At 30.1% G+C, this 72089-nt stretch overlaps 3 protein-coding genes and 1 pseudogene across 3 annotated transcripts; 3 read left to right on the plus strand and 1 right to left on the minus strand.

Moving 5' to 3' along the window:
* Nucleotides 1-5531: 5531 nt before the first annotated feature.
* On the minus strand, nucleotides 5532-7090 carry LOC124921784 (UDP-glycosyltransferase 75C1-like). The gene is made up of 2 exons (XM_047462488.1): nucleotides 6494-7090; nucleotides 5532-6436 (listed from the first exon to the last, which is right to left on the minus strand). The coding sequence occupies exons 1-2, from the start codon at nucleotides 7038-7040 to the stop codon at nucleotides 5607-5609; spliced, it is 1377 nt and encodes a 458-aa protein (XP_047318444.1). The 5' UTR covers nucleotides 7041-7090; the 3' UTR covers nucleotides 5532-5606.
* Nucleotides 7091-19575: 12485 nt separating this feature from the next.
* LOC124920969 (guanylate-binding protein 3-like) lies at nucleotides 19576-26112 on the plus strand. The gene is made up of 14 exons (XM_047461561.1): nucleotides 19576-19913; nucleotides 20049-20210; nucleotides 20480-20545; nucleotides 20676-20819; nucleotides 21184-21297; nucleotides 21430-21531; nucleotides 21661-21846; nucleotides 21930-22019; nucleotides 22088-22222; nucleotides 22375-22497; nucleotides 23018-23103; nucleotides 23176-23788; nucleotides 23872-23949; nucleotides 24688-26112. The coding sequence occupies exons 1-14, from the start codon at nucleotides 19665-19667 to the stop codon at nucleotides 25765-25767; spliced, it is 3228 nt and encodes a 1075-aa protein (XP_047317517.1). The 5' UTR covers nucleotides 19576-19664; the 3' UTR covers nucleotides 25768-26112.
* Nucleotides 26113-31669: 5557 nt separating this feature from the next.
* Nucleotides 31670-33340, plus strand: LOC124921547 (histone-lysine N-methyltransferase ATX2-like). The gene is made up of 7 exons (XM_047462226.1): nucleotides 31670-32052; nucleotides 32131-32191; nucleotides 32275-32349; nucleotides 32420-32633; nucleotides 32719-32848; nucleotides 32921-33025; nucleotides 33142-33340. The coding sequence occupies exons 1-7, from the start codon at nucleotides 31670-31672 to the stop codon at nucleotides 33338-33340; spliced, it is 1167 nt and encodes a 388-aa protein (XP_047318182.1).
* Nucleotides 33341-39112: 5772 nt separating this feature from the next.
* Nucleotides 39113-41710, plus strand: LOC124921558 (annotated as a pseudogene).
* Nucleotides 41711-72089: the final 30379 nt, after the last annotated feature.

Raw genomic sequence — 72089 nt, forward strand, 5'->3', positions numbered from 1 at the left:
CCATTGGCTGCAATTTGCCACTCTCCATTGTACACAACAAATACGTCAGCAAATACTTCAGCTGCAATTGAAAAAATGATAGTATCAATCGAGAGACTCCATAACAATGAAATGCAAGTAAAGTGTATGGGATGCGTTACGCATATGCGTAACGCAACTACGTGACGCAACTGCGTTACGCAACTACGTGACGCAACTGCGTTACGCACCCAGTTTCCGCCGCGACGGTGGCATTCCACCTACTCATTCCCTAATCACTACACCCTAACAAACAAAGCGTGGAAAGAGAGAAATGAAGAAGGAGAAGAATACCTGTAGCAGCAGAAAGAGACAATGTGAAGGAAGAGATGGATTCTGCCGTCGTCTTCGTCGGTCGGTGGTTGGGTTTTTTAGAGAGAAGGAGGAGAAGGGAAGTGAAGAAAGAGAAGAAGAAAGAAAGAATGAAAAGAACTGAGTTTTTTTTTATTATATAGTAAGAACATTGTGGACTTTTCACAATGCCCTCAGGTGCGTCACGCAACGGGAGGGTGCGTGACGCAACGGGGGTATTTTCGACAGAAAATTATTTGGGGGTCACCAGCGCTATAAAAATTATAGCCCCGCACCGTACGCATTTAGCCCTCTTTTTGGGGTCATTTCCTCACATTCCCCTTCCCATATCTCTCTGTCTTTGTCCTTTTTTTGCATTATTGAATATTTCTGGACGGACTTGTTTGGTGGCATGTTACATGGTCCTATTTGATTTGACGTTCAATTATTTTCAATCATCAAAATAAAAAAAATTAATTTAAAAGATATAATTTATATCATAATTTATTTGTGATAGTTTTATTTGATTAAAAATAAGCTCAAATTTAAATTATAAATTAAATGTGAATATGGGTGTTTACAATATGCACATATATAATCAAATAACTTATAAAATAATCAAATAAATTAAATTATTGATATATACATTAAGTAAATATGTTTATAAAATAAGACAATAATTAAATAGATTTAACTTTCTATAAAAAAAAATTAAGACCAAAAGACACATAATTTAATGAAATTTTTTTAAAATTGTCAACTAAAATAAATAGATATACAATAGGTCTTTAACAATGTATATATACAAATATATATATATATAATGATACTTAATTTTTAAAGTGTTCGGATTGTCGGGTCGAGAGCTGTGATTAATTTGAATATATATGTGAGAGTAAATTGATATTTGGGTCGTATTGTGGGTTGACCCGTCCATAAACTTAAAACGGTTAAAAATAAATTTTAAAATGCTATATGTAAGTTTCGAACTTGCAACTTAACAAAATAAGTACAACCCTTTAACAAACTGAACTAATAACACTTTATATTTTAAATTCAACACTAAAATAGATTAACACAGAGCATTTTAACAATATAAGTTTAACTTTTTAACTAATTAATCTATATATATATATAATGACCGGATTGTCGGGTCGAGAGATGTGGTTAATTTGGATATATATGTGAGAATAAATAGATATTTGAGTCAGATTGTGGGTTGACCCGCCCATAAACTTAAAACGGTTAAAAATAAAATTAAAAATGTTATATGTATGTTTGGAACTTACAACCTAACAAAACAAGTATAACACTTTAACCAACTAGGCTAATAACACTTTATATTTTAAATTTAACACTAAATTAGATAAACGCGGACATTTTAACAATATAAGTTAAACTTTTTAACTAACTAATATATATATATATATAAATATAATGATGTTTAATTTTTAAAGTGTCCGGATTGTTAGGTCGAGAGCTGTGATTAATTTGGATATATATATGTGAGAGTAAATGAATATTTGGGTCGGATTGTGGGTTGACCCGCCATAAACTTAAAACGGTTAAAAATAAAATTAAAAACTTTATATATATGTTTCAAATTTGCAACCTAACAAAACAAGTACAGCCTTTAACCAAGTGTGATTGGGATGTCGTTTGCCGAGGGATAATAGGTCGGTATCAATTGAAAGTGGTTAATAAATATGAATCAAATATTTGATTGACCAAAGTGTAAGGTCACAATGTTAAATATTAAAAAATATGAATCAAATATTTGATTGACCAAATTGAAAGTGTAAGGTCACGAGATGACAGATTTATTCGGAAAAAATATGTGAAAAAATAAGTTGTTTTACCGAAATAAATAAAACATGGAATGAGATCGTTATATTTTTTATTTAAATATATTATTTGTGATTCATTAAAAATTTTAAACATTGAATACATATTATTTTTTTTTATTAAATTATTTTACTAATATTTTTATCAGTGTACATTGCAAGGAGATCTTCCTAGTAACTAGTAATTATATTTATTATGAATGAACATAAATATATATATATATATATATATATATATATATATATATATATATATAATATTAACGTTTCAAATATAACCTCTCCATAATCATTCACGTCATCAGTTATTTTTTTTTCCCTAATTTATTTATCTTAATTATTTTCTCTCCTACTATATATATTTTTATATCATAATATATATATTATATATATATATATATATATTATATTTCTCTCTTAATTTCTCTAAGATATATTATAGATAAAAGTGGAGATATTATTATTAAATAAAAATAAATTCTTTTTTATATATATTATATATACATACATACACAAAATTATAAAATAATTTTAACAATGTAATAGTTAAAATGTTCATTTTTAAATTTAAGACTAGGATTGAGTCCTAATTGATGCAAATTTTAGTGGGATATTATTAATATTAACATGTGATATATGCGTGTGTGGATTTGAGGATCAAAATGCTTAAAATGAGTTTGTTAGTGCATAATGTGGTGTGAATTTGAGGAATTAAGAGAATGATAAATAAAAATGTCTAAAATGGGTATAATGTGACTGATAACAACAAATTAATGAGGTTAGATGTGTCGAGCGATGTGAGTGATTTGGATCTTTATGTTAAACAAAATGAACCGGGTTGATTTATTTAAATATAAACTCGATCGTAAGTTAATGGGCGGTATAAGTTATACCAAAAATTTTTTTAATTATATATTTAAGATTATAACTAATACATATTAATTATTAAATATATATATAATCGTATATTTAAAAATTAGTTTGTGATATATTTAAATAAAAAAAATTATCTTTTTATATATAATAAATATATATATATATATATATTAATTATAAAATAATTTCAACAATCACAAGTAATACTACGGGTCAAAAGATTCACATTTTAAATTTGATATTAGGGTTCGAGTCCCTCAAAATGTCTAAGTAACTAGATGTGTATGTCTTTCTGTATTAATAATTTTATATATTAAATATACATAACAATCTATTTAAAAATTAATTTGTGATATATTTAATAAAAATAAATTAATTTATTTAATTATCTCCCTTTTATAATAATTTGTTTTCTTCATTTATATTTATTAGGTTAAAATATTTTTTTACTCTTAAATACGTCACTATATTATAATTTTAAATTTTAATCTTATATTTTTTCTTTACTTGAGCTTTTTTAATAAATAATTATTTATATTAATAATTCTATTTTTATTAATTATTTTATACTATATATTTAAATATTAAAATTTAAAAATATTCTTACCTCTGAATCACAAGTGATGTATTCACATTTCAAACTTGAGATTATGTTTTGTGTCTTAGTTGATGCGAATTTGTTAAAGATTAAAATGATTATGATATATGTGAGTATAAATTTGAGAGATTAAAAGAATTGTCAGATTTTAGATGGGATGAGTGCAAATTTGAGGGATTAAAAGAATAGTGGTTTGAATTGAATCAAATACACAAAATGAAGGTATAATATGATCGATAATGACAAATTAGTCGGACAAAAATACCCAAAGTGAAGGTAGATATTGGTCGATTATGAGATGTAGCAAAATGTTAGTATTTAGTGTTCAAATTTTTATTATTTACTCATTTTCATATATGTTTTATGGTTGCAATTGCATCATATTTAAATGTACTAATAGTTTCTCTATTTTATAATTGTGATATTATTTGGAAATAATCTCACTTTTAACAATATATATATATATATATATATATATATATATATATATATATATATATATATATTTAAATATTATTATTATTAATATTTTATTTTATTTTAATTGAAATGATGGTCTAAAATATATTTTAATTATATATATTAACAAATTTAATAAAAAAATATTATTTAAACACAATTTCAATTATATGATCAATTTTTAAATATATTCATATAAAATTAATCAATTTAATTAAAATTTTGACTTTTACATCTAATTTGAATTTGTTTTAAATTTATATATTAATAAAATAATATGATTTTAGTTATTAGATTTAAAATGTCTTTTTAAACTTTAATATAAATGATTGTTATTTATAATAACGTTGATTTTTTTATTGTCTTAATTATATAATTTAATATATTTAATTAATCTGTTAAATTTTAACATATTTAATTAATCCTTACGATGCAAGTATGGTAAAAAATTTATGTTAGTTATCATAATTAATATGCATGTATAAACAATCACTTATCAACACAATCAAATATATAATATATAACTATAAATGTACTAAATATCTTAATAGAAACATTTACATTACCGTGCTTTATACGATAATCCACGTGAAACACGACAATGTTCAAAACAAATATGGGTGGATTGTTTTCACCGAGATAATTTTACAAAGACAATTTCGACTCACATTATCGTCTCTTGAACACATTGATATAATGAATTCTAATACAAATAACATTCAATTTATGTTATTTAATGATTAATCACACAAATTTTATAAAAAAAATTAAAATACTTCAAAACTAGGGTCTCATACTAGAAAATTTATTCAAATTTGAATCTCAAATAACCATTGAGCTTTTATTTATTTATGCATTTTTTATTTATTAATTTATTTATTTATTTATTCCTTGTCTCGTACTAGGAAATTTATTCAAATTTGAATGTCAAATAACCATTGAGCTTTTATTTATTTATGCATTTTTTATTTATTAATTAATTTATTTATTTATTCCTTTATTTATTTATTCCTTTATTTATTTATGCCTGAGTTGTGGTCTTATTGATTGATACATAATAAGAAGTAGTGATGGGAATGATACATAATAAGAAGTAGTGATGGCAATGAGAAAGTTCGAGAGAGGAATACTCTGGTCTCGTCTTAGAGAATTTCTGTCTTGTCTCGTCTTAGAGAATTTCTGTGGGGCACTATTCATAAAATATTTAAAAAAAAATTATAAATTATTTTTAATATGATATATATTGTAATATATTAAAAATTTATATTATTATAAAAATATTTACTACTCTTATAAAATATAATAAATAAATAAATATATAAATAATTTTATATATTTAATTGTATTTATAGTATTCGAAATAAAATAAAGGGAGATCGGGACAGAGAAACAACTACTATTCCCGTGATCCCGTCCATCCGTTCGGTTTCGAAAAAAAAAAACCCAAATGTGAAAAAGGAAATTATAATCATATAAAATGACACAACTTAAGACATGTTCTCCTCGGGTGAGTGGCATGATTAAAGTTTATTAATAAAGACATTGAGATTGAGATCAGAGGAGGCGCCTAGTTTTCCTGCTTCTTGAGTGAGCAGTTTCCAGTTTTGAGCATTCTTTCTCATTTCTTCCCCTTCCAATCCCATCATCATCACCATTTCAATGCATCTCTTGAACTCCTCCCCTTTCACAATCTCAATCTGCAATTCTTTCTTAACTCTGACCCCGATTCTCCACACATCCTGCACCAGCTTGGCGTTGGTCATCTGATCGATCCACAGAGGAAAGCACACCATCGGAACTCCACAACCCAAACTCTCAAGCGTAGAACCCCATCCACAATGACTTACAAAACAACCCACAGAAGGATGATTAAGAACATCTACTTGCGAAGAACACCAAGATATAATCTTCCCCTGTTTTTCCATCTCCCCAACATAGTTGACCCAGCTTTCGTCATTTGGGGTATCTCTGATCACCCATAAGAATGGCCGCCCGCTTGTTTTCAGCCCCTGGCCTATTTCATGAATCTGCAGCACTGACAGTGGAGTGTGGCTGCCAAAAGATGCATAAATAACTGAACCCTTTGGTTTTGAATCAAGGAATTCCATGTAATCACTTGAATTTTGATTGTCTTGGATCAGAGAGACCAAAGGACCGATTGGGATCAGATTTAATTGCGGGATTGCTTTCAGGGCGTCTGGTTCGAGTGATTCGAACGTGTTAACTAGAATATCTTGAGGCGGACCTTCATCGAAGGATTGGAGAACCGTAAAATGCTCTTTGTATAAAGGAATCGCGTACTCGAAATCTTTACTTTTCGATACAAGGAATGACGGCAGATCGTCTCTACCTGTAATATAATTAATTAATGAATGAAATATTGAACATTAATTATGTATATATATACCTAGGTTGGGCATGCCAGGCAAGTGAATAGACCATGATGATGAATTATTGGCCTGATTAATTTCTTCGTCATATCCTTCATTAAAGTAATAGTGATAGATGTCGAAAATGGCAGCCGGTTGTAACCATAAGAGTGTGGCCGGTACGTGGTGAGCACGCGCCACTTCTGCTGCCCACGGCATTAGAGTGGCATAAACCAAACGTGAAAATGGAAGTTGTCGACCACCTTCCTCTGAGGCAGCGGAAGAAGAGAGCATTTCTGATAACTTGTTTGAGCCACGGAGCTGGATTTCAGACATGAAGTGGGCAACATTGTCGTCAACTGGCTTTCGGCCCTCACCATAGTCGGTGGAGTAACCTACGAAGGTGATGCCGGAGAGGGGAGGCGACGACCGGGGAATGCTTTTTAGAGCAATTTTGGCTGTCAAGAACGTTACTTTGACACCCAACCGGACAACACGCTTAGCGAATTCAAGAGTTGGGTTTATATGACCTAAACCCGGAAAAGACACCAATAGTATATGCCGCTCGTCGCCGCCTTTTTCCATAGCTTTCTAAGAAGAAGATGATGATAGATAGAGATAAGAAGTGGGATGGAGATGTCTGTGAAGAATATGTTTTTGTTATATGGGCAACGGCGGAGCGACGTGGGCCCAGGGTAAAATTTTAAAACAAAAAAGATGTATATGTATACAATTAACAAATACTATGCGTAGTCTAGTTGGCAATGGATGCCTCTCCTTCTATTTTGTATTAATTATTACCATTTTAATTTTTTTTTATTATATTTTAAAACTTAATATAATTCATAATTATATAAATTAATATATTATTTAGTTTTCTAAAATGATTTATTTGCATTAATGATTTATAATTTTTTTTCTAAATGTCTATTCACTTAATAATACATTTTTATCATAATTTTGTAATTTTATTATTATTTTTATATTTTAATTACTTTTTCCTAAATTCTTATCTAATTAGCTTCACTCATTATATTTTCATATTTTCTATATAGTTAATTTTTTATTTAAAATTTAATTAATTTAACTTTTTATATTTTTAAACTTAATTTTTCTTTAACTATATAGTTTTAAATTTATAATTTTTTTTTTTAAATAGAATAATCTTATCTTTGATTAGATTTTATATATTTATTTTATTTTAATAAGGATATTCATGAAACGATTTGATTAATGTTTTTATTTATTGCACGAATAATAATATAAAAAACTATGAAAAAAATTACGGATAACATTTTTAATTTTATTTTTAACCGTTTTAAGTTTATGGGTGTGTCAAAAAGTTGAACTTATATTAATGTTAAAACGTCCATTGAATTTAAAATATAAAGTTTTAGTAACCTAGTTGGTTAAAAGATTATAGTTGTTTTTGTTAGATTGTAGGTTCGAAACATACCTCTAGCATTTTTAATATTATTTTTAACCGTTTTAAGTTTATTAATAATATTTTCAGCCCAGTGAAAAAAAAAAATCCTGGATTCGCCCTTGTATATGGGAGCAATTATTTTGCTTTTTTTTCTCACCATCTTTCAAATAATTTTTACTATCATACTTAAATTTTCATTTCTATTCCCAAACCTTCTTTCCTTTGAATTCGGATCTCCCTCCCAAAGATAATGTCCCACTTCCCACTTCCTGTCTCATACGAGATAGGAAAGAGAAAATTGAATATTAAGATAAAATATTATATATAATTTTTTTTTTAAGATTTAGAGTTTAGAATTTAAAGTTTAAGGTTTAGAATTTAGGATTTAGGGTTTATTTCATATATATATATAATTTTTTATTTGTCTAATTTATCAAAATTACATCATTTTGATAAATGAGATAGGAAGGAACAGCTTCACTTGGGACAACATATCCTCTCCCCTCTCTTTTATGTGTTATTCTAATGTACCAAACCTCTGAGTCCAATTAAAACTCTTTAAATAAATAAAAGTCATAACTCATTAATATATTAGGTTTTAAACATTATCATTTACTATTATATTAAATTTTTTGTTTTAAAGTTATTATTTTTAAAATTTAAACATATAAATTTATATTGCAAATAATATAAGGAGAAATAGAGGGTTATAATGAGTACATTAGAGATAAATTTTATTATTTTTTTTCAGATTGTCACGTTATTCTTTCGTTCATTCTTAATTTATCAAAAGTAAAATGTCTTCGAACTTGTTTCAAATTGGTTTTTTTATGATGTTATCTAAATAAAAACGAAAAATTGATAACTGAATCAATAGCTTGTCAGTTTCATTTTATCGGTTTATCGGTTTTAATGGTTACGGTTAAATATTTTTTATTATTAAACATTTCGGTTTTAGATAAACTATTTTTCTATTAGTTTTCGGATAATTATATATTTATATTTTATAATAGTTATTATATAAATATTGAGTATATTATAATATTTAATAATCTATATATTAGTTATTTTAAATTTTAAATTATAATTTTTATAGAATTATTTTAAAAAAAATATTATAAATTTATAAAATTTTAAAAAAAACTGAGATTGTTTAATTTAGTTATGTAAAATTATTTTTATAATATTATAATAATGTGGAATTATAAATGATGTAAAATCAATTTTTAATTTTTTAATTTATTTCAAATTTATGCACATAACAATCTTCCTAAAAGTTATTTGGTATAAACATGTATTATTGTTTATTTCTAAGCATGTCATATATAGTTGAACAATACTTCATTAACTGTCACTCTAATTAATGATATCTATTTTTTTAACTAATTAGTTTGAGTTTTTATTTTTTATTTTTATTTCCAAAATTTAAAAAAAAAACTTATTTTCAATTTTACTTAATATAAAAATTGCAAAGAAAATTATAAAATTAATCAAAATTAAAATATTCTTAATACAAAATCAGTTTGTTAAAGTTGATTTAAGATGGAAACATGTAAGTGTTTTATCACTTAATTTCAACCAAATTAATATATATATATATATACCAGGCTTATAGTGACTAGTGAAGGGAAATCTTAGTCATAATATCATTATCTGAAAAATCAATAAATAATTTCTAAATTCATTTTTTTTGTTTGGTATAAACAAGTATAACTAAAAGTGATTTTTAATTTATAAATTTTATTTTTAATTTATTAGTTTGATATATATACATATATTAATTTTATATTTATTATATTATTTATATTTTAAAAATAAATTATTATTTATATAATTAAAAATGATTATAATTCAGTAATACAATAAAAAAATAATTTATTTTTAAAGATAATCATACATGTATATGTCACCACAATTTAAATATTAAAGAATCTCTAAATAAACTCATATTTATTTTTTTATCATTATGAATATTCTATCTTTACAATATTTGTCTCATTTTAATTATTAAATTAATTATTTTCAAATAAACTAAAAGACCAATTAAACAAAAAAAAAAAATATTTAAAATAAACTCAAAATCAAATTAAACTTAAGACTAATAAAAAAAGATAAATAAATTAATGAAAAATTTTAGTTGTTCAATTATAACACAACAAATTAATTAAAATTTAATATTACTTAACAAATTATATATATATTTTTTAAGATATTTAATTTTAAAACTTTTTAATGCTAATAATTAATGGCTCAAAAATACCATAATAATATATTATATCATTCAATTTATTAAAAAAAAAATTATCATTATATATTATTATCTTTAAGTCTTTTTCTAAAAAAAATTAAAATTTTAAAATTATTATTAACCAGTATTTTTAAATAAATAAAGTTTATTTAAATACTCAAACCAAACAAGTTATAATAATTAATTATTAATATAAACTTGTGGGTTTTTCCATTTCCTAACTTTTAACGTCAAATATCTGTGGAGAGAAAACTGTGAATCAGCTTATTTTGAGGAAGTAAATTAGAGGATATTATAATGAATACTTAACAATAATAATTAAGAGGTATATTTTATTATTATTATTATTATTTATTTTTTTGGTTAAAGCTTGTTTGATTAAAAATTTATGATTATTTTGTGTTAATATTGATTGTACAACTTCTTCGCCTCGAGAAAAAACTGAAAATTTGATGAAACCCTCAAACCATATTGATATTGTGATAAAATCTCAATCTAAAGTGAAAAAGGAAAAAGCGTTTATGATTGAGGACTTAGAATTATAATTGTTCGTTAATTAGCACTTTAAGGATGTGCATTTAAAGATAACGATGCATCTTTATCTTCATCTAATTGTGGGAATTTAAGATGAATCTTTATCTTCGTCTAATTGTGAGAATTTTATTGAATTGGTGAAAAAATTTACAAAATGAATACACAAATTAATAAAGTTGTACGTGAGAATGCTCCAAAAAAATATTCAATATATCACTTCAAAAGTAAAAAAAAAGATATTTTACATATTAGGATCAATAGAGTACGTCACATGGTTCGTGAAGAAATTGGAAATAAAGACTTTTTGAATTATTATTAATAAAACATGAAATATATCTAGACGTGAACAAGGCCTCGTTTGATCTTTAGGTTTTTGGGATAAAACTCAGTTTTTATCCCAAAACCCAACCATCCCATCATTAATCAAATCAATCCTTTTATTAATTAAAATACCCAAATTACCCTCTACTTAAATATTTATTTTTATATTAATAAAAAATTATTTTAATATATATAATATTTATTTATATTTTAATTATTTTAATATAAATTAAATTATAAAATTATTTCATTTTAAATAATTTTATTAATTATCTCAAATAAAAATAAAATCACAATATAAATTCAATTATAACATACCCTATTAAAATTTAAATAATTCAAATAAATAAATAATTATACTAAAAAATAAAGTTAATATATTTGAATAACATATATTAATTAATTTATAAATATATCTCATATAAATTAAATATTTATAAAGAAATTTATTCTATTTATATATATATATATAAACTCATTCTAAATAAATATATTAATTAATTTAAGTTAATATTTTTTTTAATTTAATAAAATCAAAATATTATAATGTAATTTAAGAAAATAATCACAATAAAATTAAATGACATTTAAATTATAATTATTTAAATTATAATTATATACCACTGAAACTATTTCATTTAATTTTTTTTAATTAATTATAATAATTAAAATAAATTTATAATATAAATAAAACTATAACCTATTATATTATCTCATATAATATTTAAATTTTAATAGTAATAATTTATAAGATTAATATTTATTTAAAATTTTATTTTTATATTAATAAAAGTTAATACTAATATATCTATAGTTTTTAATATTTATTTTATTATATTTTAAAATTTAATTTAATAGAAATTAAATTATTTCATTTAAAAAAATATTATTAATTATAATATATATATATATATATATATATATTAAAATTTTATTTTTTATTAATAAAAGTTAATATTAATATATGTATAGTTTTTTAATATTTATTTTATTATATTTCAAAATTTAATTTAATATAAATAAAATTATTTTATTTAAAAAAAGTATTATTAATTATAATATATAAATAAATAGAGTTTTTTATTAATATTAAAATATTTAAAGTTTTTTAATATTTATTTTATTATATTTTAAAATTTTATTTAATTTCATATAAATTAAATTATGTCATTTACAAAATATATTATATATATATATATATATATATATAAAGGGTAAAATTGGTATAAATTTTAAAAAACCTGATTTTTTATCAAATCAATCATACAAGGGTTATTTGGACAATACCAGAATTTATCCAAATAACCCCTTCCTCAAACAAGGCCCAAATGAACATATATATATATATATATATATATATATATATATATATATATATATATATATATATATATCTTAAAGTTGGTGAATAATAACGAAATTTTGAAAAAAAAAATTGTCATAAAGAGTGATAAAGAGTGATAGTGACCCTACTTCACCAAATCTAAATAAAAGATATCAAATATTTTTATTCATCATGATTCAAAAAAAAAAAAAAATCAGAGGCCAAGGATACAATGGTGCAAATAATATGTGTGGAAACAACATTATTTTAGAGATTGTCTATATGCATATTATATTTATTATTTTGCACATTTATTACAACTCACATTAGTTACTACAGCTAAAAATATTAGTGTTATTTGAGATATCTTTTTCATTTGGACAATATTGTCACTTCTTCTACTAAACGTGTGGTTGAGTAACATACTTCTAAAAATAAATTGAGCATAAATTAGCAATCGGAGATGGTTGTTCTGGAAGTGGGGTAATCAGATTAGTAATTTAATCGTTAGTGTTCTCATTCTGACTGAGTAAAAAATTTAATAGGTATGTATTATGTAACTTGATGCATAAGATTATGTCAACTTCTTAAAATAAAATTTTTTTTAGTCATTTTTGAGTGTTATTATATTTATTTATACTATTAAAATTATAATTCAAGAACTTAGTTAATACACTTGAAAAGCTTTTTTTCATTAAATAAAAATATTTTCTTAAAAAATGAGATTGATGGGCCTAACATTGATGGTTGACATTAGATCAATTATTTCCGTCAACAACTACCCGACTTAGAATACAAATTAAAGCTCATATTCAATCGTGGGAAGAAAGACCTTAACTGGTCCTGGAAGTAGGACAACCAGTCCCTCTATGAATGATATTGAAGAAATGACAAATTATGCACTTCAGGTAGCTAAACGTGTCATAATGAGCCATCTTTTTACAGTGAATCTGTTAATAGTGATGATTCTGTGCAATGGATTACTGCCATGTGTGAGGAAATGGAATCACTCACAAGAATAATAAATGGGAGTTGGTTACTTTACCTAAGGAGTGAAGAGTCATTGGAACCTCTAGTACTTAAGGGACAAGATATAAAGTACAACTAGTTGTAAATGGGATTAGTCAAAAGGAAGGCGTGGACTACAACGAGATATTCTCACATGTAGTCCGACACACTTCTATCAGGGTACTACTAGCTATATTAGCACATCAAGATCTGAAACTCGAGCAATTAGATGTGAAGACAACTTTCTTACATGGTGAGATTAAGGAAAGATATATTTGTGAGTTAGACTAAAGGGTTGCTTGTTCATGGTAAGGAAATATATGTTTGCAGTTTGAAGAAGTCTTTGTATGGACTTAAATAGTCTCCTCGACAGTTGTATAAGCGGTTTGACAATTTCATGATTGAACATTGTTATAATAAGAGTATATATGATTGTTGTGTCTATCACAACAAAATCAGTGATGGTTCTTTGATTTAATTACTCATGGATGTAGACGAAATGCTAATCGTAGCCAATAAAATGTCAGAAATTCAAAAGATGAAAGACCTTCCCAGTTCCGAGTTTGATATGAAAGATCTAGGTGGAGCACGAAAAATTATGGGCATGGAAATAGTAAGAGATCGAGTTCAAAAGAAGTTATTCCTTTCGCAGAAGGGTTATATTTTGAAAATGTTGTATTGTTTTGGGTTGAGTACAACAAAGGCTCTAAATACTCATGATGTTATTACTACTCATTTATCTACGTTCGCACACCAGTCTGAAGTTGAGAAGTTACACATGTCTCATGTACTGTATGCTAGTACGGTGGGTAGTTTAATGCATGACATGGTATACATTAGACCTGGTATTGCGTATTCAGGTAGTGTTGTTAACAGGTTTATGTCTCAACCTGGTAAGGAACACTAACAAGCGGTAAAACAAATATTTCTCTATATAAAAGGAACATCAGATGTTGGTATTATTTATGAGAGTAACAACTAGTGTCTCGTAACTGGTTATTCAGATATAGATTATGCTGCAGATTAGGGCTGCAAATGAGTCAAGCCGCTCGTGAGCTGCTCGATCAAAGTTCGGCTTGAGCTTGACTTTGATCGAGTTCGAGCCGAGCTCGAGCCGGCTCGTTTAATATTCAAGCTGAACTCGAGCTCATATAATGCTTGCTCGACGGCTTGTCGAGCTTTTTCGAGCCTGATAATATATAATATATTTATTTATTTAATATAAAAAAACTTAAAATTTAAAACAATTTTTTTTCTCTCTATTTTCAAAGCCCATAACGAAGGCCTATAATCCATATTATTATATTATATTGTCATAAAACAAAACCCTAATTTATAATGTATCAATCATAAGTTACTCTTCATCTCTTTTTCTTCTTCTTTCTTCCGTCTTCATCGTTTCTTCTTCTTCTTCCTCATCTTCACCATTTCTTCTTTCTTCTTGTTCTTCCTCTATCTTCACCATTTCTTCTTTTTCTTCCTTCTTCACTATTTCTTCTTCTTTCGTCTTCATCATTACTTTCACTCATTCATAATAGGTTAATACATTTTTTTATGTTATCTCTCATCTACACTATTTCTATCATTCATTCACAAGAAACCTACAGGTAAATTAAAATATATTTTCATTTTTACTATATTTATTACTCATACTTTTAAATAACTTTGATTTTTTTGTATTATATAGATAGTTCATAGATCTATATGGAAAAACACTATTATATATATTAATTGTTCATAGATCTATATGGAAAAACACTATTATATATATTAATAGCGTTCATAGATCTATATAGAAAAATATTTTTAATATACATTGTTCATAGATCTATATAGAAAAATATTTTTAATATATATTGATCATAGATCTATATAGAAAAACACTATTATGATAAACAATATTATATTATATTATATATAATATTGAAATATTAATATATTATATATAATAAAAGATAAAAGATAAAGAATATGTTAATATATATTTTTGTATATATATTATGAAGAGATAAAAATGGTTAGTATATATTATATATAATATGTTGAGAGAAAAAATGAATTTATAATATTAATAATATATTGTAATATATAAATAAATTAATACATTCTTTCTATAAATAAGTCAATAATTTTTTGTTATATTTGTACCCAAATAATTTAATTATATATACTAATATTTAATAAAAAATAGGTTGAATTTGTTTTTGTCCGTATCTCCCTTAAACCTTAAAGTAAGTTAAATATTAGTTATTTGTTTTAACATGTATTTTTATATTAATTATTTTTAATCTTAAATGCAGGTAGGTGTATTTGTGATATGCTTGAAGAACGTGACTTAAAAAATATTAATATATTGAATGTTTAAACAATTTATATAGTATTGTACTTTAATTTTAGAATTTTATATTTTAGAATTTTGACTAGTAATTGTGGTTGAATGCTTTTTGGATTATTATGATTTTGGAATTTTAAATAGTTATAATTTTTTCATATTTTCATATTTTCAATTTTAAATATTATGTTTTAAATGTTGAATATGTATGAAAGTTTGATATTTCATTTTGAAAATAAATTTTAGTTTGAGTTCGAGCTTGAATTCGAGCTCGAGCTGGAGTTTGAGCTCGAACTCAATCTTGAATTCGAGCTTGAGTATGAGCTTTTCGAGTCGAGCCGAGCTTATAGGTAAATAGTCGAGTCAAACTCGAGCTCAAATTTATAAACTCGTTCGAGCTCGAGTTCGAGTCGAGCTAATAAATACTAAATCGAGTCGAGTTCGAGCTCAAGCAAATTCGAGCTCGACTCGGCTCATTTGCAGCCCTACTGCAGATATCGATGGTAAAAGATCAATGACAGGTTATGTTTACACCCTTAGTGATTTTGTGGTTAGTTGGAAGGCAACATTACAGTCGATTGTGATGTTATCCACTACCGAGGATAAGTATATGGCGCTAACGGATGCAGACAATGAGGGTATATGGTTGAAAGAATTAATTAGTGACCTTGGTATCCATCACAATAAGGCAATTTTTTTTGTGATAGCTTAAGTGCTATCATTTTCGTCAAGGATCAAGTGCATCAATATAGAATCAAACATATTGATGTTCGTTATCATTTTTTCGTATTGAGAAGATTATACTCATCATAATCCTGCTGATATGTTCACGAATTCGATCCCACTTAACAAATTCACTCATTTATTTGGACTTGCTAAATGTTGACAGTTGGAAGTAGCTTCATAAGGCTCATCTTGTTGGGTGATACTAAGTCAAGCTAGAGATTTGTAACGATTTGTCTTTAGTATATGAATTAATATCAACCGTTAATTGTTTGTGTTTTATATTAATTTATGTTACATCATCATTATTCTACGGCTTATTAAAGTTATGTATTTATGTTTTCTTGTAATTGACATAATAATAGTTGTAATTTTTTTTTTGTTGTATTACACTTTTCATTTTGATAAATTAAATTTTCTCTTTTAACTGTTTTTTCTTCATCTGTCATTGATCATCATTTTCTTTCATTCCGCACAACAATTTAGAAAACACAATAGTAACACTCAAATTATATTATATAATTTGTTTGAAAAGTTTTCCAAAAGATAATATTTAACTCAAGAGTTAAATAACAAATCAAAAGAATGAGAAAGAGCTTCGCACGGGTAGAACATTGTCGTCCTCATATGATGCAATAGAAGATTTAGGAGAGGAAATGTCGTTGTGACTTACTAATTTAGTGTTTTTATAAATATTTCATAAGAAAAAAAAGTTATTAAGCATATCGCACGATTTTGTGACGAACGTAAAGACCTAAATCAATCCCAACATAATCTGAATCCCGCCCCCAACTAAAAGTGCTGGAGTGCTTTTATATGATATATATTGTTTTAATATAGGATTATTTGAAATTGTTTAAACATTTATCTCCTCATTTGAATTTATTAAAGAGATTTCTCTTATTAGAAGGTGTCTTAGATAATTTTTAGATTTTTTTATTAAGTGAGAAATAATAGTGTTTATTAGGTGTACATGTATTTTTTTTTATAAAGGCTCGAGCCTATAATCATATAGGAACTGGGCTATAATAATAACATAAATATATGGGTGTTCATTAGTTTGATTTTCGAGTGGTTTGAGTTTTCAGTTTGGGTTATTCGATTTTATTTTTATTTTTTTAGCCGATTTAATAACCGAACCAAATTCGCATAAACTCTATTAAAATCGAACCGAATTCGAATTTAATTTTTCAGTTCGAATAATTCGAATTCAAACCGAATTCAATTTTTTTTTTAAATTTTTATTGCCAAATCAAATTTGAATTTGAATTATTTAAATTCAAATCAAATCCGTTTTGAATTAGAGAGATTTGATTTACTAAAAACCTAAAACTATATAAAAAAAAGAAGTAAAAACACCCAAACTATTTTTAGTGACTTACCAATCTTCAATGTTTGACAGTTGAAGGGCGAAAGTAAAACAATATTGACGACTATCAAAATATCACTGGTGAACTTTTAAGAGTTTTAGAGAATCTTAGAGTTAGAGATAAGATGAACAATTAAAAAAAATTAAGAAATCAAGAATGTGAACGACTAGAAAGTGGATGGACATCTAGAGGAAGAGGAAAAAGAAGGAGGAATTAGAGTTTATTGGACCAGATAAAAATATTATGAATATATTAAGAGACTTATGTTAATTTAATATATAATTATTTAATTATATATAATAAATAAAATAAATAATAATAAATGAATTCGATTTTCGGTTTGATTTTCAAGTTGAAACTCAAACTCAAAAACTAAACCAAAAACTGTATTTAAATTTAAATTGGTTTAGAAGTCGATTCAAAAATCGAAAATGAATCGAATTTGATTTATTCGAATTTGATTGAATATTTAGTTAAACTAAATACAAACCTCATATGTCAATAAAAAAAAAATTAATAACTATATTGAATTTGTCAAATAAAAAACTATTATAACTTAAAAAGCTTACATAGTATTAGTATCGTATAGAGAACTCAAAAAGCTTATCCAATGATTTTGTAGAAACTTCGTTGAAATTATTTAAATCATGAACAAAAACATATTTATCGCTATTTCATTTAAAATAATATTAAATACAAATTTTGGAATAATTTAATTCAACTAATCTAGTTACTATTTCTTGTTGTTAATTATATATATGATAATACAACCATCTCCTAACTTGAACACAATATGTTAACGTTTTATTGTCTTTATGTTTTATTTGATTCATCACGTTCAAGATTTGTGACTATAACAATTTGTTACATTTTTAAGTTGTTTGTGATATCAATTTTAATCTACCCAAACTTACATGTCTATGATGTGCTGGAAAATTTTGTTATAACTTGAACATCACAAATTTATAAAAGTACATTTTGAAAAGAAACTGAGAAATGTATTTAAGTTTTAGTACATATGTAACAATAAACTCACACTTATTAATAATTATTGTCTTGTCCACACTTGTAAGGATGCTAATTTATAACCGCTCCGCGGTAACCGAATCGAATTATTTCGTTTGGGGTATTTTTTTCCAGTTTGACTGGAGATAGGGCGAGAAAGATATTTGTGTCCACCGCTCCGATCTCACCCCGATTCCGCCCCAAACACTGTAAACACAATTAAATATATAAAAATCACCAATATATTTATTTATTTTAATTAATAAGAGTTTTAAATTTATTTTCTTATAATAATATATAAATTTTTAATATATTATAATATAAATATATATATATATATATATATATTAAAAATTTATTTATATAATTTTATTATATAATTTATTTATTTATTTTTAAAGAATATGATATAAATGGTGTCTCGCGGGAATTTCCCAAAATCGAATAGACGGAATTAGTAGTAAAAAATCTCCGAAATAAAAACAGGAAGGAGCCAGCACCAAACCACATCATTGTCATGAGTAAATTTCTTAGACATGGCTAAGACTAAGTAGTTGTATAATATGATTTTCATTATTATTATTATTATATTTTTATTAGTCCATTTGTGTATTTATATAGTCATTTTATTATAAAAAAAATAAAATGTTATCCATTAACCTAACTGACTATAACTATATATTTGGGCCATTGGTCAGAATTGGATTTTGTTGGAATATTTGGGCCTTTATATATTAATATAAATCCTTAATTCTTAATAAAGCTGTTCCCTCCCTCATTTTAAAATATCTCACTTTTTTCTTTCTGCGCTGCGCGTAAACGCAACGCGACCAAGGCACCCTCTGTAAAGTCTTAAAGAAGAATAAAGCCGAAGAGCAACGATTGATCGATCGATCGATCAAACGAAAGACGAAAACAATGAGGAGATTCTTCTCCAGAGGCTCTGACGAATCACCTCCCCATACCTCTCCTGAACCCTCCAGTCCGATTTCATCGTCTTCCATAACCGGTCCTCCCAGACCCATCCGTCTAATTTATTGCGACGAAAAGGGTAAGTTTAAAATTGATCCTGAAGCTGTTGCCATCCTTCAACTCGTCAAGGAGCCCATTGGCGTCATATCTGTTTGCGGTCTTGCTCGCCAAGGCAAGAGCTTCATTTTGAATCAGGTTTCACCATTTTCTCTAGTTTTGGTGTACTTGTTGTTCATATGTTTCATATATCTAGGGTTTTTATTTTTTCTATTTTTTAATTTGGTAACTGTATTGTCATTTTGTTACTGAATCTTCTTCTGATTGCTGTAGCTTCTTGGAAGGAGCAGTGGTTTTCAAGTGGCATCAACTCATAGACCATGTACTAAGGGACTTTGGTTGTGGAGTGCTCCCATAAAGAGAACTGCTCTTGATGGAACTGAATATAAACTTCTTTTATTGGATAGTGAAGGAATCGCTGCTTATGATCAAACGGTAAAAAATTCAAACAAACAAAACAGTCATAGAAACAAAAATTGTATCCTAGCTTGATTAGAATCAATTCTTAGTCTCTGCAGTTGTGTGGTGTTTGATTATTGAAATGTGTTAGTTTTATGTCATGTTTGATTCAGAATCAAATGAAAACACAACTAGGAAACCTGCTTCCAAATAGCTAAATATGTATTTATGTTTTGTTTCAAATTGTCAGATTTCTCTTTATTCAGTATTATCTTAATTCCTTTTCTTATATTGACTCTGAGCAGGGAACTTACAGTACACAAATATTCTCCTTAGCCGTTCTCTTGTCAAGCATGTTCGTCTATAACCAGGTTTGGATTTCTTTTTCACAATATGTCTGTGATTGCTTATCCCAATGAAACATATAATTCTTAGTGTATACATATCTAATTTACATGATAAAAAGGTGTCTTGAACTTAATATGAATTTTCCATAACCAGATGAGCGGTATCGATGAAGCAGCACTTGATCGCCTTTCGCTTGTAACTGAGATGACTAAACATATCCGTGTAAGAGCATCTGGAGGACAAAGTACAGTTTCTGAGCTGGGGCAGTTCTCTCCTATTTTCGTCTGGCTTCTGCGGGTAATCTTTACTCATTTAATGTTGTATCAAACTATCATCAATGTTGATATATTCTATATAGTATCAAATTGTTGAAAATATGTCGCCATATATTGACAAATGAAATTATGCGACAGATATACCGTTGCGTGTGTATTTGAGTGAGATGAGTGTTGAATGATAGATTCTGAGCTGGATCTAGGGGTCTAGTGCTTACAAGATCAATTTCGTCACATATTTATGTTTTTAAAATAAAAACCAATTTTTTTTCTACACATTATTCTAAATGCCATTGGCTTTTTTTTTCATACAGAATGTTAATGGTTTCAGCTGCTTGAATTGCCTGATGGCATGATCTTCTTACACGAATTATTGTGATGTTCAGGACTTCTATTTGGACTTGGTGGAGGATAACAGGAAGATTACACCACGTGACTACTTGGAACTTGCCCTGAGTCCATTACAAGGCACTGGAAGAGATATAGGTTCCAAGAATGAGGTTATCATTTAGATCTTGATTTAGTGTTCTACTTTGACCATTAAACAGGTCTAATAAATTTAGCACCAATGTGCTAGATACAAAAGTATTTCTATTGTCAAACATGTTAATGCTGGTGTTTGTTTTCTCTAGATTCGTGCATCTATTCGAGCCCTTTTCCCCGACAGAGAGTGCTTTACACTTGTGCGGCCGCTAAGCAATGAGAATGAATTACAGAGACTTGACCAAATTCCAGTGAGTACCTAGCTAAACTATATTTCAACATATTTCTTCTGGTTGTTTGATGATTTTTAATATTACTACAATGGTTCATAGCGACAATTCATTGCTTTTGTATGACTTTTATTTCTTCCACTGATGTAGTTGGAAAAGTTAAGGCCAGAATTTAGATCTGGTCTAGATGCATTGACGAAGTATGTTTTCGAAAGGACAAGACCAAAACAAGTAGGTGGCACCATAATGACGGGGCCTATTTTTGCCCGAATAACAGAGTCATTTCTAGATGCTTTAAATAAAGGTGCTGTGCCCACAATAACTTCCTCGTGGCAGGTAAATACTGACTTAAGATCCACTTGGATCACACTTTCACTTTTGTCGATTTTATACAGAGTTTCAAATGAATGAATTTGCAGAGTGTTGAAGAAGCAGAGTGTCAAAGAGCGTATGATTTGGCTACGGAAGCTTATATGAAGTCCTTTGACCGGTCTAAGTCTCCTGAAGAAGTAAATATATTGTTTTATTTTCATTCTAAAACGTATTTGTATTGTTTCCTGATTTTGTTTGAATGTAGGCTGTGCTGAGGGAAGCACATGAAGAAGCAGTTCAAAAATCGACGGCCATTTTTAATGATAGTGCTGTTGGGAGTGGTTCAGTGAGGCATAATTTTGAAAAGCGTCTCCAGAAGTTTGTAAAGAAGGCATTTGAGGTAGGTTATGGGAAATCATTTCTATTCTTATTTATATGTGAAATCAAGCATCTTTTGGTGGATGTTCATTTTATTCAGCACGTTTCATTTGCTGTGTACTGTGAAATTGACTGTGCCCACATTGTTGACCTCTCTAATTGTTGTTGATATAGGACTTTAAGAAAGATATTTTTAGGGAGGCATACTTGCAATGCTCCAAAGAAATTCAGAACATGGAAAAGACATTACGGTCAGCTTCTCGTGTTCCTGATGCAAAATTTGGTCTTGTCATTAAGGTAAAAAAGTTATTGCCATGTTGATGATTGTCTCTTGTTGTTCATTGCTTATTGAAGAGTCATTTCTTGTGATTTTAAGAATATGTTCTATTTTGTTATTGATTGTCCTTTTATCTAGGAAAGGCCATACACAAGTATTTTGTCCTTTTTTGTAGTTGTTTTTTATTTGAGTTGATCTTAAGCTTTCACAACTCAATATAAAGAGTCTGGTACATATTATCCTGTTTTTTTCAAAAAATGTTTAATCCTGTTTCAAGTTATTTTATCAGATTTAAATGTGACCTTTTTTCATCATGACATGCAATTGTGTAAGCTTGGCCTTTGGAGCTATACTATTAAGTTTTAAAAGAAAAATTGTTGAATGTTTTTAATTTATGTTGGTGCTGTTGGTATTTTGTAGCAGCATTTTCGTAGTGATGCATTAATTCTCTAGATGCTGAGTTAGTTTAGGATTTTTTTATATAGACTTGATATGATTTCTGCTTCATAAGCATGATTTCAACTGTAAAATTTGCTGAAGGTTCTTGATGGCCTTGTATCTAAGTATGAAGCTTCATGTAATGGTCCTGAAAAATGGGGGAAGTTGGCAACATTCTTGAAACAGAGGTACTTCTCTTTTTATTTACTAAGGCACTTGTTTGAGTAATATTTCTTCTGATACCCCTCTTATACTTCCAGTTTGGAAGGCCCACTCCTTGACCTCGTCAATAAGCAAATAGATCAGGTTGTGTCGGAAAAGAATTCTCTAGCACTGAAATACCGCTCAATTGAAGATAAAATGGTCTTGCTAAATAAACAGCTAGAAGCTAGTGAGACTTATAAATCCGAATACTCGAAGCATTATGAGGAGGCTATAAATGACAAAAAGAAGCTGGCTGAAGAGTATACTAGCCTAATAACAAATATAGAGAGTAAATCTAGTACACTGGAGGAGAGGTGTTCCAGCTTGTCAAAATCTTTGGAATCTACGAGACAGGAGTCAGCAGACTGGAAAAGGAAATATGAACAAGTTTTGTCTAAAAAGAAAGCCATGGATGACCAGGCAAATTCTGAGATAACTGTTCTGAAGTCACGGTGCAGCGCTGCCGAAGCAAGATTGGCTGCTTCTCGAGAACAAGCTGAGTCTGCACAAGAGGAGGCTGGGGAGTGGAAAAGGAAGTATGACATCGCTTTCAAGGAAGCAAAAGCTGCTCTAGAAAAGGCAGCTGTTGTTCAGGAACGTGCGCATAAGCAGACTCAAGAAAGGGAAGATGATTTAAGAGCAGAATGGTCCGAAGCTTTGACCGAAAAGGTTTCCACTCCTTTCTCTCTGCAAATTTCTCTTTATGTATTTCTTGAGAACTTAAACATTTTTAATCATCTTTTGTACTGTAGGAGGAAGAAATAAAAGACAAGACATCAAAACTAGAATATGCAGAGCAACGTTTGACAACTCTGAATTTGGAGTTGAAGGTGAGTTCCATGCTGCTTCATTCATTCTTTATACATGTTATATTTTCTATGTCATGAACCTCTGAAATAGACAAAGAAAACTCTGAACAAGAGCAATCAGTAGAACCAATTATTATTAGCACATCTATGTGAACTTCTTATTTGAATATCCTTAGTTCATTAGGAATCTTAGTTGACCAATAGGTCATGTAGGATAATCCCAAAGAGGGGGTTATTCCACCTCAAACTTTTTTTGTCTTTTTTCTTTTTTGATATTAAAACTAAGTAATAAATAAGCGAGTTATTATGAAGGTCATAATCCCTCGTTAACAAGTACATTAATGTTCCCAAATCCAAATAGGAATCAACTAAAAGCCCCCTAACTCCCCAAAGTACACAAAATCAAGTAAAAGAATTTGTTCGATCTTGGATTATTTGGTTATTTAAAAAAAACCTTTATCATAACACAAATAATTCCTCAATGAGCCCACTTTTTCATTAAACAAAATTTTGATTTCATAACCTGGATCTGTTTTTTAAATGACCCCACACATCAAACAATCTATAAATCCTCTAGTAGCCAGATCCGCAACACTAACTAACTGTTTAAATCAAGATTCTTGTAGACATAATCAAAATGATTTCTTTACGATCAATTTCCTGCTCAATTATTGTATAGGCTGCAGAGTCAAATATAAGGATATGGTAGTTGATCTTATTTGCAAGATTTGTTTTACTGATAATTAAACTTGGGTATAGGCTGCAGAGTCAAAGATAAGGAGTTACGATGTTGAAATCTCCAATATGAAGCTTGAAATAAAGGAATTGAATGAAAGGTTACAATCTGCAAACGCCACAACTCAATCTTACGAAAGAGAAGCAAAGATATTAGAACAAGAAAAGATCCATCTAGAAGAGAAATACAAGTCAGAGTTTGACAGGTTTGAAGAAGTCCAAGAGAGGTGCAGAATTGCTGAAAGGGAAGCCAAAAGAACAACTGAGTTAGCCGACATTGCAAGAGCAGAAGCCGCTCTTTCACAGAAAGAAAAGAGTGAGATACAAAGAATCGCTATGGAAAGGTTAACACGAATCGAAAGGGCGGATAGGCAAGTGGAAATTCTAGAGAGGAGAAACAAGGACCTGCATCAGGAACTAGAGAGACTCCGCGTTGCCGAAATGGATGCCCAATCGAAAGTCGTCATGTTGGAAGGAATGGTCGATGAAAGGGAGAAGGAAATAGAAACGCTGGTGAAATCGAACAACGAACAGAGAACCGATACTGTCCAAGTTCTTCAGACTTTATTGGACGCAGAGCGGAAATCGCAAGTAGAAGCTAACAATAGGGCTGAGGCACTCTCGATTCAGTTACAAGCCACTCAAGGAAAACTCGATTTGCTACAGCAGAAATTGACCGAAACTCGTTTGAATGAATCGGCACTTGATAGCAAGCTGAGAACTGCTTCTCATGGGAAAAGGTCGAGGGTTGATGATTTCGATATGGGGGTGGAATCTGTTCAGGATGATGACATGGACATTAACAATGGAGAAAGAGGATCAGTTAGAGGATATAAAAGATCTAGAAGTACTAATAGCCCTTTGAAGACGACTAGCACACCTCAGCAGCATCAACCAGAAGATGGAGGATCGATTTTTAAGGGAGATGATGATGATAATCAGAGCCAGCAGACTAGTTCAGAAGACTATGCTAAATTCACTGTTCTGAGACTCAAACAGGAGCTTACCAAGTATAATTTTGGGGCAGAGTTGCTTAAGTTGAAGAATCCCACCAAGAAAGAAATTGTCTCTCTTTATGAAAGATTCATTCTTCCTCAGAAATAACTTGGTAAGTAACCCCTTTAGTCTCTAGTGAGTCAGTGTGTGTGTGTGTTGTGTTCCATATTGCAATGATGGTTTGAAATCAGTTTTCTTCTATTTAGATTGTTGGTTAAGTGTTGTGGATATTAATATGTTTTCTTGTTAATTTCTTACTTATACTGGTTTTGGCGGGATAAGAACATTTAGGGTATGAATTAGACTACCAGATATATTAACATTTGTGTTCTGCCATTATTATAACAGGTAGAGAGGATGTTGAGTTTCCAATTTAAGCTTTGTATTAATATTGTCATTATGATTGTTGATGGTGATTATGATATCATTATATATTAGTGGGTTTTTATTGATATTTACATCTTGTGTTCTTGATATAATACAGGTTGATGATTCAGTTTCTTATTTGCTTCTACTGCAAATGACTCAAGTGTATATATTTTGTGAAAATTTATAATATTGTATTAACTCATTAAAATTTTGTTTAAAAAATAAATATTTCGAATTAAAAAAAATACCTCAAATTCAAGTGGTGCAAAGGGTAAATTTGTTGAAATAATTATGATTATAGGGTTATTCCAAAATAATAGGGGGAAATTAACTTTTGCAAAATTATTTTTTTTTTCTAGGCAAAAGACTAATATACCCCAAATAAAATTTCTTTTCTTTTTCTTTCTTTTTTCTTTTCTTCTACTTTTTTCTACTCTCTTCTTCTCCCTCAGCAATGGCGAGTTCCCCTCCGACGACACGTCTATCACAAGAGAAACAACGCCTTCTTCTACCTCCTCTCCCAACATCTTATATCCTCCGACGACTCTGTAGCATCTACGCTACATCTTCAACAAACATCGACATCTGTACCATCCCGCTAGATCTCCAACAAACGCCGAATCAATGGTTAAATTAGATATTGCTTTATTTTAGCCGAAACACTTGTTATTAATGAATTGAGATCGCAAAATTCATCTTGCACCTGCAAATTCGCATTTGCGCCTACGTAAATTGCATTTGCATGTGTTGGGTTCTTGTTGTTGAGCAAAAAAATGAGGTAAAATATTATTGCCCTTTGTGTTTTGTAAAATAAAGTATCATTTTTTCTTCTTTGTTTAGACAAACAAACTAACTAATAGTGAGTTTGAATGATGATGAACGAGTCCATGAATGGTGGTAACAACAACAACCACCCTAGTAATAGTCTTTCCTCAAAGCAATGATTACGTTGGACACACGAGCTTCACGAACGTTTTGTTGAAGTTGTTGCTCAATTGGGCAAACCGCCTTATCATCCTCAGCAAATGCATTCAGTCTTTCTTGCTAGAGAGCAGTTTAACAACTGTTCCTCTTCTTCTGGGAATGCTCATCAGTTGGAGAAAGATTCAGGCAGCAATATTTAGGATGTGTATTAATTAATGTATGGTTTCCTCCTTTCCCTCCTCTTATAGCTTCTTTTAGTTTGTAGATGGTTATCAGGTTTAAGAACGGCCACACTTTGCATTTTACCCTCTTATTTATAAAATTGCATGCTTCTGCCTTCTTATGTCTTTGAATTCAAATAAGAATAATATTCCATTTTTGATAAATTGTACTTCAACAAAAATATGTTTAAGTAAAAAAAATAAATGCATCCACACTTTCTAGAACATGTGTCTCGGGTACCCCGAATAATTGTCAAATTTCACATAACATGTTATGAAAATATCTAAAACAATTAAACATCAGATATAAGTTCACAATAAATATGAATATTCACACATTCAGAAACCAGAACATGAAGAAATGTGGTTTAAGAGCAGCAAGAAGTAGTTGCTAGTCTATCTGTTGCTGCCCCGGTTGGCTTGTCCACAAGAACCATCCCTGAAGGGTTTGATTAAGACGGAGCATACTGGCTAAAGTTTTATATTTCCCTAGAGAAGCATCACCTAGGGCCGAAGTTGCAGTTTCTAGAGAAGATTCAACTTGTCTAGACACATGACAAGAAACCACTATCATAAAATTTTATTTTTTAGCATTTAAATCATTGTCAAAAAAGGCATCTATTGTTTATGCTTTCATTCCATAGAAGAAATAAAATCTTTCCCTTGTCCATTCAAATTTAAATACTTGATGAAATCTTTAGTGGCTCTTTCACTTTTAAAAGAAATGGACTATATAATTCACTGCATAAGGTTTCTCCGTTTGGCCAAAACACATTTCTGTGAAGCAATTGAAAACCTATGGATTTCATAAGGGCTCTCTTTCACCTCATTTTTTTGCTCAACAACAAGAACCCAACACATGCAAATGCAATTTGCGCAGACGGTAAATGCGCAATTTTCGCAGGCGGCAAATGCGCAATTTTTGCAGGCGACAAATGCGCAATTTTCGCAAGCGCAAGATGCATTTTGCGATCTCAATTGATTAATAACAAGTGTTTCAATTAAAATAAAGCAATATCTAACTTACCCATTAATTCGGCGTTTGTTGGAGATCTAGCGGGATGGTACAGTCGTCGATGTTTGTTGAAGATGTAGTGTAGATGCTACACAGTCTTCGGGGGATATCAGACGTCGGAAGGGGAGGTAGACGTCTGGAGGGGAGGTAGAAGAAAGACGTTGTTTCTGCTTGGGATAGACGTGTCTTCAGAGGGGAACTCGTCATTACTAAGGGAGAAGAAGAGAGAATAAAGAGAGTAGAAGAGAAGAGAAGAGAAGAGAAGAAAAAAGAAAGAGAAAAAAGAAAGAGAAGAGAAAGAAGAGAAGGAAATAAATTTTTATTTAGGATATATTAGTCTTTTTTTACCAGGGCAAAAGATTAATTTTGCAAAAGTTAATTTCCCCCATTATTTTTTTAAAATAACATTATTATTAGAGTTATTTCATCAAATTTCCCTCTAAAAGAACTATGTGTCCAAAAAAAAAAATATTCTTTATTATTTGGGAAAGTACCTTGACCATGCCTAAAAATAATATAATAGAAAATTTTAAAATCCTGGTTTGGGTAAAGGATGAGTTTCCTACTACAATCAAAATCTGGATTTATATCTTTGTAAAAACAAAACAAAAAAACTTAATTTGTATACAACCATCAGATAATTACATGTATAAAAATATATGACCAAATTGTATTGGAATATAGTGATATTTGCATCTAAGATTTATTTTATTTAAACTCAAGTATTTAAATAATGAAAAAATGGTAAAATAGGAGAAACATGGATTCAAATTCAAGTTCAGATTAATTAAATTATTGAATTATGCAAATTAAATTAAAATGGTAAAAATTGAATATAGAGCCAAATATAAATCCTCTGCTTATATATTAAATATTATTACTATAAATAAATAAATAAATAGACAATGAATTAAAGTACTATTTCAAGAATTTTATATTTGAATAAAGTGTTGTTTTGTTTTTTATGAAAATATAAAATTTGATCAAATTGTTTCTTGAAAGCCAAATATTGAGAATTTAATAAAGATGTGATTCATAATGTTAATTTTTTTTTTATTATAGAAAATAATAAATATTCTTATAAGTGTTTAAGAATTAAAGGGAATAAATAATTGAAAAATCAATAATTTTTTTTTTTTTCAATCATTTTATATTTGAATTGATAATTTAATAAATATGTGACTAATAAATATTATTTTTTCTTTTATAGAAAAGAACTAATTTGTTAATAAGAGTTATTAAAAATTAAGAATTCAGGGGAATAAAAATAATTGCAGAAACAAATAAATCTCCTTGATTTTATACTTAATACATTGAGTAATACAAAATTTATTATATTACTATTTAATTATTATGAAAAGATTTATGAACTTTTTAAAATTTTCTCCCTTGATTAATTTATTTATTTTAGATTAATTTGTTAATTAAATAAATAAATAATATTTTCATGAGCTTGTTTGAATTAAACACTAAATCCAAAATAATTGTTATAAAATAATATATTTTAGTATTTATATTAACTAATTGAATTTAAATATAAATAAATTAGTTTTTCTACCAGAAGTAGTCATTTTTATAATAAAAACATTGATTCTGTAATTCAAATTAATTAAATTTAGGAAGAGAAAAAATTAAATTAAAAAGAACTAAAGTAAATATGAAAGTAAGAAATCCTCTTAAATTCTCTGCTTAAAGTATTATATATATATATTAAACATTATTATTATATTATATAAATAAGTAGTCAATGGATTAAAGTATTTATTTTCTATCATTTTATATATGAATTTTAGTACTTTATTAATTATTGATTTTAATTATTATGTATTAAATTAGAAGATATAAAATAGTGCATTAGTTTATGCTAATGGTTTATTGAAAAAAAAATAATTTTTAACGACAATAAAATTCATCATTAATGCTATTAGAAGTCAATAAGATATAGCCATTAATGTTATTAATATATTAATACCGTTGTTAAAATTACCAACGACAGTAATTACCGTCTTAAGGATCTTTTACATATTTAAAAAAAAGTTGAGTTTTTAAAACAAGACAATGTTTAAAATATATATATATATATATATATATATATATATATATATATATATATATATATTTATGTTACGGTGATCTAAAAATTTATTAAAAGTTATTTTTTTCTTATCACATTTCATCTAAAATATATATATATATATATATATATATATATATATATATATATATATATTTTATGTTACGGTGATCTAAAAATTTATTAAAAGTTATTTTTTTTTTCTTATCACATTTCATCTATAAATGTTTTTATTTAATTTAGTCATAACTTCTATATTTAATAAAAAATAAAATTAAAATCACTTTTACTTTGTCAAACTTTAAAAGTGAATATAGTTGTAAAATAATGATCTAATAAGATTTTTTTATTTGTTATATGATTTTTTTATTATTATTAATTTTCTTTTTTTCAAAAAGTATTTTTTATATTAATAATGAAATGGATTAATAATTTTGTAACTCATTTTAAAAAGTATACATCACAAATTTTATCAATAAAATAAAAAATATCTGATTAGGATCCTACCATCCCCAACAGTAAAGAGAAAAGAGAAAGCTACTTTCTTTAGTATTCTTTTTTATTTTTATTTTTATTTTGATTTGGTCCATAATTCAAACCCTTAGGGTATGTTTGGTTTTGTATGTCTATTGTTCTTCTATTTCATATTATTTTTAATTTATTCACATATATCAACATTTCTTTAATGTCAACCTTATCAAAATTAGAATTGTTGGTGAAATGATGTATTACATATTATTGATTTGTTGTCTCCAAATAAAAAATGAAAGAAATATATATAAAATATCGGAAGTTTTGTCGTGTTTGGTCATACATAGAAAGTATAAATAATTAATTACTAAAATAATCTTTAACGAACATTTAACTATATTTCAAATGAGTTTCGCGGGAAATATATTGTATGTTTCTCGCGCGTATAACATTTTGTAGGTATATTGTATCGTTGCAACGGGAAACAAAAATAACTAATTTTTAAAATAAGTTTGCTGAATGAATTGCGCATATTATATTAACCATAAATAACTCAATTATAAATTTTGTATTTCAGATTTTAAAATTTAGAATGACATTTCATTTGGCTTAAACTCTTTCTCTCCTAATTGCAACACAACTATTCATTCCTTAAAATAAGTTTTTCTATAATTACAAAAATCATTTCCTCCAAACAAACAAACAAGCCGTTGAAAATCTGTAATATTATTTCCTTTTTTAAAAAACAATTCCATCGTCATACTTTATATTTTGATAATCTCTTTCGCTAGAACTGCCTCTCTGCCTCTGCGCTGCATATATATAAATATGAGAATACACACACACACAATCTCTCATAGAATCTCTGTAATTGATCATCCTATAGTGATAGAGAGAGAAGCATTCATTCTATAGACTCTGAAGAAGAAGAAGATAATGAAAGGAAATATTCCTGAACTTTGTGACAAGAGAGAAGCGAGAGAGAAGAGGATTATAAGAATTCCACAACGTTACCTTCCTTTTTCAGACCACTATTCTTCGTCCACATCTGCTGCTGCTGCTGGTAAATCAAGCAGATCTGTCCCCAAGAAGAAGAAGAAGAAGAAAGATGAGAGAAGTCTGTCTCAAGAAGAACAGAGATTGCCGCAGACTGGTGGTGGTTCAGATGAATTCATGGCTGAGGCTAACCATGAAGAAGCTGCTGCTGCTGCTGCTGCATTTCCGAAGGTGGAAGCAGAGAAAGCTGCTGCTGTCGTACAAAAGATGGATATGAGCACCCCCACGCCCAATCCGCCTGTGCCTGTCAAGAACTGGGTCCGGTATGTATGCATTAATCTTCATTCATTTTCATGGCCTTTTCATTTTCAATTTTCAATTTTTATAATGTTTCATTGCAGATTGATGTTCAAAAACAACCAGTATTCTGATTCCAACAAGCTTGTTGGATTACAATGCAAGGCAATCTTTCTTCTTCTTCTTCTTTGGAACAGATCAATCAATACCAGTAATTAAAATTATTCTTTTTTCTTTTTTGCAAGAAGATTTATTGGCCACTCGATGACGCATGGTATACTGCTCGTCTGAAAGAGTACAATACAGAAACTGGTTACCACCATGTATGCAAATTTCTCTAATTTTGTTTTTTGGGTAGAATTGATTGATTTGATTTGATTTGATTTGATGCAGGTTTTGTATGATGATGGTGATGAAGAAGATGTGCTCTTGAGGAGGTTGAAGATCCAGTTTTTGATATCTGAAGAAGAGCTTCAACAACTAAGGTTGAGTCCTTACAGCAGCACTATAGCCTCTGATGACTTGAACCAAGTTCAAACCACCGGCCACAGTTTTGATCACAGACAAGAGCTTAAACCGGGGGATGTCACTTGGGCTAAGCTTGCTGGTGAGTTTTTAAGTTATTATTATACAAGCCATTAAGAAAAAATAAAAACTTACTTAATAATTTCATGATCTATACACACGTACAGGTCATTCTGCATGGCCAGCTCTTGTTCTTGAAGAAGAACTAGTGGCTGGTTGTAAAGGTCTTCGTAAGGGAAAGAAGGATGGCCAGAAGTCCTACCCTGTTCAATTCTTTGGCACACATGATCTGGCCCGGTTCGAATTATGTTTTGATTAGGAAATTACACTAATTCTATATTATTATTCTAATTTATCTTATGTACACAGGGTCAAGATAACAGAGACAACTCCATTTTATACCGGATTTGTTTCGTGCTTGCATCACAAGTGCAAGAAACCGACTTTTGTCAGAGGTGTAGGAGAGGCTAAATTGTGAGTTTATCTTTAATTGTTCTTGATTTCATTCTTGGGGTGGGTGAGTACATATACATTGTGTCAAATTAATGCTTAATTAATTAACTGTTTTCTGTTTTCCCTATCATCATTAGATATCTAAGTGAGAAGAAGCTACCAGAAGAGATGTTGCTAATGCAAAGTGATACTACTGATGAGGATGAAGTTTCTGAAGATGCAAGTCAGGAGGATGATGAAGAAGAGGTAGAAGAAGAAGAAGAAGAAGGTGGAAGTGTTGATTCAAAGGATGATGAGAAGAAGAATGTCGATGAAGAAAATGAGGATGATAATTAAGGGAAAGTTTATTCTGATTAGTGGTTATGTTTTTATTAAACATTAATTTTATGTAATCTTTCTTAGAGATTACTATTTTTAGTTTTTATATAAATTTTAGAATCTTATCTTATGGAACTTGTTTTTTTGTTTCTTTTGTATTGAAATAGATGCAATTTTAGACCATATTGTATTACTAGTATTTGAATTAGACACAAAGCTAGTTAGACTAAAGTCCACATAGTTGAATTGGAATCAAGGACTCTTACATTTCGTGAGTGGACCTTTGAACTTAAGTTCAAGAGTTAATTAAAAAAAATGAAGTGGAGTAGTGATTACATTGTAATCTATGCAAAATTTAACTTTAGGGACTTGTATGATATTTGGATGCCTAATGCTCAAATTGTACCAACAAAATATTATTTTAATTTCTATTTATAAACTCACAAATATGTATATTTTCTTGATATTAAAATAATTTTACTGTGAATTAAGATAAATATTTAATATATCAAATTATTTATATTATAAATTGATTAAATTAAAATAAATTAGTTATATTTTTTGTTTTTCTCCATTCTTAATTGTGAGTACGAGAAACTATGCTAAGAAGAGAATGCATAAGGTATCAGGAGTCTTATATAAGTTAGAAATTTGAGTTTGTGATGTGTTTTGTTTGGTGCGATATCTTGGTTAGCCGGATTGAATTTCATTTTAGATAGTTGTAATTTCATCTTTGTCTCTCATCTTGTCTTGAATTCTAAATCATTGAGAGAGGCAACAGAAAAATACTATTCAATGTATTAAAACATAAATCTTTGATTCAGTCACTGATCAATAATGCACTGAATTGACTGATGGTTGATGTATCTGATATGTGGATCATTGAATCGATTCAATATCTAAGCAGCAATTTCTTTCCTATTCGAGTTTCCATTCTTCTAGTAGTCACAACAGAACAGGTACTGGCATCAACACTTTCAACCCATGCACTTATATCTTATTAGTGTGTCAGCAACCTGAGCAAGCGAGGAACATGACTCGAGGCTTTGCCTTAAGTTGGTAGAGTTGAGTCAAAAGGTATGGTATAGCAGCCTTTCCGAGGTAAACCCCCATGATGTGGGAAAGGGAGGATATTAGGGGAAACAGTGAGTGGAGATTCCCCTGTGTTACTGCGTAGAGCCAGATGAGGGGAGACCTTCACGTCCGGTTCGGAGGGCGGGGATATCCCAACCCTACTATCATTATGCCTTTGCAATCTTACTTGGTTTAACTCTATTTGTGACCTTTTCTCGTATGTGGGACTCTCTATCTTCTTGGATAGATAATCGATTGTCTTTCATTTGGATAGGACATAAGATAATTCACCAGAAATATGTGCAAGTAAGGATGACAATTTGAAATCGTCCCGCGAAAACCGAACCGAATTGTCCCGTTTGGGACGGTTTTTCCCCGAAACCGAACGGAGATGGGGCGGGGATGATATTTGTGTCCCCTGCCCCGCCCCGCTCCGATTTCGCCCCGATTTCACCCCGATTCTGCCCCGAACACCATAAACATAATTAAATACATTAAATCACCAATATATTTATTTATTCACTGTATTTTTATAAGGGTAGTAAGGTTATTTTTTTATAATAATATAAAATTTTAATATATTACAATATATATTATATTAAAAATTTTGTTTATATAATTTTATTGTATAATTTTTATTTATTATTTTTTAAAAAAAATATTAACGGTGCCACGCGGGATTCTTCGAAACCGAAAAAAACCGAACGGGACGGGGATGGTATTAAAAAAATCCCCGAAATTAAAACGGGGCGGAGATGGTAAATGTATTCCCCGCCCCGAACCGCCCCATTGCCATCCCTATGTGCACACACATTACATTCTCCTGCAAAGCTTGAGCATCCTCACTTTGCATGAATTCCTTTGAAGGAGCTATTGTCACATTTATCCGAGCAGGTATTCCATTAAAAATACTAAATTAAAAAAATATAAATATAATATAAAATAATTATAATTAAAATTAATTAACACTATAATTTAAATGGTAAAAAATTATATACCATAAATAAATATAAAAAAATATTAATTTTTATTTTTTAACCAAACAATATCCATGGTAATAGTAATAATTAACTAGTTCCAACCAAACAATACACTTTAATCAATCATATACATTTCTATTCACTACCTTTATCAATCCCATTCATATTCTCATTCCTTTATTTGAACCAAACGCACCTTTAGACATTAGTGGATCATTTGTTACTTGTAATTTCTAATTTTTTTATTGATTATTTCTCTAGTTCCAGTTTGTCTGCTTCGTAACATCAAAATGAACAAAATTATAAGTTATATAGTTGATTTTCATATTTCACTACAGAATTAGTGCATGTTTTTTCCATGAAGACTCTCTTTCATATATTTTCTCATTATTTTATAAATTCTAATTATTTTGTTTATATATGTAGATGGTCAATTATTAATTTGGTAAAATATTTTTTTGTGTTATTTACTAATACTCGGTTAAAGATAATTTTAACTGTCACTCAAAATATTTAATAGAGATTATTTCGACACCATTTTATTAGTTTTTTTTTTCTAATTCACGCCTCATTTGAGAGAACTAAAATGTTTTAGTACGATTCTTTAACAAATTGTCTAATCATTCTTTAATCAGGAACATATGTCATATGGGTTGAGGTTAAGCCCATTCCTTAAATTATTTTAATATATATAATAAAATAAAACATTCGAAATCCCTGCTTCTCACTCTTCCTTTCAAATGCTTCTCACTCCTTTCTAACTATATATTTTAACATCTATATGAGAAATGATTGGAAGATGGAATTTGAGTGAGAGAATAAGAGAGAGAATGAACGTGGCATAATCTGATTTCCTGAAAAAATCAAATAATTTCTCTCTTTTCTCTCTTTCCTCCCACTTTTTCATTTTTCCAACCAATGAGATGATGTCAAATCATTCCCTTTCCCATTCCCTCTCCCAAATTCCTTCTTCGCTCCTCTATTTATATAGACCTATAATATTCTAATATTTGTATACTTGTTTATTTGTAATAATTTGTTTAGATGAAAATTTTAAATTTTATTTTACTAATCTTTTATTATTTAATTTTTTAATTAAATTTTTTATATTTATTTTTCTAATTCCAAAATATAAATAGAATCTCATCCTTTTTAATTCTCTTCTCTAATATAATTATGTTTAATAGCATGTAGCCCGTGCATCTACACGAATAATAATATAAAACACCGTGAAAAACAAAAATTACAGTAAAAATGTAATAACATTTTTAATTTTAATAATCTGACCCAAGTATCCATTCACTTTCACATATATATCTAAATTAACCACAACTCTCGACCCGGCAATTCGAACATTTTTAATATTAACAATCCGACCCAAGTATCCATTTACTCTCACATATATATCCAAATTAACCACAACTCTCGACCCGGCAATCCGAACACTTTGAAAATTAAGCATATATATAGATTCATTAGTTAAAAAGTTGAACTTATATTGTTAATATGTCTCGCGTTCATCAAATTTGGTATTAAATTTAAAATTTAAAATCTTATTAGCCTAGTTGGTTAAAGAGTTGTACTTGTTTCGTTAGGTTGCAAGTTCGAAACATACATATCATTTTAAATTTTATATATTTTTAACCGTTTTAAGTTTATGGGCGGGTCAACCCACAATCCCATAATCCAACATAAGTATCAATTTACTCTCACATATATATCCAAATTAACCACAACTCTCGACCCAACAATCCGGACACTTTGAAAATTATATATATTATTATGTTTAATTAAATATCACAACCTTACAAATTTATAATGTTAACATTAGTTTTTTTAAATTTCACTCTAATTATTTAATAAAATATTTACTTAGTTTTAACATTACAGTCGTTACCACTACGGAACAAACATTTTCAGCAATGAACAACGAATAGAACTTCGCAATAAAATAAAGAAAGATTTTTTTCCGACTATTTGACATACTATGTTGAACGAGTATAGGCAAGGATGTTAATATATATTTTATTATTAATGAATTTTATGTTTAAAAATTCGGATTGAATTTAACTTATTTAAATATTATAATATAAAAAATTTAAGCCCAATCACTCCATGACTTTAACTTGAAGGGTTTTGTATGATAATTGAACTCTTAATTTAATATCTCCTAACAAAAATATGATCATTTAAACTAGTTAATACATTGTGTAACAAAAATATGGTCATTTAAACTAGTTAATACATTGTGTAATATGACTTTAACTTAAAAGGTTTTGTGTGATAATTGAACTCTTAATTTAATATCTCCTAACAAAATATGGTCATTTAAACTAGTTAATACATTGTGTAATAGTACTAAATTTATTTATTACAATTTAATTATAATGAAATTTATGAACTTCCTTTTATTTTCTTTTTGATTAATTAAATAATATTTTCATGAGCTTGTTTGACTTACATGGTAACTTCAAATAACTTTTATAAAATAATATATTTTAATATATATCTTAACTAATTGAATTTAAAGATAAATAAATTAACTTTCTTACCAAAAGTAATTCTTATAATAAACACAGATTCATGGAATTCAAATTAATTAAATTTTTGAAAATTGAAAATTAAATTAAAAATAAACAAAGTAAATATGAATAAAGTATTATATATATATATATATATATATATTAAACATTATTACTATAAGTAAATAGTCAATGAATTAAAATAACTATTTTCTATAATTTTATATATTCTCCACATCTGCTCTACTGTACATATAAATATATATACACAATCTCTGTAATTGATCATCCTCTAGAGAGATATACACAATCTCTGTAATTGATCATCCTCTAGAGAGAAACATTAGAATACACTGAATCAAGAAGAAGAAGTAGAAAATGAAGGAAAGATTGGTGAAGTTTATGATGTCAAGAGAAAAGCGAGAGAGAAGAGAATTATCAGAACTCCAATCCGTTACCTTCCACTTTTAAGCTTTTATTCGTTCAAATTAGCTGCTGGTAGATCATCTGGATCTATCCCCAAGAAGAAGAAAGAAGAAAGATTAGAAAAGTCTATCTTCAGACAAACTTAATTGATCTTTCTTCTTCTTGGGACCTACAACAAAAACTATTTTTGGCGACCCTTATATACCAACGCATATTAAGCGTGACTAAAAATCAAAAGAAACAAAACTTTTGCCAACCTTTAAACATACCACAACTTTTATTAATTTTTTTTTATATAAATACTTTGACAACTTAATAATTTAACTATTCTATATTTTAATATTTTTATATTTTATTTTTTAACTTTATAAATATTTTATTTTATTATTTTATTTTTTAAATTAAATTTGACTTATAATTCTATTAACTTTAAAAATTAATTATTAATTTTATTAATATTAAAATTTAATTATTAATTTTTTATAATATAATTATTAATTTTTTTTATTAATTTTTTTTATTAACATCTGTAATTTAATTAATTATTATTTAAATTTAATTAAATTAAAAGTAAAAATAATATAAATTAAATATTATGTTAAATTTAAGAATAAAATTTTAACCTATATATTTTTAAATAAGAAACTAGTACAGTGGCCCAATTTGTTTTGTCTCTTAACTCTGAGTCTTGGACTCCGAGTTCCACCTAAACGGAAGTCGCTCACTCTGAGTTTAGCTTAAACGGTTCAATTTTTCTCCTAGGGTTTCGACGAGGTTGTATTCTATCTATGGCGTCCGAGAATTTGGTAGGAAAATCGACTGAGACGGCGCTGGTGACAACCATCGTCAATTTGGATGAAGAACCGAAGATAGCCGGAGTTTGGCTCCTACTCATGCTTTACTCAGTATCTGCAAGTCTCTAGTCGCCGGTGGCGTTGCTGGAGGAGTGTAAGTTCTTTCCCCCTCTTTCCTGTTCGTTTTCTGGTTTTCCCCATCGATGCAAGCAATGATTATCTTTTTTTAAATATGATTTCGAGTGAAGATTATGGATATTGAACATCAGCAAAAATGAAAATTGAGTTTGATTCTTTGGTTGTGCTTTAAATCAACTCTGGAGGGTGATATGAATAGGTTCCACGTTGTTCATAGATGAGAGTATCAACTTGATGTATTCAATCTTTGAATTCCTGCAGCAATTGACCTTATCCTTATATATAACCTGATCTCTACCTCCGGATTATACGTGGATTGTATTTCTCTCATTGATCTGCAATATGTATTCACAAAATCAAAGACTATTATGCTCTTCTCCTTTTTATCAATTGAGTGATTCACACACTAATAAATGTCCATGAGTTTGAACTTTTTCATACATTTTCAACTCAATAATGATTTCTTGAGACAGTTGTTTATAGCTTTCTGCAATTCGAATCTATCTATATATTATAAAACATGTGATCTTTAGTTAGTAAGTGTTGATGATACTCCAGTTCTATTGATTGATTTGCATGAAGTCAGATGCCTTGTTTCAATATTGATGTAACAAGGTAAGGTCATTTCAATCCCTTGGTGAGGAGGCCCTGATCCACTCACTCAACGAGGTAGACAGAACATTCCCATTACTAAATTCACCTCCCTGAATCATAGGGTATCTAATTGCATTAAAAAATTACAGACACAAGTTTCGACCCTAATATGTGATCACAAGCAGTTGAAGAAGTTGGATGCTATAAGTTCGAGCTTTAGAACTATAAGCAATGTTGTTTACTTTGAGTGTTAATTCATTCACTGAAGTTGAGAAACTTGGGGTAGAAAGTCTTGTTCATTCTAGACTACCTTTCAGGGAAGATGTTGCGGTTATCATGTATACCAGTGACAGTACAGGTCTACCAAAGGTGTGACATTACTTATATTATGTATTCTTCACTAAGATCTTATTCTTATGTTCTTGTATGATGTTCATAAATCATGCTTCCTTTTGCTTGAACATGTCTTCAACTCTTATATGTAGGGAGTCATGGTAACTCATGGAAACATTGTAGCTACTGCAGCTGTAGTTATGACATTGATTCCAAACTTGGGAGAAAATTATGTTTACTTGGCGTATTTGCCTCTGGCTCATGTTTTCGAGTTGGCAGCAGAGGTATCAGTATAAGTTGTCTTCCTAACTGAACTGTTCAGATATTCTTTATTTCCCGTCTGTGATATTGGCTGCTGGCTGCTCAATTGGCTATGGTTCACCATAGACTTTGACAAACACTTCTAATAAAACCAAGAAAGAGACCAAGGGAGATGCATCTTCCTTGAAGTCTACCATCATGACAGTAGTTCCATCCATTCTAGATCGGTCTAGAGAAGGAGTTTCAAAGACGGTCTGATAACTTAATTTTTTTGAAGATAACTTATTATTTTTATGAAATTTTAGAAATGAAGCAATTACATCCTTCAATAAATATACACTTTCGTAGGTTGAGGCGAAAGGTGGTTTTGCAAAGAAATGTTTTCAGATTGCGTATAGTAGACGACTAGCTGCTGCAAACGGAAAATGGTTTGGAGCCCGTGGACTAGAGAGATATATGTTGGATATCATTGTTTTCAAAAAGATACGAAGCTTTCTTGGAGGAGAGATCAGATTCATGATATGTGGCGGAGCACCTTTATCTGCTGAGACACAGAGATTTATTAACATCTGCATGGGGTAAACATTCTAATATCCAACTTGTTATCTTTCTCTGGAAAGAAAATATAACATAATACCTGTTATCCAAGATATCTTTACACCTAGAACCAGAATGAGATTAATTGGCCCATTTGGAAACACTTTTGGTGTTCGAATTTAAATTCGGATACAAATGAGAAACCATCAATGAATTTTTGCTCTTTGTTTGCAATACAGATGAGATACATTGACAACAAAAAATGTGTTTCCAAAGGAGCCACTGTCTGATTGCATTGTTAGACCTTCTTTCATTGTGTATTTAAAACCTGCTAGCATATCCATGGTCATAATTTATCACGGTTTCTTGCTATGTTCTTTCAAAGCACCTATTGGACAAGGCTACGGCTTGACGGAGACTTGTGCTGGAGGTGCTTTTACAGAGTGGGATGACAACTCTATTGGACATGTTGGACCACCACTTCCTTGTTGTAATAGTAAGATATGTTGTTTTTATAATCTTTTCATTCTTTTTCATCTTAATGAAATGACTTTAAAATGGACGAAAGACATTGATATTAGTTATGTAGATACAAAGAATGTAAGAATTACGCAATTTCAAATGCAACCAATCATGTTTAATGACTCTTAAGGTTCTTGTCTTTTTGTCTTTGTCTCAGATAAATATGACTTGAATATTTCTGTTGCAGATTAGAACAAATTCTATGAACATCACAGCTGTAAGTGCAATATTTAGATAGATTTATTTGAACTTGTTAATATTTGTCGGGTGATTAATGATTCATCTTGGTTTATCTGATAACTCCATTAATGTTTAATGGTTTTGTTGGTGAGTGATCATCACAAATGTTCTTTACATACAAAGCCAGAGTTCACTCAAAGTTGACGGGAACTTATTGTTTTATTTATTTGAACATTAGAATATTTGGTAATTAATATTTATTTATTTGACTATGATATTATTTTATGAGAAATTATTGTTGAGAAAATTTATGTTTTTTTGTTATTATTTAAATTGTCAATAATGAATAGGAAATGATATTTTAAATGTTTTTAATGATTATTAAATTTAAAACAAAAATAAAAATAAAAATACAAACAAAAATTAGAAAGTAAAATTGTTAAAAATTAAAGGGGGGTTTTGGCGACGCTTAAATTAATGTTACCGACGCTTAAATAAGCGTTGTTATAACTTGCGCCGACCCTGCTTATGGCGACGCAAGAATAAGGGTCGGTGATATTTTTGGCGACGCTTTTAAGGGTTGACAGAAGTCTTTTTAAGGGTCGCCGTAGGTCTTTTTTGTTGTAGTGCTAGTTGATTTACCATCCGTCGACGTGGACAAATTGTAGCTTGAAAGAGCAAGGTAACATTGTGGAATTACGATAATCCTCTTCTCACTCTTCTTTCTTGACATCAACTTCATCGATCTTTCCTTTCATTCTCTCTTTCTTCTTATATTGATTATGAAGTTGATTGTCACGACCTATGTTCAATGCCCAAAGATGAGAGGCCTTAATGCATATACCTAGGGGTGTTCAACTGGTGGTTAACCGGTTCCGATTAAGTCTGGTTTTATCTCTTATTTTACAAACCGGTTAACCGATCAATATTAATATCGATTTTATCGATTTTTGGTTCTATTAGTTCTGGTCTGGTACCGATTTAACGTTAACCAATAATTCAATTTTTTAAATTAAAATTAAATTTATTAAATGAATTTTTTTTTTAAATTCTTTTTTTTTTTACTTTATAGTATTCTCCATTTTCATCTATGTTATAATATATTATATTATTGTTATAATATAATATATTTTAATAATATTTTATAAATATATTTAGAAATATGTTATAATATATTATATTATTGTAATAATATAATATATTTTAAAAGTAACCATTTTTATAATGATAGTTTTATAAATTAGATTTTTTTAAAATAATTTTATAAAAATTAGAATTTAAAATTTAAAAATAACTAATATATATTATTAAATATTATTTATAATATATCTAATATTCAAAAAAAATTAACTAATATAAACATATGATTAAATTGTTACCAGTTTATCGGTTAAACCGTTAAAAAATTAGTTTAACCGAAAACCAAACCGTTTAACCGGTAAAAAACAAGTTAACTAGAACCGTTAGAACCGATTAACTAGAACCGTTAGAACCGGTTAACCAATAAACCGGTAAAATTGAAACCGGTAAGCTATCAATTTGGTTGGGTTATCGATTTTCTGATATTTGATATACCCTAGAATATTCTAGATTTTGCTAGGTTTTTTCCTTTTATGGAACTCTCTTAGAATTTTCTAGGAGTTCCTAATTCTAGAAAAGTGATAGAACTCTACATAATTCTCTAGGAATTACTAGTTCTAGGTAGATAATACAATAGTCTAGAAAATCCTAAATTATGAAGGATAAAAAAGATATATCCACTTGTATGTATATAAACAAGTCTTGTACACAACGTAAGTAACAAGCAATACAACATCCCCTCTTCTAACCTAGTGGCAACAAGATGTGGATATCCCCATGCCTCCATGGGGTCATAGGTTCGAGCCCGTCGGACAACAAGTTCTGCACCTGGTTAAATGGTTAAGTGTGTTTGCGGGTTATGTGCTTAACCCGCGAGAATTAGTCGCACTCCATAGGAGCAGCGGAACCCATCGTTCTAAAAAAAACAAGCAATACAACTTTATATTTTCCGAGCCCTTCCTCCTTCAAAGTATTTCATCTTCTTTCATCTTCTAATAGACTAACAACTAGTATTATAAAAAATTATTTTGGATTTATTATTTAACTCAAACAACCTCATGAAAATATTATTTAACTAATTAATCAAAGGGAAAAATAAAAAGAAGTTCATAAATATTTTCATGATAATTAAATAATAATATGATAAATTTAGTATCTCAATGTATCAAGTATAAAATCAAGATGATTTATTTGTTTTTAAAATTATTTTTATTTCTCTGAATTTTTAATTTTCAATAACTCTTATTAATACATTAGTTCTTTTCTATAAGAGAAAATTAGATATTTATTAGTCACATATTTATTAAGTTATCAATTCAAATATAAAATGATAGAAAAAAAGAGAAAGTATAATTTATTGATTTTGAAATTTTTTATTCTCTTTAATTTTTAAATCTCAATCACTTTTATAAGAATATTTATTATTTTCTATAAAAAGAAAATTATCTTTACTAAATTCTCAATTTCTGAATTTTAAGAAACAAATTGGTCAAATTTTATTTTTTCATAAAAAAAGCTAACACTTTATTCAAGTATAAAATTCTAGAAATAATACTTCAATTCATTGTCTATTTATTTATAGTGATAATATTTAATATAAAATTCTAGAAATAAGTTCTTGGTTGTTGCACTTGTATTATCCTTCATCAAGATTGTAAATTGATCCTAATATAATTAAAAAAAATTCTATTATCAGATTGAATTTTCGAATAAAAATTCCTGAATACTTTGTTTTTTTAAAACCGAATTATTGTTATTGAGCTTTATCTCAAGAATGACAACCAAACAAGTTTTACAACATCTTTTAAACCATAAAGGAATATTTTTCAATCAACCAAAACTCATTTGACGGAGTTTTGACCAAATTAAAATCTCTTAAACATAGGATTTTTAATTTGAAATTGATATAGAACTACCCTATGTTAGTTTAGGTCTATTAGGTTTAGTTATTAAGGTCATAAGAAAGCTATTCATAATCCTGAATTTAAGTTTGGATTCAAAATTGGTAAGATCCGAATTCTCGGCCAAACTTCAGTCTTTTTTTTACCAAGCTCCAATGAGAAAGGGCAGAGCTACATTGTTGGTGGCCCAGTATAAAGATTTTAAAACACTATTGTGACCCTCAAGAATTGTCTCCCAGTCCGTAACTTAGCACTTGTCGTAAATGGCGCGTGACAATACGGGAAATACATTGCGGGGTGGCTCGATGATCGATACGTTTCAACATTAGTTTGCGTGTCAAACTTCTTTTAAAAGAAACCATTATTTTAAAAGATTTTTAGAATAATTCCTGTGAGCTTTGGAATTAATTATGTAAAAATAATTAATTTTGTTGAAATTTTAATAATCTAGGTCAAATAATAATTATTTATTTGAAATTAGAGTTGCCAAGTAATTTTTATTAAAATTAATAAAATGATATGTGTATAAACGTATTTATAACAGAATTTCTATAAGGGTTCGTGTCTTAGTTATGCTCGGGAAAAGGTTTTCGCTCTATGTCCTCCGCGCCCGTCAAAGGACGACATTTATTTTTAAAAGAAATTACTCTAGCTATTAAAACTTTTATTTATAACATTTAATTTCTTCAAATATTAGTTCGGGGGTCCTAAACAAGGATATATTTATCTTACATAAATAATTATACAAAATTATTTAAAAGGGCGTATCTACGATTGCGTAGATATATAAGTGAGTAAAAATTCGGAAAAATATCAGAATTTAAAAATAAATTCCAAATAGGACCTTAGCCAAAACATTGATTTAGGAAGTATCCATAAAATATTAAAATATCATTTTCTGACATTTTGGAATTATTTGAAAATGGATTCGGGTTCCAAAATTACAAAAATAATTTTGGATTTTGAAAAGTGGAACCAAACAGGCTTTAGGACCCGAGTCCTAAGTTCTGGGTCCGGTTTGGTGGATCTGGGCTCAATCGAGCTCAGGAGCATGGATTAAGGGACCAGAGCACTCAGTCCTAGGTTCGGGATGCTCGGTCCCGAACTCGGACTTCTCGGTCCTAGACTTGGGATGCTCGGTCCTTGGTTAGGTTCATCGGTCCTGGTCCTCGGTCCTAGGGTTAGAGGTGCTCGGTCCTAGGTTAGGATGGAACTCCGTCCTATGGTTAGAAACATCATACCTTGGTTAGGATGGAACTCAGTTCTAGGGTTAGAAACATCGGTCCTAGGTTAAGAGAGGGCTCGATCCTTAGGCTAGAAAACTCGGTCGCGGTCCTAGGTCCTAGACTCGGTCCTTCCTCAAGAATACCGGTCTTGATCATTGTTCAGAGCTGAAGAACACTGGTCTTTATCCTCGGTCGGAAGCTAAGTTTTCTCGGTCCCAGATTTTGACCCATGTTCATTTTTTTGGTCCTTACTGAAAAATAGGTTCAAGGATTATCAGTCCTAGGCTAAAGTCTTAGGACCGTGTGTTCTTATTTTGGTCAAAATTTCAGGAGGCTATAAATTTTAATCCAGATCATGAAATCATGATTTTTAAGCTACAGTTAGTTTATATGATCATGAAGAACAAAATCCCTAACATAAATCACGATTATTGAATCTTTACAAAGATCAATTTCAAAACACCATTTTTAGGTTAAATTTTGGGATTTTTTAAATTAGGCCATTTTAAGGCCATATTTTTGTCCATTAGCTTTTAAATGATGCATATAGCTGAACACAATCAAAACAAGAACATCATTCAAGCATTAAAACTGTTTGAAGATTGAATCAAAATCCAAAATTTTCAATAAACACAGTTTGATCAAACATGTTCAAAATGATATTACAGTTGCTTGGAAATTATCCTAACAAATTAACAAACATATATAGCAACTGATTAAATCAAAAAATTCAGATTAAACTCAAGAATATGAGATTTTAAAAAATCAAATTTTTAAGTTTAAATTAAAAAAAACGCAGTTTGATCAAACGTTGTTATAGTTGCTTGGAAATCATCCTAACACATAACAAACATGTATAGAAACTATTTGAATAAAAAAAAATCAGAATAAACTCAAGAACAAAAAATTTTAAAATGTCCAATTTTAAACTCAAATTTTCGAAATTTCTAATTCAGATTGATTTGATATAATTTTTTTCAACAAAAAGTTCATACGTGATATATATAATGATTCTAAACAAAGAAATCACATAATCAAGCTCAAGAATAGATCAAATAAGAAAATTTGAAAATATTTAAACTTTCAATCACATATCATGATACAAATGATATGGAAGCATACCAACAACTAAAGAACACTCTTAGGGTGTTTTGGAATCTATTCCAAGGCTTGGATCGAGACTTGGATTGTCGGAGCAGGTTTTCAAAAAACTAGTTTGTCGGAATATTCATAGCTTCGATTTAGGTGATGATATTGGGTGATACTGTGATATTTGTTTGCTGATTTGGTTTACAAACCATAGGGGACTATTTATAGTGCATGTAGGTCGGTCGGGGAGGAGTAATTCAAGTCTGATTTGAAGAACTCTGATCTTATCCCTAATCCGTGGCAGTCATATATAGGATGAGATAAGGCTTCTAGATAGAGGGGTATTGTTGGCGAAGATAAGACGAAGACATGGAAAATGGAGGGATAAGGATGGCTGTGGAGTGATTTGTCGTTCTTCTAGAAGAACTTTGACGATAGTCGCGAGTCCGGCAAGCCCTGCGTCCCAATGAAGAAGAAGATCAAAGATGACGTCGTTTCGACTAACGGGCGTATGCATTCTGTCTACGTTCAACGGTCATAACTTAACGGGGTTAATCCATCTCGTTAGTTGTTCAGGTGTAGGAAGATGCGCGCGGCTTCACTACATCCGACTATGTGGCGCATTCCTGGGCATTGGATGATGCCTGGGCGCTCATCTGATGGCCTAGGTTCGTGTTGTAAAAATTGAAAACAAATCTTGCTACACTAAATTATCATATTTATTTTTTTTTTAAAAAAGTTTTTAAAATCGATTTTTAATATATTTTTTACGTTTTCTTCACCTAAATTTTCACAAAAATATTTTTACAACCATAATAAAAATTTTGATCGAAATTTATTTTTTTTGGATATTTTTGTGAATTTTTGGGATATTTATTTAATTATTTTAAGTCATAAATTAAACATAATTTATGATTAAATCATAATTAAATATTTTTAACCCCTTCTTTGACTTAATTTGGGTAAATTAAATACAATATTTTTGGCTTAATTTGGGTAAATTAAATACAATATTTTATTTTTAAATTTTTAAATAATTTTTATAATTAGAATTTAATTATCAAAATAATTAATCCTAATTTAATTTTAATTCTTCATTTTAGTTATTTTGAATATAAAAATTTAAAATATTATTTTATTATTATTAATAATAATAATATTTTTTAAAAATTAACGTAGATCAATTTTTATTATTACAATTATATATATTTAAACAAGTAAAGATTTGTGCAATGACTTTGGAGATTAACTATAACAGGGAGATTAGGGTATCACACCCTTAATTTTATAATAATTTTAATTTTCTCTATTATATTTTAAAATATAATTTATTTTTTAACTAATTAATAATTATATTATTATAATTTGAAATATAATTTTATTAAAATAATTATTATTAATATTTTATTTTATATATACAATATTTACTAATATACAATTTTTTATAATAATACAAAATTTTAATTAATATATAAATAATATTAATTATATAAATAGTAATATTATTATTATTATAATTAATACAATTTATATCTATATAATTTATTTGTCTAAAAAGACATAAATCAGTTCAAATGAAAAGAAAATTATTTTCAATTCCCATGATTTGAATTAAGAGATCGGGTTAACGTGGATTAAAATATAAAACAAAATTACACAGTTACAAAAATTAACACATGTCAACTTTCTTTCTATTAAATTAATAAATTTGATAATTTTTATATCCATATAAAATTTTATAGCTTAATAAATAAATTTAAAATCTTTTTTACTTTATACATAATATTAACATTTCTCTCATTTTGATATTCTTTTTCTCTATAACTGACGCAACCTTTACATATATATAATTTAGAGAAGCCTTCCTTCTATATTTTCAGAAGAATAAGAAGAAAATGAAAATGAAAATAAAGAAATATTTCTCAACTTCACGAGAATTATTAGAAAGCCGATGCGGACGAATGCTAGCTTAGCTTGAGAGAGGAATATAACGTTTTAGAGTTATGATAATGCTTTTGTCTATATAATGAATGTTTCTCTCTCTAGGATGATAAATTATAAAGATTCTAATAGAGATTATATATATATATATATATATATATATATAGTGAAGTAATAGTGATAGAGAATATATAATATTATTGAAAATAATTACTTTAATTCATTGACTATTTACTTATAATAATGTTTAATATATATCCCTGACTTTCATATTTATTTTGTTTCTTTTTTATTTAATTTTCAATATTAAAAAATTTAATTAATTTAAATTCCATGAATACATGTTTTTATTATAAGAATTATTTTTGATAGAAAAACTAATTTATTTATCTTTAAATTCATTTAGCTATGATATATACAAAAATATATTATTTTATAAAAATTATTTGAATTTACCATTTAACTCAAACAATCTCGTGAAAATATTATTTAATTAATTAATAAATTAATCAAATGAGAAAATAAAAAAAGTTCATAAATCTTTTCATGATAATTAAATAGTAATATAATAAATTCAGTATTACTCAATGTATTAAATATAAAATCAAGAGATTTATTAGTTTCTGAAATTATTTTTATTCTCCCGAATTCTTAATTTTCAGTAACTTATTAATAAATTAGTTATGTTCTATAAATAAAAATAGATATTTATTAGTCACATATTTGTTAAATTATCAATTCAAATATAAAATGATACCAAAAAAAGAGAGAAAGGATTTATTAATTTTGCAATTATTTATTCCTTTAATTTGAATCACTTTTATAAGAATAATTATTATTTTTTATAAAAAAAACCTTATGAGTCACGTTCTTATTAAATTCAATATTTTTTTCAGGAACAATTTGATCAAATAGTACTTCAATTCATTGTCTATTTATTTATGGTAATAATATTTAATATATAAGCATATGTTAACTCTATATTCAATTTTTTACTATTTTAATTTAATTTGCATCCTTCAATAATTTAATTAATTTGAATTTAAATTTCAACTTTTTTATTATTTAAATAAATACTTGTTTTAAGAATAAAATAAAAAATATGAGATGCAAATATCATCCACAAGTTTATTAATTTCTTAAAACAACTAGCATGTATCCCGTGCATTTGCACGATTAATAGTATAAAAACCGTGAAAAAAATATTACGTTAAAATTTTTATGGGCAGGTCAACCCACAATCCGACCTAAATATCAATTTACTCTCACATATATTTAAATTAACCACAGCTCTCGACCCGACAATCCTGACACTTTAAAAATTAAGCATCATTATATATATATATTTGTTCATATATTTTTATTTTTATACATGTAATTATCGTTAGTGTACAAATTAAGTTTTTTTTTTTTTGATTTTTTTGTTTTTTTCAAAGATACATAAATCCAGATTTTAATTGTAGTAGGAAAACTGATCACCCCTTTACCCCCAACCGGAATTTATATTTTTAATTGTTCATAAATTTAATTTAATTGTTTCTATTATATTTTTTCCAGAATAATTGTACATTTAAAATAAGGCATCAAAGTACTTTTCCAAATAATAAATAATATTTTTTGGGGGGCATATTGTTTTTTTAGGCACCCCATACTTAATATACCACTTGAATTTGGGAAATTTGATCAAATAATCTCAAAGATGAGGTTATTTGATCTAATGGTAATATTATAATTTTTTTGCGCTCGTGGTTCTATATTTTTTTTATACGATTTTGCCCTTGTCGCGAAACGCTAAATGACTTAGCGTTTCGCGAAGTGGATTAGGGTTAGTATAAATACTCAAATATTTTCATTTTCTTAGTTTTCTTTCTCTCTCTTCTCCCGTTCTCTCCTTCACGGCGGCCAGCGGCGACGACGGACGGCGACGGACGGCGGCGGTTATCTATACAGATCTATACAGATTTACAAGATCTTATAACATAATCCATTTATGTTTTTATCTATACAGATTTACAAGATTTATAACCCTAAATCTATTTTGCATGCAGGTTTCCGATTCTAGGGTTTAGGGTATGCAGATCTCCGATTCTAAGGATTTGAAGGTCGTCGAGGTAGATGTTCATTTCAGATCTGATAAACAGTTATGTTCATGTTTACATTTTCTTCATTTCAAAACCTTTTCATTTTTCGTTCATATTTGTTCATATTTGGTTCATATTTGTGGGTTCATATTTGTTATTTGGTTCATATTTGACCATTTCGTTAAGTGTGGTTCATTAATGGGTTTTGCATATAATCTTGGATCATATGAGTTCCGTTTCAGGGAAGATTCGCTAAGGACTTACCGTTTCGCTAAGTGCTTAGCGTTTCGCTAAGTGCTTAGCATTTCGCTAAGTGCTAAGCACTTAGCGAAACGGATCTTGTCCGTCTTCATCACCGGTGAGACTGAGCTCATGATTCCTAAAGGCTCCAGTTAGAGCCATGAATCCTTTGATGGTTGCAAAAGCCTTAGGTGGAAAGCTTACATGGTATGTATCATGTATGTATGTAATGTAAGAAAATAAGAGTATAATTGAAATTTGTTTGTTTGATTGATTGTAGTTTCGAGAGGGATTGGCTACGGAAAGATCTGAACGTGATTGGGTTTGGGTTGATCGGATGGTTAGCACCTTCCAGTATTCCGGCGATCAACGGACTCTTTCCAGCATTGGGACTGAGCAATTAAAATATATTTCTGTTTCTTTCTAATATTAATATACATAAACAAGTAAACAAACAGGCTAGGCTGGTTACTTGACACTTGAGATTGTTCTTGGCATTGACTTTTGGACAAATTGGATTCAAGGGCAGGACTGAAGATTACTTCAGTAAATAAATAAATTAATTCTAATTAAGAAAATAATAATATGTAAAAAGTGAACTACTTTCTTTGATATTTGTTAATGAATGTTTAAGCTGCTTTTGGTATTTGTTAATGAATGTTTAAGCTGATTTTGTTTCATTTCTTTCTATACCATTTCATTTATGCATCAAACTAAAACATAACCATTTCTCTACAAATGAACATTTGATTTATGCAAAAGTAAAAAAAACAAACAAACATTTTCTATACCATTTCATTTATGCATCAAATTAAAACATAACCATAACAAACATTTTCTATACCATTTCATTTATGTATCAAATTAAAACATAACCATTTCTCTACAAATGAGCATTTGATTTATGCAAAAGTAAAAAAAAAACTATAAAAACACCATCTGTGGGAATTAAACCCACAACCACATGGTTAAAAGCCACGCACTCCACCAGCTGAGCTAAGACAACTCATGTTAAAATATTTAGCGAAACGATAAGTCCTTAGCGAAACGGGAAGTCCTTAGCGAAATGGGAAGTCCTTAGCGAAACGGTAAGTCCTTAGCGAAACGGGAAGTAAACCCTAAACAACAGTGATTCGAAGATGCATAAACCAAACATCAATAAACTTGAAATATCATAAGATAAATGTACCAAGTGGAACAGTGCTCGTGCTCGTCGTGAAACTCATTGTCGTTTCGCCGCCGTCGCCGCCGATCGCCGCCGCCTAGTTTAGAGAGAAGGAGGAGAAGAACGGGAAGAGAGAGAAGGAGAAGAAAAGAAATGAAAAAAAATGAGGGAAGTTATATTAAATAGTAAGGGTAATTTGGACAGTTCACACAATTTCACTTCGCGAAACGCTAAGTCACTTAGCGTTTCGCGACAAGGGCAAAATCGTCCAATAAAAATAAAATCACCACGAGCGCAATTAAATTATTAAATTACCACCAGGTCAAATAACCCAGTCTTTAAGGTCATTTCGTCAAATTTCCCCTTGAATTTAAGGGTATTGCTTTTTTGAAAATTGAGATATTTATTCTTTTAATCAAAATTATAATAAGTTAATAATGCAATAATATATTTTTTCACAAAAATAAACATCTCTACAAATCCCATCTTTTAGCCTAACGGTAACAATATATTGATATTCTCACCCGTCCTCAGTTCTTTTGAAGAGGTGGGTTTTTGGGTTTACCTGAGTTTTCTCTTAAAAACTCTTGTTTAATAAAAATTAGGAAAAAATTGATTTTTAAAATTTTAAGACCAATTTACCATTGAGTTGAAAGGAGGATATGGTAGATGTGAGAGAATTGTGGATTAGAGAGAGAAATGATAAGGTGACTTAGAGAGAAGGGATAGTTTTAGTATTTAAATAAATAAAATTGATGATTAGATTATTGATAAAATGTTTGAATTTTAGGATAAAAACTGAGTTTTTTCCTAATATCCAACCATAAAAAAAAAACACTAAACAAACACATAGTGTTTTTTTGGGTGATGTGCTTCAACCGATGTCCAATTTTTTTTAAACATTTCTTCAGTTGAAGAAACTGAATTATGAACCTACTAATATATAATGAACACAACAGAGATAAAGATCATTACCCCCCACCCACCCACCCACCCCACACTAATATATAATGATATAATAATAATCATCAATCATAATAACAATATTAATACAAAGCTTAAGATGGAAATTCAACATTCTCTCTAGCTGTTATAATAATGGAAGAACACAAATGTTAATATATTTAGTGGTCTAATTCATACCCTAAATGTTCTTATCACACCAAAACTAGTATAAGTAGGAGATTAACAAGAAAACATTTTAATATACCCTAAATAGAATAAAATTGATTTCAAACCATCATAGCAATATGGAACACAAACACACACACTAGAGACTAAAGGGTTACATACCAAGTTATTTCTAAGAAAGAATGGAGTTTTTGTAAAGAGAGACATTTATTTCTTTGTGGGATTCTTCAACTTAAGCAACTATGTCCCAAAATTATACTTGGTAAGCTCCTGATTGAGTCTTAGAATAATGAATTTAGCATAGCCTACTAAGTTACTTCTGAACTTAGTGGCTTTGATTATCATCATCTCCCTTAAAAACCGATCCTCCATCTTTAGTTGATGCTTCTGAGGTGTGCTAGTCATCTGCAAAGGGCTATTAATACTTCTAAATCTTTTATATCCTCTAACTTTTTATATCCTCTAACTGATCCTCTTTTTCCATTGTTAATGTCCATATCATCATCTGAACAGATTCCAAACCAATATCGAAATCATCAACCCTCAACCACACTATTTCTAGAGTTCCTCTGCCCCATTTCATCTTAGAGCTTTTTTTTGATGTGTAGGCAGGGATGGAACCACGAATTATCACGAATTATAGTTGGGGTAGGCTTAAAATAGTAAAGAAAAAATTATGGATAAAACAAGTAAATAAGTGTGAGTTTTGCCTTTTTTTTTAATTAGATAAACAAATAGTAAATTAAATTAAAATAAGGGAAATGATTTGAGAAACGAAAATATAAAGAAATCAAGGCCACGAATCCGACGTGCCCTGCCACATCGTCGCCCTTTTATTTATTTATTTTTTCTCTCCGTCGGCCCTTTCGTATTCTTATTATTTCTTCCTCGCCTCTTCTTTTCCTCAGAAACATTTCATCTTCTATTTTTTTTTTTGGCAATTTTCAAGTTTTCAGAAACGAAACGAAATGATTCGTTTTTTCTCCCGCTTGTAGAGAAAAAGTCTAGAATGTCGTTCGTCTCTTTGTATCTTTGTCAAAAATGGTAAGCGTTCAAGTTCGAAAACCCTAAAACCTATTTTTCTATCGTAAAAATAAAAGTTATATTATTTTAATTTTCAGGAGGATATTATTCCTGAAACTGCATCCAAGTCTGTCAAAATAATTCAAAGGTTATTTATTTCTCAAAGTATTTCTACTGATTTGGTTGATAAATTTCATTATTGTTGTGTTAGTGTTTTTGTAACTCCAGGGAAATCGTTAGTCCGTAGCTTAACACGTGTCATGAACACATGGAATTATGGGGATCACGAAGTGACTCAAAGTTTGATGCGTTTCAACCTTGATTTACATGCCAAGCATCTTTTAAAAAGAAAACATTATTTTAAATGATTTTGACAGTACTTGGATGCTTTTGAAATTAATTATATAAAAATAATTAATTTTATTCAAATTTTAATAATCTTGGGATTTATGTATTCAAATAATAATTTGATTTTTGTAGGTCAATTTAAATTAATTCAACATAAATAATTAAAAAAAAGAGTATTTATATGAAAACAGAGTCGCCAAAAGAATTGAGAAAAATCAGTATAAGTACGTGTATAAACGTACTTTATACTAAAGTTTCCATAAGGGGCTCGTTTTTTATTACGAAAGAGATTTCATCAAATTGACCTTAATCGAAGACAATTTTATTTTTAAAGTCTGACTATCAAAAGATTTATTTATAACATTTATTTTATTTAGTTAGTAGTCTGGGAGTCTTAAACAAGGATAAGTTTAGATTATGTAAATAATTGTACAAAATTATTTAGAAGGGCGTACCTACGATTGTGTTGTTAACATATTAAGTAAAACCTGAAAAATATCAAAAAAATGTTAAAATTGAAAAATAAATTCCAAACGGGGCCTTAATCAAAATATATGTTTGTGAAATATCCCAAAAATATTTAAATATTATTTTCTGACATCTCGGGATTATTTGAAAATGAATTAGGATTCCAAAATTACAAAAATAATTTTGAATTTTGAAAAGTGGAACCAAACAGGCCTCTAACTAGAGTCCTAGATTTTGAATCCATTTTTATAGGTCTAGGCTAAGATGGGATCGATCTAGACATAGGTGGTCTGGATCGGGACTCGGGACAATCAATCAAGGGACCAAAGGGTTCGGTCTTGGGGTTTGGGAGACTCGGTCCTAAGCTTAGATTATTTGATCCTACGTCTGGGTGTCTCGATCCTAGATCTAGCTTCCTTAGTCATGGGACCTAGGAGTCTCGATCCCAAGTTAGACCTCTTAATCCTATGTTAGAATCCTCGATCGAATTCTTTGGTCCTTGCTCAAGAATATCAGTCATAAGGCTTGGTCCTAACTGATATAAAGTACCGGTCTTTAGTCTCGGTCCTAGGTTAATTTTTTCGGTCCTTGGTCTCGGTCAGGACCGAGAGTTCTCGGTCCTGCATCTCGGTCCTCGTTCTATAGGACTCGGTTGTCGATGACCAAGTGTTCTTCATTTGGTATGTAGAAATTGCAAGTTTATAACTTTTAATACAGATCATGAAAATATGATCTATAAGATGCAAACAACTCATATGTGTATAAGGATCATAATTCCTAACCCTAAACACGATCAATAGAGCTTCAACATGATCAATTTCTCAACCCAATTTTTAGGTCAAGAATTGGAAACTTTTGATTTAGGCCATCTCATGGCATAATTCTTGTTCCAATAGCTTTGAAATGATGTTTATAGTCAAACACAAACAAAACAAGAACATCAATCAAGCTCTATAACAACTTTTAAAACTGAAATTCAAACTCATTTTTTTTTAAATTTCAGTTGGATTAAACATGATCGGGATGGATGTAATATGATATGGAAATCATACTTACATGTTTATAAATAGGGCTATGCTAAAAAACCGGAAAACCGATAACCCAACCGAACCGATAGTTAACCGGTTCCATTTTAACAATTTATTGGTTAACCGGTTCTAACGGTTCCGGTCAACCGGTTTTTTACCGGTTAAACAGTTCGGTTTTCGGTTTACCTATTTTTCTAACGGTTTAACAGGTAAACCGATAATAATTTAATTATATATTTTTATATTTTATAAATTGTATTAGTTATTTTATAAATAATATATATATTATAAATAATATTTAATAATCTATAAAAAAAAAATGTTTTTAAATTTTAAATTATAATTTTATAGAATTATTTTAAAAAGTCATTATAATTTTTATAAAATTTTACAAAAATAAATTAAAAACAAACAAAAATAATTTATTCAGATAACCATTATTTTATTATAACTTACCGATTCAACTACCCGTTTTATCGGTTGAGAAGGAGATTCAATCATATTCGCCTATACTTGGTTGGTCAAAGACTAATCGACATAATGAATTTGAATTTCTCAAGAAATATATAAAAAACTAACAAAAATAGCTATATTATATTATATATTATAACATATTCCTAAATATATCAATGAAATATATTATAATATTATTATATATTCTATTATATTATAATAATAATATAATATATTATGATAAAGACAAGATGATGGCGAATAATATAATAAGAAAGTGCAAACAATAGTTTGAAAATAAAAATTATTTCATAAATTTATTATTTAATTAAAAAAAATTAAATTATCGGTTACTGGTTAAACCCGGTTAACTGACCGGAACTGACCAAAACTGGTAAAACCGATACCATTAATGGCCGGTTAACCGTTTTATAAAATAAAAGACAAAATCGGTCTTAATCGAAACCGTTTAACAGGTTAACCGGCCGGTTGAACACCCTTATTTACAAACATGTAAAGAAACTATTTGAATAAAATACAAGCTTAAAGCTTAAGAACATGAAATTTAAAATTTCTAGATTTTCAAATTGATTTTGGGTTTTTTCGAATAAGGTCGATTTAATGAAATCTCTTTCGACAGAAAGCTTAGAAATCATCTTAGGATCAATTTCGATATACAAAGCACGAAATTGATCATGAAACAAGTTCAACCCGATTGAAATTAAAAAAATTAAATTCTTAATCAAAATTCGAATTTAACAAGTCTAGAAGCTTACTATTGATTGGAGAACACTCCAATAACTTCAAGGAAGCTTTTCAGAACTCGGGATCGAATCTGGGATCGTTTGAATAATTTCTTAAAAAATAAGTCACCGAAGTTTCGTTGGAGATCTTCGTACAGGCTGTGATTATGGAATTTTATTGAATGAATTGGAAGAAGAACTCCTAAGGACTATTTATACCCGTGCTAAGTCGATTTCATAGACGAATTCAACTTCAATTTCTCTTTTGAAATTGTTTATTCTTTTTCGTTATGTTTTGTCTTAGGCAGCCTAGATTATAGTTTTAAATTCAAAGCTTAAGGGTAATGATGGAGAGAAAAAGACGTGCTCATGATTGAAATCTCGAAGGATAAGTATGGAAGATGGCAGAGATAAAGTTTCTAGAAGGTCACCGACGTCGATCGCGGGCTTCCGATGTTCGCGAAGGAGACAAAAAAACGACGTTATTTTGTTTTAAATGAACACTATGTTGCGTTCCGTTGGCGTTCCATCGGTCGTTGGAGCATTTGGGCTAACAGGGTTAGCGTCCCGTTAGCTAATCCTGTGTGGACCTGGGCGCGCACATCCTTTGTTACATCAGAATGCGTGGAAGTGTCTGAGGTGTTAGTTGATGCCCAAGCGCTCATCTGATGACCACGAATTTGGCTGCAACATTTAAACATAATTTATGCCACACAGGATCATTAGTTTATATCTTAATACAATGGTTATTTGAAATCTATTTTTTTAACCATTTCTGCGTTTTTCTTCACCAAATTAATACACACAAATATTTTGACAACATAATAAAAATTAAGTTCATTTATTTTATTTTAGGGTATTTTTGAGTTTTTTTTTAATTGTTTTAAGCCATAAATTATTCATAATTTATGTTTAAAATCATAATTAAATCATTCAACCCCTTTTGGGTTTAATTTGGGTAAAATAAATACAGTATTTTAAGGTTTTTTTTTAATTTTTTTCTAATTAGAGTTTAATTATCACAATAACTAGTCATAATTTAGTTTTAACCTCTCCTTTGGGTTATTTTGACTTAAAAAAAATTCAAAATATTATTTTCATATTATAATAAATTGATAATATTAATAAAAATTGGGATATGTCAAATTTTCATGATTATAGTTTTGTTAAGCCTTATATTGTCTTGATACTAGTTTATTTTGTTTGTTTTGACGCCAAACATTGTCTTTTTATGTTAAAAAAAGTCTATAAAAAATTCACAAACATAGTTTTGTTATGATGAAAAAAGTCCATAAAAAGTCTCAAAATGGCCTTGTTCGGGACTTTTTTTAAGTTAAAAAAACTTGAATGTCCATTGTTGTTGTAAGCACTTAAAATACACACCAATTTATAAAAATAAAAATTATTTTAATTTATTTTTTATTAAATAAAATCAAAATAATTAACCTCAAGGTTAAAACCTAAATAAAACAATTAATTAGATAAATTTATGTGATAATTAAAACCTAATTAAATAAGAAAAACGACCAAAATAAAAAATAAAATTATTTGGGATAAATGTTGTACTCATTTTTTCTTAAAATAATTTTATTAAAATTCTGGGATTAAAATAAATAATTTATCAAAATTATTTATTTCACCCTAAAATATACAAAAATAAAATAAATTGACAAAATATTTGTCATATTTATTTTAATACTTTTTGCATTTAAAAAGATAAAAAATAAAACCAAAATGGTGAAAAAAAAATCAATTTCAAACAATCCCTTTAAGGTTTTCAATAAAATTAAATCTATAATTGAGTGTAGTTGAATTACAAACTTTTTGTTGCAGTTGGAACCAAAGCCTTTAGATAGATGCCAAATTGTCATCCAACGTCCATGAAGCGCCTGCATAGCCTGAAGTAGCCAAAGACGTACGCGCTCGAGATGCACATGATCGACTAACGCACGCCTCGATGTCGTTAGCTGAAAACGCTGAAACACAACGACACCTAGACGAAATGCGGACGGAATGCTCCACGTCCGCGTTTTCCCTCGAACGACGTTGTTTCACTCGCCAATCATCTCCTTCATCGTGACGCCGAATGGATAACCATTCGCAAACATCTTTGATTTTTCAAAGATATAATTTCTTCGTTTCTAGACAGATTGATTCCGTTTAAAAGGTAAAATGATCACCCTACCACAGTGATCATTTCCCCTACATCTATAGGCACAATTAGTGCCTATATCACCAAGTTGACCCAAGAATAACCAAAACACCATTAATGGCTTTTGGATGATTCAATCCACTTGAATGGATCAACTGACTTTGGGAAACTATAAATAGCCCCTCAATCATTCCGAAGGAAAGAGATAACATCCTAAGCCCTGAATCAAGAAAACTCAAAAATCCTCCATTGAAGCTGAAAGCTTCTGATTTTTTTAAAGTTCTATATAAGGCTATAAAGCTTGGATTCAGGCATCTCAAAAGCTTCCCTAAGGTCTAAGGAGTGTTCTCTAATCCTTGGTAAGCTTTCAATCATCCTTTAATTCATACTTCTAATTTAAAATTGAATTTTTTCTAAAAGCTTGTATGATGTCTGGTTGGAAATCGATCTTATGATCATTTATGAACTCTTTGTGAAAGTTAGAACCGATCAATCGATCTTAAAAAGAAAAATTCAAATTCAAATTTTAAAAATAAAAAAAACGGGTTTGCTATTCTTGGCTAATTTTTGAAGATCACAGCCTAACATCCCAATATTATTGTAATGATGTCTTACAACTGTTTGGATCATGATTGATCAACCCCGATAATGTTTGATCACAAGAGGTCGGTAGCAAAATATCAAGAGATTAGAGGTCGATTGAGATTTGGTGGCTAGTTTTCCGAGGGATAAGAGTGGCTTGTGAAAGTAATGAGGTTAATTGAAATTGATGGTTATTTTATTGAGTGATAAACAACCAATAACAAAGGATCGAAAGGTAAGGAGATGAATGGTCGACTGAGATTGGTGGTTGTTTTGCTGAGATGGATAAAATGTCAATACCAAAATATCATAAGCTCACGAGATTAGAGGTATCGATTGAGATTGATGGTTATAAAATATAAAAAATACCTATCACACACATATATATATATATATATATATATATATATATATATATATATATATATATTCTCCTTAGGAAACTTCCTATCTTTTTAAGGGATGAAGTCATATTCTCGATCCAAAAGATCTCACAAATTTCATCTAGAGTTTTATTTTTAATCATGTCAACTACTTTCAACAAATATGAAAGATGAACAATATTCAATTAAAATATGTTATAACTAAAAGGAAAAATATTATATTTGAGTTAAACGAAAGTATTCGAAATGTCTCAATGTTAGTTTGAAATAAGACAAACGATAAGAAACACTTTAACTAAAGAAGAACGAGTCTAATAACCAATATGGTTTTTGTCCAAAGACCACAAAATCTCCTAAGGGAAAGAGAATTTCCCAAGACGGTCGATGTTGTTGTACTTGAATCACATTGCGTCTCAATGTCTCAGGAAACTAACCGCCTTAATTTAAAAATAATTCATACAAATTAATATGTTTTTATTCTTTTCTTTCGCACAATCATACAACATATAGGTTTTACCTAGTTGAATTTAAAGATAAATAAATAAATTAATTTCTTTCAAAATAGTTTGTATAATAAAAACATTGATTCATAGAATTAAAATTAATTAAATTTCTGAAGATTGATAATTAAATTAAAAATAAACAGAGTAAATATGAAAGTAAGAATTATCTACTTAAAATATTATATATATATATATATATATAAATATATATATATATATATATATATATAAATATTATAAGTAAATAGTCAATGGATTAATATATTTATTTTCTATGAATTTTGGCAGTGCACAGATGAATAAAAAAACAATTAATTTTTAAAATTAGTTTACTCAATGAATCGCGCACATTATTAGCGATAAATAATTTAATTATAGATATTGTATTTTAGAATTTTAATTTTTGAATGACATTTCATTTTACTTAAACTTTTTCCTTCTAATTGGAACACAACTCTTCGTTCCTTAAAATAAGTTTTTCTATATACAAAAATAGTTTATTATATATTATTGGACAAAAAAAAATATATTTCCTCAATACAAACAATGCCGCAAATATGTAATATTAATTCCCTTTAAATTTTTTTTGCATATTTATACTTTATATTTTTTTAAATTTGTGTATTAAGTTGTAAAATTTTATTTATGTATTAAAACTTAAGAAAATGCACAAATATATTTCATTTAATGGCGTTAATTTTTTACATTTGTGTAATTTTTTTTTATTATAATCCAAGTAAGCAGCCAAATATTAAATATATAATTTTTTAATCCAAATCAGTGTTAATTTAAAGAGGAATGATAAATACAACGAATGGTCAGCGAAGGCAAGATCACGAATCCTACGTGGCCTTGCCAGCTAGGAGAGAAAAAAAATATAATTCATCAAAAGGACTTCATATTTTCTGGCTGCATTTCTTTCTCTCTCTGAAACGTCTCCGGCGCCATTTATTTCTCTTCTCCGGCTGTATTTATTTCTCCCCCTAAAACTTCTCCATGGTATCGTTTTTAAGGATCTAGATTATTTATTTTTATAGATCTAGGGTTTAGATTTTACAGATATATTTATTTATAGATCTAAAGGTTTATGAATTTATTTCAGTTCGTTTTTGTATGATTTATTTCAGAACTGTTTGAATTTTCAGAAAACCAGCACTGCTGAAGCACCGAACTTGAACAACATAGTAGATGAAGAACTGAACCTGAACAAATCCACCCCTGTTGAACCTTAAAGGTACCCAATTGCCCGATTGGTATAAAAAATGTACATTTCAATGTGTCAAAATGTACCGAAACCTACCATTTATGGACCTGAAATTATGGTTTTGGGACCAAAGAGGGTCGTTTCAGGACCAGAAAGTTTGGTTTTAGGACCCTAAAGGGTCACTTCAGATCCCGAAATGATGATTTCTTGTCCCGAAAACATGGTTTAAGGACCTCATTGATTGTTTATAGTTAAAAATAGGCGGTATCAGAACCCATGATGGTTGTTTCGGGACCTGAAAGGGTGTTTTCGGGACACATTATGAATGTTTATTATCCCGAAACCACTCTTTTGGGTCTCGAAATCACCTTTTTGTCCCAAAACCACTTCGAAAGGGTGCTTTCTTGTCCTGAAATGGTGGTTTTGTAACAAGAAAGAGCGGTTTCTTGTCCCGAATCCATGGTTTCAGGACCCGCAAGAGTGGTTTCTTGTCCCGAAATCATGGTTTTGGGATAAGAAATGTTGGTTTCAGGACAAGAAAGAACAATTTCTTATCCTCAATCCATGGTTTTGGGATTCAAAAGAGTGGTTTCTTATCCCAAAATCTTGGTTTCTGGACAAGAAATGTTGGTTTCGGGACAAGAAAGAGCAGTTTCTTGTCCCGAATCCATGGTTTCAGGACCCAAAAGGGTGTTTTAATTGAAGACTAGAAAATAATTGAATATAATTGAAGACTAAATTATAATTGAATATAATTGAACACTAGAAAATACTACAATGTACTACTTATTTAAGAAACCTCCTTATTTACATACAACTTATACGATTCAGGACAATCTACTTTTAAAATGTCTATAAAATTCTGAAAGATTGTGCTCAAATTTTGGTTTAAATGTAAACGGACGATGAATGCAGTGTATTTGACTTGTAAAGCTTCAAGCATTCCACTTGCCTACGAAAATGATAATTCAACACTTATTAAAGATTTGTAAAACAATTAAAATGTGAAAATATGTAACTTACATTTGTTATGGTTATACCACAATCCCAATTTGCATCGCCCATGTAAGTTTGAATATGTCTCATACAATATATTGCGCAATCTGTTTTATTTGAACTGTCTTGCCAAGCTAATTTCAAAACTTTGAATGAAAATTTAGCAATTTTGGTTGCGATCTTCAGGTAATAGTTTTGATGAACTCCACAAAGTTTTGTACATGTTTTACCAAAGAATTTAATAAACACTTTAACATACATTAAGTGTAACATACTAGTTTCCGAGTTGTGACATATTTATCTTCCCATGCCATTTATAGGTTTAGTGGGAGGTTGTAGATGATTTCGATTACTCTCTTTCCCATATTGATGACAACAACATAATAGTGACTTTTGTATAAAATTGGGAAAAATATCTACAAAAATATGATCAAGATTCAGATGATATATATGAGCAAGAATCAGATGATATAAAAATATTGGACTTACCAGATTATCAGTTATCATGTCTTCGGGTGTTATTAGGAAAATTCTCATTTCTTCAATTATTTGGAGAATACAAGGTTCTAGATCATTCCAAAAGTCCTGCAAATGAAATCAACATCATAATAAGAAACAATTGTATATAATGAAATCAACATCACATTGGTTTAAAAAACAATGAAAGATATAGTGACTTACAAAAATGATTGTCGAAAAAACTATTTTCCCCTGGGAAGATAATTTACTATTATGACACTTAATGTTTGCCCACGCATCAATAATACCACTTTCAACATGGCATTGATTTTTCATAGATTGAAATTGCCCTATGTTGATCTTGGTATGCTCGGTTACATACAATACTTCCTCCCTAAAATGACATAAAGAAGAAAACAAATTAAAAACCACCATTTCGGGTCCTGAAACCACCCATTTTGGGTCTCGAAACCACCATTTCGGGTCTCAAAACAAACCTTTCAGGTCCCGAAACCAATCTTTTAGGTCCCGAAACCACCCTTTCGGGTCCCGAAATCACACTTTCATGACCCATAATGCAGCCACATAATATAATCATTTTTGGGACCTGAAAACACCATTCAACTAAGAAATATAAACAATTGTTAATTACCTCGCATTCTCATCATCTTTATTTACATAAATGAACCCCATAACGACTTTATCTCGGTAATCTATTTGGGCAGAATCAAAGAAAGCTTGATTTTTTGCTTGTTCTTCGTCGTATATGGAGATTGAAGGCGTGCTGGAATTTTCATAAGTCGTAGGGGATATTTTTTGTATATTTTGGAGCCACCAATTCTCTTCCTGTCACCACCATACCTCAGGTACTTTCTCTTTGGGTACTCCCTCATCGTGACCCCCCTCTTTTTGTACCACCACATCAGGCACGACTTCATCTCGGTAATCTATTTAGGCAGACTCGAAGTTCTTCGGTTGATTTATTTGCTTGTTCTACGTCATATATGGAGATTGAAGGCGTGCTGGAATTTTCATATATCGTAGGAGATTTTTTCTGAGTTTTTTTGGAGCCACCACTTTAGGTACTTCCTCTTCGGGTACTCCCTCATTGTGACCCCCCTCTTTTTGTACCACCACATCAGGTACTAACTCATCGTGACCCCCCTCATTGTGACCCCCCTCATCATGACCCCCCTCATCGTGTACCCCAGCTTCTTCAGTGGGTATTCGATCTTTGAAGAAATCGTGCATGACATCCCTAAAACGTTTATTCTTGTCTATTGCTGTGTGTATGATGTGGATGACGTTGTCATACAATGACATTGTATCCCAACCGGAACTTAAAGATGCCAAATTTTTCGTGGCTTTGTCAATCATCAATGTACATTTAGCAATCCACATCACATTCTCAGTAGAATTCATACTTGTTGCGTTCCCAGGTCCTGCTGTGTTTAGAGGTGTTATCTTCAGAGGTAGTAGTGAATTCATAGGTGGTGAATTAAAAGGTGGTGAATTCATAAGTGCTGACTTCTTCTTAGGTACTGCCTTCTTAGGTGCTGCCTTTTGAGACTCAGACACCCCCACATCCATATCTACCTCCTCGTTCTCCCCCACATCCATATCTACCTCCTCGTTCCCCCTATCTTGATATGTCACTTCAGACTCACCCTCATCCCCATCTGTCTCCTCGTTCTAAAGAGGTGGTAGTAGAATGCGTCCAACATCGCTTCCACGTCCGAATCCTCCATTTTCCCACTCCACATCCAGCCTAAACTTCTATGTCGTGTCATTCTATTACGATCCACGAATAAGAAAGTGCACCCTCCTCGGTCCTATGGAACAATTGGGCCAGCTTTATGTTCTGTTTAATAATTCATCATTTATCTTCTCTTATATTTCTTTAAAACCGAAGTCTGTTATGTTGGAAGTTGTTGTAACAAGTTTGTAACCGACTCTTGGGTAATTCAGCCTATTTAAATGCTGATGCCCACCTCACTTTTTGGGGTTATGAATTGAATCTTTTGGAACTTGGTGCTCTAAGTTATCTCTCGGCCCTCATCCCCTTTTCTTGGACCGCTAGGTGTATTCTAGTGGTATTCTCTTCTCACCTCGTTTTCTTCTCTCTTAACCTCAAATTCTTTCCTCACTCTATGTCCGCTGTGTTTGAGTATTGAATTTCATCCCTGGTTCCAACAATCAAGAACTTGTTTCTTGAACTAAAGAACTCGAAAGGCTCGATTATAGTTTAAAGCTTAACATATTGGTATCAGAGCTGGACGATTCTTAACATGGTAGAAACTCGAAAGGCTCGATTATAGTTTAAGGCCCTTATTGAAAACCTGTCCCAACAAACAGCTGCGATGCAAGCTGCCATAGACCGAAGATTTGATGCGACTGAAGAAAGAATGGCAGCCTTTGAGAGCGGGGCATCTGGAAATGTGCAAGAACCCCGCCACAGACCCTATGATGATAATTCTTGCCACGGTCATTCCCCATTTAGGCCCCAGCACCCTGACCAGAACCGCGACCAACACTATGCTCCTCCTACTCGGCTAACCAAGGTCGATTTTCCTCGGTTTGATGGGTCGGATGTCGAGGGCTGGCTAATATCTGCCGAGCAATTTTTCAGGGTGGACAAAACTAAGGATGCCACGAAACTAGAAATTGCACCCATTCACTTTTCTGGCGAAGCAAGAATGTGGTATGGATCTTATCTACAAAATCGAGACCATATGGAGGCCCTATATTGGGACGTGTTCAAGAGAGATCTTATGACGCAATTCGGACCCTCTATACACGACACTCCAATGAGACAGTTGATGAATCTGAAACAGGTTGGGTCGGTTCAAGATTATAATTTGCAATATCTCTCAAAAACTCTACAACATGCCAAGGGAATACGTCATAGATTACTATTTGTCTGGTCTAAGGGAGGAAATTGCAAACTATATCAGGTTGCGATTCCCGGATTCTCTAAACGAAGCAATGGCCATGGCTAAAGTCCAAGAAGCAACGTATCAGTCCTTAATGAGTAATGGGAATTTGTACAGTGCCGAGCCACCACTACTGCCCAATCCGAGCAACGTCAAACCAAGTTGGCAAAGCTCGAACAGAACCCCATACATCAAGCCGAGCTCATCATATGGGTCCTCTTCGAGTGTAAATCAGGGCCATATTAAGCAATTAGACCCGGTCTCAATGGATGAAAAGAGAAAGAAGGGCCTATGCTACACTTGCGATGAAAAATGACAACCAAACCACAGGTGTAAATCAAAGTTATTCATGGTCTTGGCCAATGATCAAGAAGTCGCCCCAAGTCTCCAAGATCCTGCTCCAGAGGTAGACCTTGATGATTCTTTTTTGCAGCCTGACGTAGTGGAAGAACTAGCCATATCCTTACATGCATTGACGGATTTTAAAACCTTTCAAATGCTCCAGATTCTTGGTAAAGTTGGGAACTTACCGGTCGTGATCCTAATTGATACAGGAAGCACTCATAACTTTATTAATAGCAGGATAATATAGAACATTAGCCATGACATACTTCCCATCCAAGTGCTCTCGGTCCGAGTGGCAGACGGCTCTAACATTGTATGCTCTAGTTTCTGCCAAGATCTGAAATGGTCTATGGAAGGTAAGCTTTATCAAGCAAATATGAAGGAATTGACAATGAGAGAGTATGATATTGTGCTGGGAATCGAATGGCTGATTACTCTAGGCCCTTCAAAATGGGACTTTGAAAAATTAACACTCTCTTTTAAAAGGGAAGGGATAACCATGGTCTTGCAAGGCATACCCCATACACAAATCAATTTAATGAAGGGTGATCACCTAGAGAAGTTATTAAAGAAAGGCAATGTTGCTGCCATGATCCAAATAAGAAGTGAAAACGAAGCACAAATTTTCTCGCTCTCTACAAGGCCACCAGATGATATTCCTGAAGACCTTCAGCAAATGCTAGATAACTTCAGCCCAATATTCTAGCAACCTGAGGACTTACCTCCCACCAGGGAACAAGATCACCGCATCCCATTAAAGGAAGGCACAGAAGCTGTATGCATGCGTCCTTACCGATATTCCGCCCTACAAAAAAACAGAAATTGAACATTTGGTCAACGATATGCTGGACAGGGGAGTCATAAGAAGAAGCCACAGCTCTTTTGCCGCCCATGTGGTGTTGGTCCGAAAGAAAGACTTATCCTGGAGAATGTGTATTGATTATAGGCGGCTCAACTCAGCAACCATTAAGGATAAGTTTCCTATTCCGGTCATTGAAGAGTTAATGGAAGAATTGCATGGGTCCAGGTTCTTTTCCAAGCTCGATTTGCGCTCAGGATTCCATCAGATAAGGATGCACCCAGGTGACTGCCACAAAACAGCATTCCGTACTCACGAAGGCCTGTATGAGTTTTTGGTGATGCCCTTTGGCCTAACCAATGCACCGTCCTCCTTCCAAAGCTTAATGAACGCGACCCTGAAACCATTTTTAAGGAAGTTTGTGCTAGTATTTTTTAATGATATCCTAGTATACAGCCCGAGCTGGAAGGAACATATCCAGCACCTACATAAGGTACTTTCAATATTGCAACATAACGAGTTATTCCTTAACAGAGGGAAATGTAATTTTGGGTGCAAGCAAATTTCCTATCTTGGCCATATCCTTGACGAGAATGGTGTAGCCACGGATCCAGCAAAGTTAGAAGCAATGAGCACATGGCCAGTTCCAGAATCTCCTAAGCAATTGAAAGGGTTCCTTGGTCTGACCGAATACTATAGAAGATTCATAAAAGGCTACGGCTCCATAGCACGACCACTCACGGCCCTGTTGAAAAAAGGTCAGTTTGAATGGAATAAAGAATCTGAAGATGCATTTCTATTGTTGAAGCAGCGTATTCTTTCTCCTCTGGTCCTGGCGCCTTTAAATTTCAATATTCCCTTTGTAGTAGAGACCGATGCAAGCGGAGTTGGTATAGGGGCAGTACTAATGCAAGAAGGTCGACCTATTTCGTTCATAAGCAAGGCAATTGAACTAGAAAAGTTACCATCATCCACATATGAAAAAGAGCTGATGACTTTGACCTTTGCGGTGGAGAAGTGGCGATCTTACCTTAGGTACAAGCAATTTATTGTGAAGACCGATCATGAATCTCTTAAATACTTGCTGGAACAAAGAGTTCAAACCCCGACACAAGAAAAATGGCTCTATAAATTGGTGGGATATGACCTTGTTGTTCAATATAAAAGGGGAAAAGAAAACTTGGTGGCAAATGCTTTGTCTAGGCGGGTAGCAGGTGTCCAATGTGCAGGAATTTCGGTCTATCACACTGCTGTCCAAAAACAAATTCAGGAAAGCTATGAAGAAGATCCCAACTTAACCAAAGTCATTCGTGAAATTCTTGCTAATGTTGATTCTCACCCAGAATGCTCATACGACCACAAGTTATTAAGAAAAAGGGACCGACTGGTGGTGGGAAAGAATAACGACCTCAGAAATACCTTAATTGCAGCCATGCACTTGGGAGCAGAAGGGGGGCATTCGGGGACTTTGGTCACCCAGAAAAAAATGCATCTTGTTTACTATTGGCCATGAATGCTTAAAGATATTAGGGAATTTGTCCGGACCTGTGAAGTTTGCCAAAAAAATAAACCTGATAACTCAGCGTATAAGGGTCTGCTTCAACCCTTAACAATTCCCAATCGATTCTGGGAATCAGTCTCCATGGATTTCATTGAAAGCTTGCCTAAGTCAAAAGGTAAAAGTGTTATATTTATGATAGTTGACATACTATCGAAGATGACCCACTTTATGAGTCTGCAACACCCCTTTTCTGCCCGGACAGTAGCTGAATTATTTGTGGACAACGTTTCCAAGCTCCACGGAATGCCAATAATCATTATCAGTGATCGGGGCAAAGTGTTCTTAAGCACCTTTTGGCGGGAATTTTTAAGTATACAAGGAGTAAAACAAGATTTATCTTCAACCTATCACCCCCAGACGGATGGCCAGACCGAGATAGTCAACAAATGCTTGGTCACTTATCTACGCTGCATGGCAGGCCAAATACCGAAAGATTGGGTACACTGGTTACCTTTGTCTGAATGGTGGTATAACACTAATTTCCATACAGCAATACAAACAACTCCTTTCGAAGCCATATATGGATACCCCCCGGTCCACACACCGTATGTAGTAGGTGACTCGAGAGTGGAAGAAGTGGATGTATCGCTAACGGCCAGGGAAGCCTCACTCCAACTCATAAAATTCCATTTGAAAAGAGCCTAGAATCGTATGAAGCAGCAGCATGACAAGAAAAGAAAAGATGTCACGTTGCAAGTGGGTAGCTGGGCATTGGTGAAGTTACAGCCATATAGACAACGTTCGGTCCAAAAGTTATTCCACAAGCTCTCACCAAAGTATTTTGGGCCATTTGAAGTATTGGAAAGGATTGGGGAAGTTGCTTACATGCTGGAACTCGGGACCGACAACAGGATACACAATGTCTTCCATGTCTCGCAATTAAAATCATTCCAAGGTACCCCTGCTGCTGTTGAAAATATTCCCCAACTTAGCACACAACCAAACAGGACCGGAAAAATTGTGGGTGAACAAGACATAATAGTGCATGGGAAAATGAAAAAACAGCTGCTAGTCAATTGGGATGGGGCCCAAACAGAAGATCAAACTTGGGAAGATGCAGAAGTTATAAGTACTCAATTCCTAGAGATGCTAGCAGCAAAGAGGCAAAAAAGACAACACTCTCTTCGTCGGGGTCGACGAACTTCTGATGGGGGAGATGATGTTACGATCCACGAATAAGAAAGCGCACCCTCCTTGGTCCTATGGAACAATTGAGCCAGCTTTATGTTTTGTTTAATAATTCATCCTTTATCTTCTCTTATATTTCTTTAAAACCGAATTCTGTTATGTTGGAAGTTATTGTAACAATTTTGTAACCGACTCTTGGGTAATTCAACCTCTTTAAATGCTGTTGTCCACCTCAGTTTTTGGGGCTATGAATTGAATCTTTTGAAACTTGGTGCTCAAGTTATCTCTCGACCCTCATCCCATTTTCTTGGACCTCTAGGTGTATTCTAGTGGTATTCTCTTCTCACCTCGGTTTCTTCTCTATTAACCTCGAAATCTTTCCTCACTCTATGTCCGCTGCGTTTGAGTATTGAATTTCATCCCTAGTCCCAACAATCAAAAACTTGTTTCTTGAACTAAAGAACTCGAAAGGTTCGATTATAGTTTAAAGCTTAACACATTCCAACATGACAGTATAGGAAATCGACGCTCATTAACTCCTCCCAGTTCAGGGTTGCTCACCCTATACACGTAGCACAGCTGAAAACATACATATGTTAAAACCATTTATTTTTAAAACCAGGGAAATTAATTAGTGATAACTTACAATAAGGAACGTTTGTGGTCCTTGTAAATGTCGTTTTCCATTTGTTTTCACTTTTGCGCACGATTGAACTAATCTTTAAGTACAAATTTGCACCAATTGATCTTTTTGATATTATCAATATCTAAAATAGATTTCAGAATTATATACCTGCAAGTGAAAAAACATATTTGAGAATTATTTAACAATGCATATACCATACATATATGTTGTCATGCAAGTGAAAATAACAAAAATGAGATATACCTAGATAGTTGACCCAAGTGATCACACTAGAGAAAGCAGCTGACAACAAATAATATGAAGTCTATCTTGAAATTGTTGTCAGTAGCTTTGTTCTCAATCATTTTCATTGGCATAATAGTCACAAAAGGGGTGCCATTAATAGGGTTACCCCAGCGAGTCCTAAATGCCTTCAACTTGTCATCGGTCTCGTTATTCTCGTATTCTACAATGTCCAACTTCCCTCTAGGGAGATCCAATATCATTTGAACATCCTCATCTTCGATTTTCACTTCCTCGCCATTCTCTAGGGTGAATGCACATTTACTATAGTCAAACTGTCTAACTAGATAATGAGAGATCTCCCCGGGGTATTTTGAAAGCGATAACGATAGTAGAGAGCCAAAGCCTATTGACTTCACAGCCTCTTTTTATTCATTAGACAACAGTTGAAGAAGATTGAAAAGGCCATAAGACGATGTCCTAGTTAAAAATAAGTTGTGGGGGGCTGCTGGTGCTTTGGGAGTTGTTGCTTTAGACACTGCTTTGGTTTCTTGGACATTCCTTTTACGTTTATTT

The sequence above is a fragment of the Impatiens glandulifera genome, chromosome 1, assembly GCF_907164915.1.
Source record: "Impatiens glandulifera chromosome 1, dImpGla2.1, whole genome shotgun sequence".
Taxonomy (NCBI): domain Eukaryota; kingdom Viridiplantae; phylum Streptophyta; class Magnoliopsida; order Ericales; family Balsaminaceae; genus Impatiens; species Impatiens glandulifera.

What these genes read in the sequence shown, in the direction of transcription:
- LOC124921547 (XM_047462226.1), top strand. Translation starts at nt 31,670, where the DNA reads ATGAAAGGAAATATTCCTGAACTTTGTGACAAGAGAGAAGCGAGAGAG. An exon ending in CACTTGGGCTAAGCTTGCTG is followed by an intron (nt 32,634 to 32,718) that starts GTGAGTTTTTAA and finishes ACACACGTACAG; the next exon opens with GTCATTCTGCATGGCCAGCT. An exon ending in GGCACACATGATCTGGCCCG is followed by an intron (nt 32,849 to 32,920) that starts GTTCGAATTATG and finishes TTATGTACACAG; the next exon opens with GGTCAAGATAACAGAGACAA.
- LOC124920969 (XM_047461561.1), top strand. Translation starts at nt 19,665, where the DNA reads ATGAGGAGATTCTTCTCCAGAGGCTCTGACGAATCACCTCCCCATACC. An exon ending in AATTTGGTCTTGTCATTAAG is followed by an intron (nt 22,498 to 23,017) that starts GTAAAAAAGTTA and finishes AATTTGCTGAAG; the next exon opens with GTTCTTGATGGCCTTGTATC. An exon ending in GCAACATTCTTGAAACAGAG is followed by an intron (nt 23,104 to 23,175) that starts GTACTTCTCTTT and finishes TTATACTTCCAG; the next exon opens with TTTGGAAGGCCCACTCCTTG.
- LOC124921784 (XM_047462488.1), bottom strand. Translation starts at nt 7,040, where the DNA reads ATGGAAAAAGGCGGCGACGAGCGGCATATACTATTGGTGTCTTTTCCG. An exon ending in GCCTGGCATGCCCAACCTAG is followed by an intron (nt 6,437 to 6,493) that starts GTATATATATAC and finishes ATTATATTACAG; the next exon opens with GTAGAGACGATCTGCCGTCA.